Source organism: Dasypus novemcinctus, chromosome 13, assembly GCF_030445035.2.
Source record: "Dasypus novemcinctus isolate mDasNov1 chromosome 13, mDasNov1.1.hap2, whole genome shotgun sequence".
In the NCBI taxonomy this organism is placed as follows: Eukaryota; Metazoa; Chordata; class Mammalia; order Cingulata; family Dasypodidae; genus Dasypus; species Dasypus novemcinctus.
The window spans coordinates 91,004,750-91,065,697 of NC_080685.1; the positions used below are offsets into that span (position 1 = coordinate 91,004,750).

General features: G+C 49.1%; 1 protein-coding gene and 1 long non-coding RNA gene across 3 annotated transcripts; one reads left to right on the top strand and one right to left on the bottom strand.

Moving 5' to 3' along the window:
- Positions 1–10,036: 10,036 nt before the first annotated feature.
- On the bottom strand, positions 10,037–14,047 carry LOC131273081 (uncharacterized). The gene is made up of 2 exons (XR_009180214.2): positions 13,983–14,047; positions 10,037–13,283 (listed from the first exon to the last, which is right to left on the bottom strand). It is a non-coding gene; the product is annotated as an uncharacterized lncRNA (long non-coding RNA).
- A 1,215-nt stretch (positions 14,048–15,262) lies between these two features.
- On the top strand, positions 15,263–59,935 carry MFSD4A (major facilitator superfamily domain containing 4A). 2 transcript variants are annotated; one of them, XR_002793234.3, is made up of 11 exons: positions 15,273–15,590; positions 24,728–24,926; positions 25,466–25,726; positions 28,747–28,915; positions 29,360–29,475; positions 30,483–30,656; positions 39,494–39,641; positions 48,619–48,689; positions 50,117–50,237; positions 52,639–52,828; positions 58,425–59,935. XR_002793234.3 is itself a non-coding variant. In XM_004473452.5 (10 exons), the coding sequence occupies exons 1-10, from the start codon at positions 15,361–15,363 to the stop codon at positions 52,692–52,694; spliced, it is 1,545 nt and encodes a 514-aa protein (XP_004473509.1). In that variant the 5' UTR covers positions 15,263–15,360; the 3' UTR covers positions 52,695–54,860. The 2 variants fall into 2 exon arrangements, 1 of the variants encoding a protein (XP_004473509.1); XM_004473452.5 differs by lacking the exon at positions 58,425–59,935 and having other exon boundaries at positions 15,263–15,590; positions 52,639–54,860.
- The last annotated feature ends 1,013 nt before the right edge of the window (positions 59,936–60,948 follow it).

Sequence of the window (60,948 nt, forward strand, 5' to 3'; positions counted from 1 at the left end):
ATACCCCCTCTCACACACAGTTTTCCAAATTAACATTTTATGTTAAAATGGTACTTTGTCCCAACAGTTGAAACATTACAATTTTACCACTAACTATAACCCATAGTTTACATTAGGCTTCACTTTCTGTGGCTTACATTTCTATATTTTGTTTCGTGTAGGGATGAAAGGAATTTGACGTCTGTTCCTCTCTTCCATTTCCTTTGGGTTCAGCTTCCATGTGAACTGGGACAGGACTTGGGTGAAGGAGAAGTGTGGGGCAGGTTTGTGGGTCCCTGCGTCTTTGCACCCTGAGAAGTGGTGCAGGGGCGGGCTCCTGCCCGGCTCAGTTCTCCAGCCCTTCTCAAATGGGACACCTAGGACGCCTTGGCCCACAGTGGTGGGAGTTCTGGCTGAGGATTGCTGCTACGTGGAGGGTCCCACTGAAAGGGGAGCAGAGGCCGCAGCCACGTCAGGCACGCCACCAGGATCACACCCCAGAGACTCTGACCAGCAGAAAGGAACATCCCAGGGCAGCGAGGACTGCGGCCAGCGGGAGCCCTCTTAGCACGTCCTCTCGCAGAAGGTGGAGGAAGCAAGGAGGGACCGGTGGCCGCCCTCCCCGTGGGAGCACTGCGGCACTTGCAGGTCCGATTGCACCTGGAAGCTGCGTGGCTCTTAAGGCAAGAGCCGCGCAGGGAGGAGTCCCGCCCTGAGGGACTCAGCCGTTACCTGGAGCACCCAGGAGGAAGCTGCCGAGTCTGTCTGGACGGGTGTGGCATCTGAGCCGGCCAGGGAAGGCTGGGTAGCGTTTCTGCGGGAGGACAGGGGAGCACAAGCAAGGCACCTGCTCAGGGACTGCAGGTCCTCAGGATGGAGTAGAGGAAGGGAGGGGAGGATGGGCTGTTCTCAATGCACCAGGGCCTCAAGAAGCTCTGCAAAGAAACCGAACGTCATCCTGCAGACAAGGGGAGAGCGGGGCTTAGATAATTTTTTACTAATTATTAGAAACAGTCTACATTCATCATAAAAAATTTTTGAGAGGAGAAAACAAAAAAGGATAAAGAATAAAATTAAAATGACTCATAGGTCAGTTATCTGGAAATAACCACTAAAAACATCATTTAATGTTTTCCCTTCAGATTCTATTATATAGAAACCTTTCTAAAATTTAGCATCTTATAGATACAGTATGTAATATATATTCCTGTTAATAGAGTAAAATGTATATTTCACAGTAAAAGATTACATTATATTAGAATATATTCTGTATTCAGAGTGTATATAGATTACCATAATTTAGTATATTTGTGGTTTTTTATAAAAAACTAAATTAACATATACAAAAGGCAGAGTTTTATTTTTGATTTAATTAGTTTTTAATAGACAACACATTCATGTGTTCCATAATTCAAAAGGTAAAAGAATGTATATAATGAAAATGTTCTTTACACCCCTGTCCATCAGCCATTTAATTCCCCTCCCTGTACCCAACTGATGCTGTGGTAACCCTCCAAATGTTTAATGCATAAACAAGAGGATACAGAAAAATATTTTGTCCCCTTTTTACGCAAATACTATCTTACTAACACTTATTTTGCTTCCTTCAGTTTTTACTTAATATATCTTAGATATTATTTCCTACTAATATAAAAGAGTTGTCTCATTATTTTGTTATAGTCACATAATAGTCCATTATACAGATGTACTATAATTTATTTAGCAAGTCTCTACTAATGGACATTTGGGTTGACTACTATATTTTGCTTTTATGAACTGTGCTGCAACAAATAACCTTATACCTATATCATTTTGCACACGTACAAGTCTGAATGCAGGGTAAATTCCTTGAAGTGCAATTGCTGGGTCAAATGGGGCAGATTTAGAATGTGGTGGATATGCCAAATAGCCTTCCATAGAGGTGATACCAGTTGCTTAATATCTCCCTCTTTTGATGCAAATGAGGGACACAATTGGGTCTGCATTAGAGCTCTGGAGGCTGGATCAAAGGAGAGTAGGCAGGGCCGCTTAGGGTACTGCACTTAGAGCAGGAGACACAGCTGGCCCTAATCTAAACTATGGGCCAGACCAAGGGACTAAGGCAGAGGGCTGGAGTATCAATTCAAGAAACACTCTGCGCTTAGAATTGACAGGACAGAGACCCTACTTGTGATTTGGATGTGAAGGCAAAAAGGTGTCTAACGAGGTGCCCTAATGGGCGGGGAAGACACGTCGGCAATGAGGAACAGGTGGAACAGAAGCAGCCAAACAGGGAAAGAAGGGACCCCTGCCTTTCCGGAACCTCCGTGATAGAAATATTTATGATGGTGATGAAATTCTTAATTTGTTTCACTCTTCTATTTCAAGAATGGATTTCATTCTGAAAAAGGTAAAGCAGATACATTAAGAGGGAATTGGGGAAACGGACTTGGCCCAGTGGTTAGGGCGTCCGTCTACCACATGGGAGGTCCGCGGTTCAAACCCCGGGCCTCCTTGACCCGTGTGGAGCTGGCCCATGCGCAGTGCTGATGCGCGCAAGGAGTGCCCTGCCACGCAGGAGTGTCCCCCGCGTAGGGGAGCCCCACGCGCAAGGAGTGCACCCATAAGGAGAGCCGCCCAGCGCGAAGGAGGGAGCAGCCTGCTGAGGAATGGCGCCGCCCACACTTCCCGTGCCGCTGACGACAACAGAAGCGGACAAAGAAACAAGACGCAGCAAAAAGACACAGAAAACAGACAACCGGGGGGGGGGGGGGGGGGGATTAAATAAATAAATAAATAAATAAATCTTTAAAAAAAAAAACAAACAAAAGAGGGAATTGAACAAGGTGCTAATAATAGGGGAGTTGGGGAAGCGGACTTGGCCCAGTGGTTAGGGCGTCCGTCTACCACATGGGAGGTCCACGGTTCAAACCCCGGGCCTCCTTGACCCGTGTGGAGCTGGCCATGCGCAGTGCTGATGCACACAAGGAGTGCCCTGCCACACAGGGGTGTCCCCCGTGTAGGGGAGCTCCACGTGCAAGGAGTGCGCCCCGTAAGGAGAGCCGCCCAGTGCGAAAGAAAGTGCAGCCTGCCCAGGAATGGCGCTGCACACACGGAGAGCTGACACAGCAAGATGAGGCAAGAAAAAGAAACACAGGGAAGCGGACCTGGCCCAGCGGTTAGGGCACCCGCCTACCACATGGGAGGTACGCGGTTCAAACCCTGGGCCTCCGTGACCCGTGTGGAGCTGGCCCATGTGTGCAAGAAGTGCCCTGCCACGCAGGGGTGTCCCCCCATAGGGGAGCCCGGTGTGCCCCATAAGGAAGCCGCTCAGTGTGAAAGAAAGTGCAGCCTGCCCAGGAGTGGCGCCGCACACATGGAGAGCTGACACAACAGGATGACGCAACAAAAAGAAACACAGATTCCTGGTGCCGCTGATAAGGATAGAAGCGGTCACAGAAGAACACACAGTGAATGGACACAGAGAGCAGACAACTGGGGGTGGGGGGAAGGGAGGGGAGAGGAAAAAAATAATAGGGGAGTTGCTGGGAACTCTGCATGATTTTTCTGTAAACCTACAACTTCTGAAGTAAAAAAGAGGGGCATTGAAGATATCCATTTAAAGATAGACTATTGACTACACATTTGCCGCTTCTCTTTTCAGACCCCACTAACATGATGAGAGCAAAGAAGGCAAGTATATTCCTCTAATGATAAGAACAGAGGGGAGACTAGCAGCAGATGAATATTTTCCACAAATAATTGGGAGGTGGGAAGCAGAGAGAGGCGTGGTCACTGATGGAGCAGGTGGGAGTGGCAGCTAGAGGACTGCAAGCCGGGTGTGTGTGTGTGTGTTTGTGAGTGTGTGTGCGTGCACTACCCCAGCAGAACTTCAGGGAGCTCAGCACTCCAAAAGGCCATGGGGTTGGAAAGGGGAGAAGGCAGGACACGCAGTCGTGGCTGAAAACAGTGATTGACATGTGCAACAGTCGATTCCCAAGTGACATTCAGGGCAACCAGGGGTCTGTCCTATTTTGTTATTTAGAGTCCTGCCTCGTCCCCCCTGCCCCCGTGGGCTGGCTTCCTGCCCAAATGAAATGGAACCCAATCTCCCAGCTTTCCAGCCCAGACTTACTCTGAAATATGAAAAAACAAAGATCACCACATGTTTGAGAAGAGCCCCTAGCATGAAAAAGAGGCAAAGAGAAATAAATGGTGGGAAAACTCCCATAAGGAAGAGCAATAACGGGTTGCATCCCTAGATGAGTGTGGAAGGCTCTGAAAATGAGTAATCAGGACATAAATGTGTACTATAGAAAATTAGAGAAAGGATTATGGAAGTAAAAGTGTCAAGAGACAGTGTTGGAAGGTAATAGAATTAAGTATTAGTCTAATATCTGACTAATAGTACATCCAGAAAGAGAACGAAAGGGAAGAAACCTAAAATAAAAAAATACCAAACAATCCCCCCAAACTAAAAGTCAGGTTTTTCAAAATCAAAGGGGACACCAAGAATCCAACACAATGAAGGAATAAAAGGGCCACATAAAGGCACATGGATGTGAAATTTTAGAAGAGCGATGATAAAGACAACCTCCTAAAAATTGCCCTAGAGCGTAAAAAAAGGGCTACTGATAAAGAGATAAGATCACACTGGCCTCAGGATTCTCAGTTGGCAAAGGTTAGACCAGTGCTTTCAATGATTTATGAAAAAAGCAATTTGTAACCAAGAATTCCATATCTATCAAAATTACCATTCGAGTGTGAAGACAGAGCAAAGACACTTTCAGACATAAGGGACTCAAAAAATCTACCCACCACACACTTCTTCTTGAGAAACTCCTTGAAGGTGTGGTGTAGCAAAAGAGAGCATAGGCATAAAGGAAAGAAGGAAAGACAGAGAAAGAGGAAAGAGAAAGAAAGGAAGCGAGGAAGGGAGGAGCCAAAAAGCAGTGGGACCAAGCCAGGGCATCCCTCAGTGAAAGGAAGGAGACCAGGCTGGCTGGCAGGAGCAGAAGAGCTACTAGAGCAGAAGGACAGAGGCCAGTGTGAGGGGTCTCGGGAAAGGGGACCCTTATAGAATACCCGATGTGCTGTGTGCTGGAAAGTTGGACACAAACTTGATATTGGCAAATCATAAAAAGAAGGAGAAGTGGGCAGTGGGGGGAGGGGGGGAGAGAAGGAGAAGAAATAAAAGGCAGAGGAGGAGAAGACAGTTCAACTCTGAAAACCAAAAAGAAATAGAAGAAAAGAAATGCAATAGTAAGGCCCTGTGTGATTGCAACGAACAATATTTACATGGTAACAAAATGTAAACATTTATAGGATTTCAGCTTTTAGAATCAAGAGATCTAACTGTGGCTAAGAAATTAGAATATAAATGTTATCAGCGAGCATTTAAAGTAAATGTGCAGATGACAGAAGTTCCTGAAGGAGAGCCAAAGGAACAGGATATCCTTATCCTAAAAATTAGTCAGTCAAAAAGCTATTATCAAGTGTGCTAAATGTATGCTATGGACCATGATTGGTGGTAATAGTATGATGATATTGTCTCATAATCTGTAACAAATGTTCCACCAGGGTGTGGAGTTGTATGGGAAATCTACACACGGTATGATTGTTTTGCAAGTTCACAACATCTGTAACACAAATATATTTTTTTAAAAAATAGTATGGGTTGGGGGGAAAATACACCAAATGTAAGATAAGGACGATAGTTGGTAGTAATATTTTGATGATGCTCTTGCATAGTTTGTAAGAAATGTTTCACACCAATGCAAAGAGTTGGTGGGGGGTGATGTATGAGACCCCAGTGTGATGTTATGTATGTTCATTTTGTAAGTTCACAATCTTTACTACACACTTATTGTTTATGCATGTTCATGTATGAAGGATATACTTCAACTTAAAAAACTATTACCAATAGCTGATGAAAGAAGGAATAAAGATTTAAATGTGTTATTTAAAGCAACAAAGATAATCACAAAGGAATTAAATAAAAATAGCCTTGTATGTTTAGTAGGGTGGGTGGGTTGTTTGGATGAAATCAATAGAGGATGTTTAAAATAGAGAAACCAAGAAACAACAGCATAAGCATATTACTTACAGATATGGAAATAACTCACAGAATAAAGAACTTTCAGAGTTGGAGGCAGTTGCTTCTGGGGAGCAGGATTGGGGGAGGAGAGATGAGGTAGGGGACTGTTAACCACAGTTGCTTCTGTTCTAGTTTATTTTTAACCAAGTGCATGAATTTCCTTAATAAAAGAAATTAAGTACATCATGAGATAGATGAGGAGGAGGATTAGTGCTTTGGTGGCTGTAGATGAGTTCTGGGGACAGATTCAGATGAAATAGATACAGGAGTCATGAAATATCTTGCAGGTAAGACTGAAAAACAACCCAGGTAAATAATGAGAGCACTGGAAATGAGGAAATGTTCTGATTTTCACAAAGAGATACAAGTTATTTTTGGAAACTATTGCCCAAAGTGCTCAATATAGAATCCTGGCACAATTCTAGCACAGATGGCTTGGAAGTACTTTGTGATTTATTTATTTATACTCTGCCTCATTGCAAAAAGAGGGATTTGCAGTGGATTACAGAGATACATACAAGATTTTTAAAAATTTAATGAGGAAAGGTCCTCAAAAAGTTAAAAATGCAATTAAAAATAGCAAATCTACTCCTAGCTATAGATCCAAGAGAAGTGAAACATACGTTCACACAAAAACTTGTGCATAAATATTCATAGCAGCATTATTTCACAATTGCCAAAAATTAGAAACAACCCAAATATCTATCAATTCATGAATGGAAAAGCAGAATGTGGCACATCCATACAGTGGAATATTATTTGGCCATAAAAAGGAATGAAGTTCTGATACATTCTACAGTGTGGATGAACCTTGAAAACATCATGGCATGTGAAAGAAAACAGACCAAAAGGTCACATATTGTATGCCCATTTATAGGAAATGTCCAGAATAGGCAAACCCATTAGGACAGAGAGTACGTAGACTAGCGTTTCCCAGGGACTGGAGGTAGGGAGGAGTGAGGAGCGACTGCCAATGTGTATGGGTTCTGGGGAGATGATGAAAATGTTTTGGAATTAGATAGTGATTGATGCATAACACAACCTTGTGACTATACTAAAAAATATTGAATGACATATTTTAAAAGGGTGAATTTTATGGCATGTGAATCATATGCCAATAAAATGAATTTTTATGAAAAAATGAGGAAAGGAGGGTCAAGGGAAAATGATGGAACATAAAGAGGAACCAAATCAGCTTGCAATGCACGTTCCATAAAATGTTGCTAAAGATGGACCATGACTTGGGCCATGAGCTTTCCAGCAGCTACTCTAAACTTGGAAAACAGTGTTAATTAAATGATTCTCAGCATCTGTAAGATAAACATGAACTAGTTGCTCAGGAGAATCACAGCTTTCCCTGGTGCCAATGCCCAACAGAAATCTCTTCTGTGAGCCTTCCTTAAAAGGGCCGATTGGCACCAGCAGCCCCATGGTAACTCCAGTAACAGGATTCACGTAGCTGTATCCCAGGGTCAGCCAGTCTAGGCATAAAGCCAAAGTATCATTCAATAAAGGCACTTTAGTGAGGGGCCTAAATGGTGCCGGGTATGCAAGCAGTTCTCGGGTGGTAAATGTGGATTCTCTGGGGTGGAGGTTTCCAGCCTTGGCAGCACATTAGAAAGCCCTGGGGAGATTTTGCGAACTACCAGTGCAGGACTCCATCACCACAGAGCCTGGCTTTTGAAAGTTTCCAGGTGATTCTAATATACTGCACAACCAAGTGTGAGAACTACTGATTAAATAGAGGAATTGTACATGCTTTACGAAATCCTCCTTGAGTATTATTTATTGCCTCAGTTTTCCATCAGTTGAAGGTTATATTAATTAAACATATATGTGTGCAGCTAATGTTTTCCTGAATGCCTGCCATGTGCCAGGCAGGTGCTGTACCATGCCCCTGGGACACAGAGATTAATGTGTGACTCAGTCTCTATCCGCAAAGAGCTGACAATCAGTTGGGGTTATGGGCAGTTTAGCAAGTGGATCACAAGGGCGGGTGGTGAGTGAAGAGATGGAAAGAACACAAAGCAGGCACCTGAGGCAGCCCTGGGCAGGTGGGGAGCTCCCAGCAGAAGGAATAACTAACCTGGGCTTGCAGGAAAGGTTAATTAGGCAAAGGAGAGGTGGGAGAAGTGGGGTGTGGTGTTCCATGTTTTTCTCAATGATTTGGATGACTGACAGTAACTGCCCCTTACAAAGGCGAGGTGCCATCCTTACACAGGAACAATCGGGGGTGGGGGAGCCCCCCCACTGGGTCCCTGACACAGGACACAAAGCACAGGGGCAGAGAAGAGGAATCCACACCAAAAATAAATGAGCCTCCTGTGTAGGGGAAGGCAACTAACAAGGATGAGCTGCCATGGAGTGGGTGTTCTACCAGGAGATTGTGTGTCCCCTCATTTAGTCCTATAACAACCGTGTGATAACTTGATGCTTCACAGGTGGAGAAAACTAGGCTTATGATGTCGCAGTGGCTGTCCTTGGTGGGTGTAGCCCAGTGGAAGGGCCAGAATCCAAGTCCAGGCCAGTCTGCCTCCCAGGGTCAGAGTCTTTCCATTATTCCATGGGTATCAAGTGCTGTATTTAAAATCTTAAAAATCAGCTGCACATACACCAGATGGGAAGACTTTGGGCTCAGTAATGATTCCCAAGGGGGAAAAGGCAAGTGGCTACAGGCTCATGTGGTTTTCAGGGCTGAATGTGGGAGGCAGATGGTGCCATGGGAAGGATCCAGATTTTGGTGTTAGGAGATTTGTGTTCAAAACTCAGCTTCCTCAGCTGTGGCTCAATCAGTTGGGTTCCCGTCTACCATACAGGAGGCCCTGAGTTCACGTCCAGGGGCCTCCTTGTGAAGGCAGGCTCGCCCACGTGCTGCGGAGTGCCACCGGCCAGTCTGCAGAAAGCCAACTCAACTCAATAAGGTGACGCAACAAAAAGGGAGACAAGTAAAAACACAGAAGAGTGCACAGCAAATGGACACAGAGAGCAGACAACAAGCAACCTGCAAGGGGGAGGGGGTGATAAAAAACAAACAGCAGCTCAGTTTCCCTACTCACTAGCTGTGTAACTGAGAAAGTTATTCTGCCTTTCTGAGCCTCAGTCCCCTTATCCATGAAATGGGGACATGGATGCCTACTGCATGGGATCATTGTGAAGTTAAGGAGAAAATAAATGCAAACAAGGAGCAGACATTTACAATATGTGTAGGGAAGAGGACTTGGCTCAATGGATAGAGCATCTGCCTACCAAATGGGAGGTCTGCAGTTCAAACCCAGGGCCTCCTTGACCCTTGTGGAGCTGGCCCATATGCAGTGCTGATGCGCACAAGGAGTGCCCTGCCATGCGGGGGTGTCCCCTGCATAGGGGAGCCCCATGCTTGAGGAGTGCGCCCCATTAGGAGAGCTGCCCCCCGTGAAAGTAAGTCCAGCCCACCCAGGAGTGGTGCCACACACATGGAGAGCTGACACTGCAAGATGACGCAACAAAAAGAAACACAGATTCCCGGTGCCGCTAACAAGAATAGAAGCAGACACAGAAGAACACACAGCAAATGGACAGAGAGCAGACAACTGGGAGGGTCGGGGGGAAGGGGAGAAGAATAAATAAAAAGAAATATTTAAAAAAAATACAATACGTGTAACTGACACAGGGCTCATATGCAGGATATATTAGGAACTCCTAAATAAATAAATTTTTGAAAGACGGACAACCCAGTTTTAAAAGCAGGCAGAAGACCTGAAGAGGCATTTCACAAAAGAGGATATGCAAATGGTAAGTAAGCAAATGATAAGATCCTGAATAGTATTAGTCATGAGGAAATGCAAATTAAAACCACAGAGATATTAACTTTTACCTCCCCAACAGAATGGTGAAAATTAACACAACTGACAAAGCCAAGAGTTGGCAAGGATCCGGGGCAGCCAGAACTGTTGTGGGAGTATGCACTGGTAAAACCACTTTGGAAAACTGTTTGGCAGCATGTACTAAAGCTAAATATACACTATCTTGTGACTTAAGGAGTCATTTCTGGGAGTATACACAATAGAAGTAAATGCTTATTTCTTGTTACCAAAAGACAAGTATGAGAATGTTTACAACAGCTAACTAAAAGCAACCTAAATGTCTACTAGTAGTCAAGGGGATAAACAAATTGTGGGGTATCCATGCAATGGAATACTACCTAGTAATGAAAAAGAATGACCTACTGCTACATCCACAACATGGCTCAATCTCACAGACCTAATGCTGAGTGAGTACACTGCTGCTTCTGGGGAAGGCGCTGAGAAGGTTCTGTATCTTGATCTGGGTGGTAGTTATGTGACTGTGTACACATGTAAAATTCCATCAGTCTATACATTTAAGACGTGCACACTTCAGTGTAAGTTTAACCTCAATAAAAAGTGTCTGTAAGTTACAGTATGTCATTTGCTCGGCACAGAGTGGGCACTGGATAAATAGCTGTCAAAGTTTCTAGAGCAGAGGCGACAACAAACCCTTCGGCCATGTGCTGCTCAGACCACCACCCTCCTCCCCCTGCCTTGCCTGGAAGCCGCCTTGTAAAAGGTCACTGACCATTGGGGGATGACATGGCAGGGAGAGAAGAAAAGGAAGGGTCTGGAATCCGTGGCAATGGAGGAATCGTGGAAGAAACTGGAGAGGATGATGTTGGGAACATTGAAATTTAGGGCAAGCATAAGTAGTCTTCCAACAGTGAAAGGCTCTTTGTAGAATGAAAATTAGACTTTTTCTTTGTGGCTCTAGGGCAGTGATTCTCCAACTTTAGATACCTCAGAACCTCCCGAGGCTCACCCCCAGGCAGCTTGGTTCAGCAGGTCTGGGATGGAGCGGGAGACGCTGACCTGCTGGTGCAGGGACCCAGCTGCAGAGTCCCCACTCGATTGTACAAAGCCAGGACCAATTTGAAGGGGGAGGTAGATTTTGGCTCCACGAAAGGGGAAAATTTGCTAATGGTTAGATTTAGAATTAGAATTGTCCAGCAATGGAATAAAATAACAATCTCAAGTGTGCAGCTAGTTGTGTTTCTGTCAATAATGAGAACTGACCGAGGACTTGGGGTGCGAGGTCCTCTGTTACAGGCTCTGTCTACATTTTCTCCCCACATGGTAAGTTTTACTCTCCTTATTTTAGAGAGGGCGAACCTGAAGCTCGGGTTCTCCTAAGTCAGCCCAGATCCCAGAGCCTCCGAGCCCGCTGCTCATGCGGAAGCTGAGCAGACCTGCAGGGATGCTGTATGTAAAAAGGATTCCATCTTTCTGAGTGGGAAGTTGCACCTAGATAATTTTGGAGAGTCCTTCAACTCTAGTCGGAATCAGCTTCAACTCTTACTTCTAAGCGCTCAGTAACGCATTGGGCACCAACCAAATGCCCTGTCTGTCCTGTTCTCTCGTGTGGCCACTGGTCTCACTCTAAGAAGCCTCTGAGCCGACACACTTAGTCATTTCCCTCCTATCCTCCTAGACACTGCAGGGAACACCCCTGTACTGACGTCCAGCCGGATATTTGGTCAAGGAGGCTCCATGTACACACACACACCTCTGCCGTGCTCATGATCATGTTTGTGTTCAGGCTGTCCGGGTGTAGCCCTTGGCACCAAGCTGACTGCCACCTGCCCCATGCCAGCCCCAGACAGATCCTGCCAATCCACTCCCATGCTCTGGCCAGCGGAGCGATGGAGTGGGGGCTGAGAAGACAAAATCCGAGGACAGGGGTTGGCTGCATGCCCCAGCACGGTCAGAAGAACTGCAGGATGTGCTTAATGACCTTGAACCGGAGACTTCACTCTACTGCTCCCGCCTGGCCTCCTGAGAGTCCAGGAAGCAGTGACCAGAGGACACTGAGGACCAAGGGCAGCCTGTGGTCACCTGGTCACCAGCAGGAAACCAGGCTCACCCCAGCGACCCCCTCTGGGCTGGCAATAATCATACCTTTTGTACATTTCTTTTATAGTGAATGTTTTCAATTCTAACAGAAATGGTAATAGAAATAAAATGTACACATGGGTTTATACACAGAGGAATTTGGGCAGCTATAAGGCATGTAGAAGGATAGTGCGAGGGTAGCTAGCTCTTACCTCACCCTGTATTGTATTATCTTGTTTACTCTCCTGTGTATTTCCAGGATGTAGATCACCTGTGGTCTAAGCTGTGCAGCTGATTTATTTCTTATCAGCTTCCAGGTGTAAGCCCAGGAATTCAGTGTAGTGCAAACAGCTCCCACCAAGGAGTCAAAAAATCTAGGCACTCAGTGATGAGCAAATCACAGGGCCCATGCTCTCGGGAAGAGAGGCAATAAAGATGGTGAGATAATTAGCAATGCGATAGGCTGGGAGCCCCAAGGAGGGAACCCATAACTCTTCCCAGCAAGTTCAGAGAAGGCTGCCCAGGGGAGGTGACCTCAGAGGCAAGGTAGAAATCACTCAGGATAGCACAGCAAATGAAGATCCTTTCTTCAACTCTATCCATCTGTCTTTCCTTATTTGGGGGTCTCACATTGCTTTCCAGAGCTTGTGAGGGACATGGATACTTCCCCTCCAATTTATAAGGAGTCTGAGCAGGTAAGGGACCATCCAAGGTTTTCTCTGTCTCTCAAATTTACAAATGACGACAGGGTACCCGGCCAGGAGTGGACACTCAAATGCACAGCCCAAAGGAAGGATAAAACAGCCCCTGCCCTTGGGGAAAGTGTTATAATTGGAAGATAAGACCTGTAACTGTAAAGCTAACCATAACTGTAAAAAGCATTGTGCAAATAATTCAGTTGTTCTTTATCCAGGTATTCTGTAGGACATGTGGGGGTGGGGCTGGGGAGAGGGCTAGAGATATTCGTACTAGAGTCCAGTTCTTAAGAATCATGGTCTCGGATATAAGGACAGTTAGTATACTTAGCAGGAATACTTTTGACTATGCTCCCTCAAAATCTGCTACAAATGTTTCACAACAATGCAATAGTGGTGGTGGGGAGTGTATGGGAGACCTGTATGGTGTTATGCATGTTTGTTTTGTAAGTTCACAACTTTTACTATACACTTATTGTTTATGTATGTGCATGTGTGAATGACATACTCCAACAAATTGTTTTTAAATGAAAAAAAAAAAAAAAAAGATCCTGGTTTCGTTGGCTGTGGGAGTGGGGGAGGTGGCAGGAGGAGGAAAGCAGTGGAGTTCATAACTGAAGGTTCCGGGAGGAGGCGGACACACAATGTGTTATGCTGGAAAACAGACACGATAGAGAGAGAAATGAAGAAAGACAGAATAAGCAAAACCTTTCCACATACTCATCCTTCCAGACCCAGCTCAGAAGTCACCTGGTCCTTGAAGACTTTCCAGGCGGAATTGGACACTCCCCCCTCCAGCCCTTAAAGCACCCCACACAGAATGTGCCTCCTTGTTGGACTTCCTTCCTGTTTGCCCAGCAGACATGTGACTGTCACCTTGTTAAAAAGTCCAGGGTGATAAGGGTCAAGGTGAAAGTTCCCTTTACCAAAGCTTCTCAGACTTAAAGGTACTCATCAACCACCTGGGGAGCTTATTAAAATGCAGATTCTGATTCTGTAGGTCTGGGGAAGGGATGGCAGGGCCCTGAGAGCCCAAGTTCTTAACAAGCTCCCCGGTGATGTGGCTACTGCCAGGCAGCGGATCACACTCGGAGCAGTAAGACCCTACAGTGTCCCCTCCACGCAGGGGTTCTAGTAGTGATGGGAAGCAGGGTACCACGACCACCTGCCACCACAGGGACAAGGGCTAAGGGGCCGAGAAGGTATGTGACAAGTTGGCAGGAGGCAGAGCAGGCGACTTCTCGTGCAGGTGCTGGCGCCACCACGCAGTGTTCTCCAGGATCCTCTCCCCTCCCCCCTGGACTGTGAACACCAAAGAGGGGAGCCCCAGGGTCCACAGGGGATGACACTTACTTATTCATCCGTGATAACAACAGGCCTGCACAGTGCTTGTGATTGTAATTAAGTCAAAAGCTATCCTGTGGGGGAAAAAAACACAAATCCTAACCACCACATTTGATTGCTCCCTCTCCCACTCTGACAGAATTCCCAACCCCCTGGAATTCTGTCATAATCTCCCCAGACCCCGCACCCCAGCTAAGTCGCCGCACTGGCTCAGCTCCCTCCCGCCGCAATGCCAGTGACCCTGGCAGAGTGAGGAGCCCCAGTGTCCAGAGTGTGAGAAGCATTTATACCTTGAGCTGGGGGTTGGTTACATAGGTGTAAGCATGTGTAAAAATTCACTGGGCTGAATACTTAAGACTTTTTGCATTTTATTTGAAGTTTTCAAATAAAAATAAAAAGCACACGAAAATATTATAAAGTGAGATTCTTGACTACCAATGCAACATTCAGTCCCTTACATGCGTATAAATAAAACCCAGGGCTGCAGGTGTGGTCTGAGCAGAGCAGGACTCCCAGGCTGCTGGCCAAGCACCGCCTCTGCCCCTCCCCACCCCCACCGCTTTTTCCAGCGGAAAAGCAGTTTTCCCTGGAACTCTTCTTCTTCTTTTTCCTAGAGGATTATTCAGAATCCCTCCCTGGACCCCTTCAGGTCATCATCCTGCCATCCCTGCAACACCCGCTCCCCTTCAGCTAGGATGAAGGAGAGCCATGGAGTCCTGGACAAAACAGTACATCCTCCTTCCCGCGCCTGCCCAGAGCGAAGTTTCTAGGGTTTTCCATGTAAATGGCAGTGTGCTTAACCTCTTCAGGGTTCTGATGACGGAAGACCACTGGCGAAGCCCCTAGGTTTAAGGGGTGAGGGCTCGGGTTTCCTCCACCGCTGAAGCTCAGAGCAGATGGTGTCTGGGGACCGACGACTTGCAGCTCTCCAGAGCCTGGGTCCCGCTCTCGCACCTCTCTGCGTCCATGTGGGGCATCTCGGGTCCTCTGTTTGCCCAGCTCTAAGATGGGCGCTCAGGGCGCTCTGACCCCAGGGCGCGGGATGAGGAGCCTCGTGAGAGGATGGCTGGATGGGAGGGGAGGTGGGTGGAGAGCCGCTCCCGGTTGGCCTCCCGCAGCCGGGGGAGGGCGAGCCCGTGGGTCGGGGAAGAAGGCGGATGCCCGCGCCGGGCGCTGCACGCGGACGGCGCGGGAGCAGCCGCGGGGCCCCCCGCGCTCCCGCCGCTCCCCGGGCCCGAGGGCGGGGCGCCTCGCGGGGTGGCCCCTCCCCGCCCCTCCCTCCCGGCCGCCGGCCTCCCCAGCCCCGCCGGCCCTCCCACGGGCGGCACGGCACTCGGGCGCCCGCGCTCGCCGGGAGCCTGCAGCCGCGAGCCCGGGAGCCGGGGCCATGGGCTGCGACGGCCGCGTGTCGGGGCTGTTCCGCAGCAACCTGCAGCCCACGCTCACCTACTGGAGCGTCTTCTTCAGCTTCGGCCTGTGCATCGCCTTCCTGGGGCCCACGCTGCTGGACCTGCGCTGCCAGACGCACAGCTCGCTGCCCCAGATCTCCTGGGTCTTCTTCTCGCAGCAGCTCTGCCTCCTGCTGGGCAGCGCCCTCGGGGGCGTCTTCAAGAGGACGTGAGTGCCGGGCCCGCGCGTCCCGGCGCCGCAGCCCCGCGCGTCCCCTCCCCCGCCGCCCCGGCCGCCCCCGGCCCCCGCCGCGCCTCCCGACCGCTGCGCCCACCCTCCCCTTCCCGCCGCCGCCGCTCTCTGCCGGGGCGGGGCGGGGGGCTGCCTGTCGCCCCTGCCTTCTGGCCCCGCGACCACCCCTTCTAGCGCTGCCAGCTGTGCCCCGCCTTAGCCCAAGGGCTGCCTCCCTCCCCCACCCCAGCTCTCCCCGGAAAACTCTCCCCTGAGACTGAAGGTGACTTCTGTATTCTTTATCCCCCTTCGCTCACCTCTGAGAGGGTGAAACTAGTTCTCACTGCCCTCCCCCCGCCCCTCACCCCCTGGGAAGAGCGGGTGATGGAGTTTGCGGAGGGGGGAGGGGCACCCTCTTCTCCAGCGCGTCTGTGGTTAGTCAGGAGCCGCGGCTGGCGCGCGGGTTTGGAAGTGAGGTGGAAGGAGCGTGGGAGTGGCCGCCCGGGGCCAGTGCTGGGTGCCAGAGCTGGCCTGCGGCTTGACAGGGTGCCCTGAGGACGGGCTCCACTAGATAATGGGTTCCAGAGAAGCTGGCACGGGCCGTCCCTTCCTCCAGGGGGCCATGGGGCCGGTGGACCCTGTGTGGCCCTGCGCCTGCCTTGGCCCCTGGAGGCAGCGCTGCTAGGTCCAGGTAGGGAGGTGCAGGGAGTCCCACCCATGGCTCAGTGAGGTGCCCTCCGTCCCAGGTGCCAGGACTCCCCGCCTACTCCTCTCTGCTGCTGCCCATCCCAGGCCTCTGCTCCAGGGTGGGCTCTGGGCTGTCTAGGGCTGCCCCTTTGGATACCATTCTAGAACCTCCTTCTCCTGGCTTAGAGATTTCCTGGGTTGGGTGGCCGGGAGCAAGCACACAGGCTTGGGACAAAACTGCAGTTGGGCTATCCCAGAGAAACCTCTGGAGGGGCTGTCGGGGGCCAAGGCCTCTGACCGTGTGGCTCACCTAGAGGTCTCCACGAGGGTGGGTTTCCAACCACCCGGCTTCCCGTGCTGATAAAGACGTGCCCGGGCGTCAGTGCAGATGGACCCACTCCAGGCCACCCAAACTTAAGAAACAGTATCGGTTAGGGTGTCATTATCCCCATATCCCCATTACCAAAATCCTCTTATTTTTTTAAGTAACAAGTATAGCAAGGTTTTCATGGGTTCCATACAGGATTGGATGTGTGAGGGATTAAAAAAAAATCTTAAGGAAAAGCTCAAGATTCATTCTGCTTGGAGGTTTTATTAGAAATGAAGACAACGTATCTCTAAATATCAGGATTGTGGTTGCTGTTGTTTTTCTAAAGTATTTTGACTTACAAAAGCTCCCTTACCTGGAACTTTTAGGAATATGTGGAGTGGAAGGAACTGGGAGGGAAATGAGGATCATTCTAAACCTCAGGCTGGTGTGTCCAATTTGGGTTACACACTCAAATGGGCCATCTCGTCCTTGCTTGCTCTATGTCTCCCTCAGGACTCCTTACTCAACAAGGGGCTCTAAACAAGAAATGCGAGGGCCCTGTGTCAGGAACTGGTTCACAGAAAAGAAAAGTAATGGTAACCAAAATAAGTAACTTTATTGAGCACTTACTCTGTGCCAGCCACTGCTCTCATTGCTCTCCACGTATCAGCTCACTCAATCTTCCCGACGCCCTGGGAAGTGGTGCTTTGTATCTCTATTTTATGCATAAGAAAACTGAGGGCAGGGAAGTTAGGAAACTTGCTCCAAGTCACACAGCTCTTAAGAGGCCTCCCTAGGACTCGAACCCAGGCATTTGTCTCTAGAACCAGATACTTTGGGAATGCCTCTTGTTTTTAGGTATAGTCAGCTCTGGCTATACAGATGAGGCACGGGCATGGGATGAACGGCCCAAGGAAACTGCGGGCCTCTGGGGCTTCCTGCTGGGATCTGAAGCGCCCTATGTCCTGACAGTGGTGCAGGTTTAAATTCTGAAATTCCTTCTCTCATCCCCAAGACAGAATGTTCATAAAGAACCCTTTCCTTCGGTTAAGAGCAAAGCGAACTTGCAGTGGAAATGGAGGGATCTTATGTAGACAGAGTCTGCCTCACCTAGCTAGCGCTGGGCAGCTCATCCCAGCCCCCCATCCCATCCCCTCCAAATAACCAAAACCTCCATCAGCCCTGAAACAGCCTCTGAAGCTGGGTTCCTTGGTGTCTCACCATACCTCAGTTAAAATGCTAATAGCCCTGCCAGTGATTTCAGTTTAAGTGATTATCAGCTAATGCCAGGCTGGTACTTGTGAGTGTGGGGCTGGTTGAACAAATCTGTGAGGGCCAGCTGTTGCAGCAGAGTGGGGGAGAGTGCAGAATGAGTCAGGGCTGTGCTTCTTTCTCTGGGGTTCCTGGCTGAATGGGGCTTCTGGGCACTTCCACAGGGACACATGCATTGGAGGGCCACACGTGGAGAAATTGTAGCAAGAGCCTCAGATGTTAGGGTGGGTGAAGGGCACCACCTGAGTGCTCAGCACAGGCCTCCTCTCTCTCTCTCTCTCTCTCTCTCTCTCTCTCTCTCTCTCTCTCTCTCTCTCTTTCTCTGTGCTGGAGAAAGTGGCCAACTTAAAGACCACAGGTAGACCCAGAGGGAAAGGGGTACATTAGAGTAAGAAGAATTTGGACTAGACTTTCCTTAGGAAAATCTTGCTTACCACAATCAGGAAACTCTCAAAGAAAAACAAAAAGTCACCTGGTTGGCAGGGCATATTGTCAGACAGGAAAGGGGAGGGGGGATTGAGAGAAAGGTGAGTTTTCTTTTCCTGGTGTCTTGGGGACCTGTTTAACCACCCTGGGCAGTTGGGAGACCCCTTTATCTCAGAGGCATCAGGGTAGGTGAGTGACTTTCAGAGCTTCCCAGCCTTCTCCCAGCCTTTTGACCTCTCCCCTGCACGCACCCTCTTAACTGAAGGCTGGCTGAGTCTTCCTCTCTTTGCCCCATTCACTATCTCCTTCTCTAGCTTTCGTTCTTTCATGCTTTCTTTTCAAATCAAATTCCTCCCAGCTTGCAAGGCCTGCCCCATCCAAGACCCAGATGCATTGAACCCAGTGTCCCACGTGTGGTTTCCCAGGCCACTATTGGCCCCAATACTTGCTGCCCAAGGTCCTTCTCAGCACGGCCCCCGTGGCCCCCTGTGGTACAAGGTACACAGCACACCATGCAGCACACATGACAGTTCCCTTCTTTGACCTGGGCTCTGGCTGGTCTCGCCATCCAGAACACCTCAGCCTCTCCCTCCAGCAGCTTGTGTACCCTTCAGTGTGTGGCAAACCTGTGCCAAAAGCCTACAGGGTGTCTGGCCCCAGCCATGATTCTTGCTTTTAAAACCTTTCTCAAAATGGATTTACAAACCAGAAATTCCACTCCTACGTAGATCCCCAAGAGAACTGAAAATGTATGTCCACACGTAAACCTGTACATGAGCATTCATACCAAGGAATCCCAAAACGTGGGAACAAGCCAAATGTCCACCAGCTGATGAATGGACAAACAAAACATGTACATCCATACCATGGAATATTATTCAGCCATAAAAAGGCATGAAGTATGACTCCTGCTATAATATGGATGACCCTTGAAAGCTAAGTGAAAGGAGCCGGTTACAAAAGGCCACATGTTCTATGATTCCACTCATATGGAATGTCCAGAATAGGCAAATCTATAGGTATAGAAAGTAGACCAGTCATTGTGAGGACTGGGGTGGCGTGGGGGTAGAGACAGGAAAGGGGGGTGACTGCTGATGCATAGGGGGTTTCTTTGGTGGTGGTGGTGAAAATGCTGTAAACTTAGACTGTAACGATTGTACAACTCTTTGAATAGACAAAGAAAACATTGAATTATATACTTTGGATAGGTGAGTTGTACAGAATGCAAATTAGATCTCAGTTTTTAAAAAAAATTTTTTTAAATCTCAAAACTCACCCCATCCATTGATTCACTCATTCACCAACTATCTCTTGAGCCAACCATCTTATATTTTAGGGCTGACTGTGGCACTGTCCTCGCTCTCTTGGCGCTTGCCTTGCGGGAGGACTGTTTTCAATAGTGAAATGAAGGAAGTACAGCTAGGTAAGGATGGGGAGTGGCAGAGTTGGAGGTAAAGGGGCCTACTTTCGCAGGCCCTTCTGAAGAGGTGACATCTGAGCTGGCCCTGAAAGAGGAGAGAGATCCAGGAATGCAAAGACGTGGGGGGTGAGCGTTCTAGGCAAGCTCACCTGGTACCCAAGGAGCATGCCCTGCCTGCCCAGCACCCCAGCAGGCCTGGAGGACATCATCGTGTGCAGGGTGCTGTCCTGCCTTAGCTGGGACCTCCTCAAGGACAGGCTTGTCCGCACCTCCCCCTGGAGCCCCCCAGGCTTAACACAGGGCCCGGAATGAGCTGGGGTGTGGGTGGGGTAGGGGCGAGAGGCGGCTGGGTTAGAAGGGGGCCTCCTGCCTCGGTCTAACCCACCCCTTCCCCAGCACCCTCACGGGAAGGGCGGTCACCAGCCTGCCACCTCCTCGCAGGGGCGCTGTGCCTCCCCATTGCTTCTCCCAGGCCGTCTCACTCCTGGGCTGACTTCTCAGGGGCTGCCTGAAACTCTGGGGATGGAGAGGGCCTGGGAATGCCTCTCCTTCTGCCCCTGTCCCCTGGTCCTTCACGCAAGTAGATGGTCCAGAGCAGTGGGGGGAAGAAGGGAAGGAAGTTGCCCTGAGCGGCTCTGCTGGGCAGGGGGGTCTCCTGAGGCAAAAAATGTGGGAGAATGTCAAGGCTGCACACCCCGGGTGCACCCAGCGGTGGAGGGGAGCCAGGCCTCAGCAGCCCCGTCCCTAGTGCGGGCTGGCATCTTACTGCCGGAGCCTTTCCCTGCTGGGGAGGAGAGCCTGGTGGGCAGGAGCAGGGCCCTAGGAGCAGGGCCAGGTCAAGGGGGCCATGAGCCCCCTCTGGGCAGGACAGGGCCCGGAGACAGAGGTACCACAGCCAGCGTGGCTGGGCAGACACCTCCAGGCACAGCCACAGCAAGGCTGGGGAGGACCCTGGAGAGAAGGTGGGTTTGGGGGCCCCCCCACTTGGCACCTTCTGGGTGGCGCTATTGATAAGTCACTTGGTCGCTGCACAGGTGCCCACATGGGAGGGTGTCCCAGGCTGTGCAGGCTGACACGCTGGGCCTCTCCAGGACTTTGGGGAGTGGGGCCCCTCCTCTAACTGCCCTGAATGAGCCTCTGCGCCCAGGACTGGGGGGAGGAAGGGCCGTGACCCTCCCGTGGCTCGTTCTCCGCAGGTCTTTGCCTGGACTGAGAGTCAAGAGATTGGACGCCGGCCCAGCTCTGCCCGGCTTCTTTCTCTGTCTGAGCCTCTTTCTCCTGACCTGTGAAAGGGGTTAGGACTCTCGGTCCTTGCCACCGCTCTGCTCTTTAGCTGGCAGGCGAGAAGGAACGAGGGGCCGTGGCGCCCCCCTCTAGCCGTTCCTGAACCAGACCCCCGGAATAATCCTAGAGAAGACAGGGGCAGGCACAGGAGCAGGGCCGGGCGGGGAGGGACCCAAGAGCTGCTGCGGGTCTCTGCCCCTTCCTGCTGGGTTCTCTGGCAGCGCTTTTCGGAGGAACCCGGGGTCAGCAGGGAGGGACTGAGCCTGGGGAGGGGGTTGCAGATGGCCGGGGAGACCCCAGTGAGCAAGCAGAGAAGCCAGTGAGTCCTCACACCCGTCCCTGCAGCAGCCTCAGGAGGTCTTCTTAGCACCCCCCCTTCTATTCGAGGAGGCTGAGGCCCAGGCGGGTAACGGGGAAGGGGCCTCCCCACCCCATTGGGAAGCCGCAGGGGGCGAGAGCCGGTCTCCCCATTACAAATCCCACTACGCCCACGCCGCCAGAGCTGTTTTGACATTATTATTCCATGATTTCCAATTACCCACATTCCTAGAGGGGCCTGTTGACCAAGCCACTTAAAGCAGGCAGGAAATGTAGTTCTGTTTGGCTCTGAGATGTATCTGGGACTTCTTTTCTCTTGGCAACAGTGTACCATTCTAAAGGAATGTGCTCAGGGCTCGCTGAAGCACTTGGGAGGGCAGGCAGTCTGCGACCCCAGAACGAGGGTTTCCTGTGGCACAGTGGTCCCCATTTACTGGGAACAGGTCTTCATCCCCCCAATACCCAAGAACCCCCGGGCCAACGTGGGCTCAGGCGACAAATCCAAAGTCAGCGCGGCAGGAGCTGCAGGGAGAGTTTCCTGGGCCTGGCTTCCCTCCAGCCCCTCTTCTGCGCTTTCTCTTTTCATCCCTCCTCTGTTTGTGGGAACAAAGAAGCCCCCTGGGGGATCTAGTGTCCTCAGACACGGCAAGGTGAGAGGGTACAGACGGGATGAGGGGAGGCCAGGCTGGGCAGCCCACTGTGGCCACCTGCCTCCCCCAGACCCTGCCCTTCTCCCACGTCTCTCTCTGTTCCACTCAGAGCCTTCTTGGCAGCAGGCCCTACTGATTCCATCTCTCTGACTCTGCCTGTCTCTCTCCCTCTCTCTGTCAGTCCCATCAGATAATTTAGAACAGTCCCTGCATCAGCCTCCCAGCCTCCTTTCTCCAGGCCCCCTGAGTGGGGCGATAAGACAAGCTCCCCCAAGCGCTGTTTCCATTTCACTAGCACTCTGCAGCAGCCTTGTGCCGAGCACCTCCTCGGGGCCCTGAAGGCTCCGACGCGAGCAGACTGCAGCCTGTGCCTTGGGAGGCTGGCAGCGGAGCCAGCAGCGGTAACGGGAAACATTTGGTGCTCCAGTAATACCAGTGAGGGACTGTTAGGGACACGTGTTCTAGAGAACATTGTTAATTCTTCAAGAGAGTATTTGTACTGTTCTCTGTTGCTTCCTAATCCTTCCATTTGAGGCTCTGCAGAATCTGGCCTCATGCTCCCTGCTGGCTGCCCCTCTCCAGGCTGGGTCTCTGGCTTAGCATCAACCTCTCTCTCTCTCTGTCTTTGATACACGCACACTGCTCCACTGCACACCATGGAAAAGCAGTATTGCATAGGAAATATAAACCTGGGTAGGAGTCCAGTTTCTGTCAGTTATTTTCTTAGCCTTCTTCAGCCTCGGTTTCCCTATGGGTTAAATGGGCATACTTGCAGAGCCCGCCTCCTGTGCACAGGTGTTCTGGAAACTGTAACCAAATGTTAGTTGTTACCCTCATTTTCTTTCCAACACCTCCGGACAGCTCCTTTTCATCTCAGTTTACCAATACCAGGTCCCGCTGCTTCAAGACATTGCTACGGGACTGATTGCTTCAGAACTTTAATCCACCTTTTTTCAGGGGAGTAATGGAAATGTGTTAATTCTTCAAGAGAGTATTTGCACTTGGGGGCCTCCGTGCTTTGCTGCAAAGTGGTGATGGGGGTAGAAATGCCATGCCCTGTGCACCGGGGCTAACGGGGACGTATCTGAGGGTGGAGAGGGGGGCCCTCTTGGTGTCCCTGAGGCCAGGCAGGAGGCTGCCTACTCTGAGGGTGGGAACCTTGTCCAGAGGAAGGGAAAGAGGAGGTGCTCTTATGACAGGTCTGTCGTTTATCAGTCCTCGGTGCGTGTCAGCCTCTGGGGACCGGGTGCCAAGGAGGAGGAAAATGAGACCCTGCTGGCAGGAGGCAGAGACACACGACACCAGCGAGGGCACAGGGCGTGGTGTGGCCTGGAGGAGGGAGGCTCTGAGGGTGGGTGCTGTCAGAGCAGGGCCCCAGGGCGCAGGCTGTCCCCACGACACCACCCTCCCTGGCTGTCCTCCCCACCGGCCTTGAAGGGAGCCCACCCCCGCCCCGCCCCCTTGAGTTCTGAGCTGGGAACCGGCAGGAGGCCTGATGGATAATCTCCCCATCAAATCAGCCTGGAACAGGAGAGAGAAAGTAACGAACTGCTGCTATCAGCAGAGCCGTTCTGATAAAGGGTTTAATCAAAGATGGGCCAAGATGAGACAGCTGAGCACCCAAGGCCCCGAGGACAGCCCACGGCCTGAGTGGTCGACTGAGCGCCTCCCCGTTTCCTCGATGTGCTGGGACCCCTGAGAGGTCTTCTCGCAGCCGGGTGGAGAGTGGCCAGGGGCTGTCCAGCTCGGCCTGGTCATGCAGAGCTCCTCCACGAGGCCCCCCTTCCAGGACCGCCTCGCTGTCCAGTCTCCCACCACCACCACCCCCGTAGCCTTTCTGACTGGTCTCAGCAGATACAAGCTGCTAATCCTGAGAGCCAGATGATTGGACAGAATGTCCCCAAAGGATCTTGACAGAGTCTTAGACACATTCATTCATTCCTCATTCATTCATTCACTCATGGGGAAACAGGCCTCCGCCTGCTTTCTCGGGGGCTCCTCTGCCTCCACCTGCTTTCTCGGGGGCTCCTCCGCCTCCGCCTGCCTCCTCGGGGGCTCCCCCGCCTCCTCTTCTAGCCTGTAGAGAAGGGGGAAGGTCGACAGGGTCACCCCGCTACACCCCGCAGTGGGGACGCCCACAGGGCCCCTTCTCCTCCTTCCCAGACACTTTCCAAGCACAGAGCCGGGACCTCCGCCCACGAGAGGGGTCACCAAATGACTCCAATGCCTCAGCCGCGGGCTGCGGTCAGGGGGCTCGGGCGTGCCTGCTGAAGGAGATGGGTGGTCTTACCGTTTCTGGGGGGAGAGGGCACACTGCAGCCCCGCTTTCCTCCCCAGGGCAGGAGGAAGTGCTCTGCTGAGGGTTTGGGGCTCAGGGTCCATGACGGAGCGCGCCTCCAGTTTCGTGCATGCAGTCTGTGTTCCCTCGATGCTCAGAGTGGCTTCCTCTCACGCCACCCCTGGGAGGGATCGGAGTTATTTTTGCATTTAATCTTTTAGACGTAAAACAATAGCAGTTACGCTTCGTTAGGTGCCCACTGCGTGGTGTACTATCTAGTGTCCCGAGGGCCCACAGCACCCTTGTGAGGGAGGCCCTGTCATCTCAGGGGACCGAGACAGGGATGCCCGCGACCCATCGCTGGTCACGACAGCTTCTTCCACATGTCCTGGCTTCCCTGAGGCCACCAGAGTAGAGAACTGGGAGGGGGTTCCTCAGCCCGAGGCCCGCGGGGTCCCCAGCCCACTGACTGCCTGTTCCCCGCTGCAGGCTGGCCCAGTCGTTATGGGCCCTCTTCACCTCCTCGCTGGCCATCTCGCTGGTGTTTGCCGTCATCCCCCTCTGCCACGACGTGAAGGTGCTGGCCTTGGTCATGGCGCTGGCAGGCCTGGCCATGGGCTGCATCGACACGGTGGCCAACAAGCAGCTGGTGAGGACCTACCAGAAGGACTCGGCCGTCTTCCTCCAGGTGAGCCCCACCTGCCGCGGTGGGCCTGGGTGGGGGGAGAGCACGGGGGAGCTCCCCTGGCCTTCCCCTTCTCTCCCAGCCCCTCCCCGCCTCTCTCTCTCCTTCACGCCCCTCCCCCTGACTCTCTCCTTCTTCTCTCCTTGTCCTCCCAGGCACCCAGGATTCTAGTCCAGTCTTTTCCTTTATTGCCCCCGATTCCCTTTGGGGTGTTAGCTGGTGGCTGCTCACACGGGGAATAGCTCCAGGCTGGGGTTTAGGGAAGAAGGAGAACGAAAGGGAGGGGATTGGCCACTGTCAACAAGACGGTGGTGGAGACAGGAGCTGCACTCCCTGGCAGTGAGGGGCAGGGGAGCCTCTCCTCATCGCTCCTGCTTCCCACTCCCCATTACCCCCCACGCTGGGCCTAGGCAGGGGCTCCCGGGGTGGACCCAAGGCCCAGGGGTGTCACACTGTGGGTGTCCCTGGAGGAGGCCAGGCCACAGCTTCCTTGGCCCCAAGGCTGCCCCGTACTCCCACCCACACCACCCCTCCTTCCGCAGGCGCTCCATTTCTTTGTGGGCTTCGGAGCTCTCCTGAGCCCCCTGATCGCTGACCCCTTCCTCTCTGAGGGTGACTGCTTTCCCGCCAACGGCACGGCCAACGCCACCTCCAGAAGCCACCTGTTCCACACCTCCAGGGTCCTGGGCCCGCACCACCCAGAGGCCCTGCCTCGGTTCAACCAGTCGTCCCCCTCGCTGCGCCCACAGCATGGGACAGCGACTCGCGTGTCCTACGCCTTTTGGATCATGGGCCTGATCAACGTGAGTGTCCCTGCGGCAGGGCTGGGTGGGGAGTCCGTGGACATCCACTCGCACGCCGGCCCTAAGGCAGATTCTTCTGATTCGGTGACATGTGCTGGGGCTGGAGCTGAGCTGAGCTGTCGTGAAGACAGGAGCATGGGGGATCGGCCCCAGGGTTCATCTGAACACAAAGAGGGTCCAAGGAGATCATCTCCAAGGTCCTTTAGGTGTGACATTCCGCGATCATAATTCTCAAGTGAGAGCACAGCGGCGAGCAGGCTTAGCACAGAGAGAATCAGGGTCAACTCCCACGGCATCGGAGGCTCCTGGGAAGCAGCCCTCTTCCGCCCAGGCCCAAGGAAGGCCACCCTGGAGAGGGCACCGCAGAGATGCCAGTTCTACTCGGTGTCCGCCCCTGCGCCTGCCGCGTGGGTGGCCTCTGGGGCGCTCTGCCTGCCAAGGCAGCCCGTGGTGTGTGCAGAGCGGAGGGGAGACTACTCGTGCTGAGACTGGACCCCCAGGTCCCCGTGGCAGCCCTGTCTCCGCTCATCTCCCCCTGCCCGGGCAGCACCGACTCTGGAGTCTGCTGGACACCACCTCTGGTGCTCTGCCACCAAAAACGGCTCCCTCCATATAAGCCAGTCGGGGCTGGAGGAAGAGGAGCCCTCACACCCTGGCCCCAGCAGGCTTGAGGGGGGGCATTGGGAACCCCGGGAGCAGCCTGGCCTCGTGGTGAGGCCCCGGCACAGAGCCGAGGTGGGGAGTGTCACAGGTGGCCTTGGCCCAGCTCTGGGGTGGAGGCACAGCGTCGCTCGGCTGCTGACTTAAAGCCTCGCTTTGAACCAGGCAGACACGTCACCCCTCCAGGGGCCAGCGGACTCAGGCCCTGGAACAGCCCCCTGGCTGCTGGGCCTTAGCGTGAGGCCTGCAGGTGGCACCGGAAGGAGCCTTTTGAGACCGCCGGGTGTCAGGGCCCCGACTGGGGCAGAAGCCCCATCTCCAGAACTCCAGGGGCAGGCCGACCCCGCGCCCCCTTCACGGACACCATCCGTTTTCCCTTTCTCCCCCTTTCGTAGCTCTCCATTCCCTGTACCAGAATCTTTACCAGGGGCTTCTCAGAAACATGGCCCCCTCCCCCCATGCTTTCCTTTTTCTGCCCATGCCCGTCCATTGTTTTGGAAACAATGCAGCTTTGAGCCTGTGCCTTGCAAGGGGAGACCTGCGAGGGGAAAGAGAAGTACCAACACAAGGTCAAGGCTGGGACGCTAGGACCAGGAAGCCGCAGGGTCCAGCCTGAGGTCCGTTCTCTCTTGCCCCACGAGGTACAGATTGGAGGGACTTTTGTTTGCTGCAGAATATCCAGACTTTCCCCGTTGGTCTGTATCTGTAAATAAACAGGCCGGCGCAGAAGAGAAGAGGGTTGTGCCTGCTTGTGGGTGCACACACGCACGTGCAGACACACGCCCACCTGGCATTCGCTGACTGACGTGGGAGCTTGCCTTCCCTGAATGGGGCTTTTATCATAAAGGTCCCGTGGGTTCCCGTCCGCAATGCCAGCCCGTCCTCTGTGAAGTCCTCGCCACTCACCTCCGGGGAGGGCCCCACCTGAGGGCTGCCGCCTCCTTTACAGCTGCTTCCCCTTGGCCTTTCCCCAGGCATTCTGCCGCTTTAGACCTCTGTGTGCAGGCTTCCTGTTTCCCCCATCAGACTGGAGGCAGGGCTGTGTCTACCCCATCAGACCCGAGATTCCCTGAGGGCTGATTTGTGGCTTTAAGGCTGCCTGGGGACTCCGTCTGCCTGAGTTATTTTTGTGTGGAGAGAGGCTCCCCAGTTGCCGTTCTCCCCCTTTGGGTGTCTTGGCAGAATGCCATGGGGGCGGCCACCTGGGTCCAGGTGAGGGCCGGGGCTCCCCCCGAGCAGCACCAGACCGGGGGCCACCTGTCAGCTCCATCGTCACCCCTCCCCAGCCGGCCCGGTGGGAGCCCCTTAGCTGGCGGCTTTCACCAGCCTCTGGGAAACTTCCTCGGCTCCCCGGCCTTCCTCTTTCCTAAGCAAAAGGAACCGGGATGAAGTTGCAGCAGGAAGGGCAAAGGTTAGACATGATCAAGAGCTTCCCGGCAGCAAGGAGGATTCGAAACAGGCGGGGGCACTTGAGGGAGTTGCTCGAGGCTTCTCCAGGCAACCTCAGCAGCAGGAGGCATTTTCTCGTTGCTCTGGGGAGTTCAGGTCCTCCCCCAGTGGCCTGATGTAAATAGCAGTGAACGTAACGTTGGGCTTGTGTGTGGTGCTCCTGAGAAGTTCCTGGCTGCGTTTGCCGGTTTAGACTCCACGCCGTGAGGGCAGCTCTGTACCCTCCTAGGCGTCTCCTCACGCAGACCACCCCTGAGCAGGAGACAGCCCTGGACAGAGAAGCCAGATGCCCGGGTTCCGGTCCCGCTGTGTCCTGAGTCAGCTGTGTCACCCAAGCACGTATCTTCTCTGGGCTGATAATTTACCTCTCAGGCATCTTCCAATTCCAGCAGGTTAGGACTAAGTGACAACGTCTTTGGGTCTCAGTTGCCCCATCTGGAAAATGGTGATAATAATTCCCACCTAGCACATTTTAGAGCGTTGTGAGGAACGAAGGCAAAACTGCTTGGTGAAGCATCACGGGATCCACCAGCGTCAAGTAGTGCCAGGGGCATGCGCCCCGCTGTTCGGGACAAGGGTGTTAGAAACAGGTTTACCGTGGCACCGCTCCTGTGGCCAGCAGGAGCCTGATGTCAGTCCAGTTGCATGTGACGAGTCCCTCTCTTCTTCGGGGAATGGGCATGGCTCCGCTGGGCAGCAGTTACCCTAAGCCTGGCTGCAGTAGCTGGAGATGGGTCCTAGGCAGGCCCCCTTGGGAAAGGGCTGTCGGCGCCCAGAGCTGCACAGGTGCATAGGGGCACCCCTGCCACGTGGAGGTGTGTAAGCACTGGGCCAGGGGTGGGGAGGGGAGGGGCCTCATGGGGGCTGGGCTCTCCTGACCCTCTTGCCCACCCGCCCGCCCTGGCCCCCAGCTTCCAGTGCCCGTGGCTGTGCTGCTGCTGCTGTCCAAGGAGCGGCTCCTCACCTGCTGCTCCCAGAGGAGCCCCCTGCTCCTGTCTGCAGATGAGCTGGCCCTGGAGACGCAGCCTCCCGAGAAGGAAGATGCCGCCTCGATGCCCCCAAAGCTTCAGCCAAAGCCAGGTGGGGATTCTAATGAACTGGCATGGTCACAACCCCATATCGAAGCTTCCCTGCCACCCCTCTCCCCCAGAGACCTGGATCACAGGTGATAATGGCTGGAAAAGTCCCTCACTTTGGGATGGTCTTGTGAACCAAGCAACTGGAGCAACTTGGCCAAAAGAATGAGGAAGCAAGACTCCTGGCTCCAACCTCCAAAATGCCCAAGCCCGTCTGTGTGAACGTGGGCAAGTTGCTTAACCTCTCTGAGCCTTGGTTCTACCAGGACTGCGAGGTGAACAGGGACTGACCATCCCTGGGGCTGTTCCTAACAAGTGGCCGGAAGCTGGAGAAGGTGGTCCCGCATCTTGGCAGGGCTCTTCTGACTGCCAGACGCTTGCCCCGGTCCATGCTGCGGGGGGGAGCAGAAGCTGAGACTCAGCCCTGCTCTTCCCGTGTCTTCTCCAGGGCACGAGGACCTGTTCAGCTGCTGCCAAAGGAAGAACTTCAAAGGAGTCCCTTATTCCTTCTTTGCCATCCACATCACGGCTGCCCTGGTCCTGTTCATGACGGATGGAATGACGGTGAGACTCCCTCAGATAGTGCTCCTTATCGGGGGGCCCCGCTCCCCTAACTCCCTAACTCTTGCCAACTCTGGTGATGGCAAGAGAAAGAGAGGAGCATCAAGGTTCCCTCCAGACTGAAATACAGTTGATCCAAAAATCTAAACTAAATGAAAGTCCTAGGGGAGAGTGTCACAGTTCCTCCAGCTCCTGTCCCTGCCAGTTGTTTTTATTTTTGTTTATTTTTGTTAACTCGGGCGATGGGCCCATGTTACCGAGTGCAGTCTAGCCACATTTTTTAACAGGCACTTTGCTTCCTGGAATACATTACGAGCCTGGGTTCCTCCGGCCAAGGTCGTAAACAAGCTGTGGGCAGGCCTGGGGCCCAGCTCTTCATTCCACTGGTGACCTCTGTTATACCCTGCAGTACCTTTTTTCAGAACTCTCCTAGGATTAGATTAGGAGGGTTTTGAATGGCTGACTGATTAACTGATTGCCATACTGAGAAACTTAGATAACCCAGTGGAAAGTTCTCTGGCAGTAGACTTCCACCTCTCAGCACGACCTTGGACAAGTCACTTCCCCTCTGCTCTCTCATCTGTAAAATGAGATGCTTGTGCAAGGGCAGTGGGTTTCACACCTTTTTATTTTTTTTTAAAAGCTGTGGCACCCTAAAAATCTGCAGAACCCTCGTAAATAAGACATGCAGCGGAACTGTGCTCTGGTTGGCAGTGGGGGGCAGCACCTGACTGCCCAGGCCCCTCAGGGGCTCCCTCTGGAGATCCAGAGACCCCTTCCTGGAACCTCTAGGCCTCCACAGGTGCAGTTTGTAATCTGGCACCCCCGGGTTCTGTTCCCAGCTCGGGCCTGCACGTGCTGCTTGGCCCGGGACCCAAGCCCACCCTTGGCTGAGCCTCTGGGAGCAGGAGCCACCTCCACCAGGTCCCCCCCACACGTGCCGGGCTTCTCCGGGGAGGTTTCCGCCGGCTGGGCCGCAGGTGTGCTCAGCGGGGCCTGGTCTTCCACAGGGCGCGTATTCCGCCTTCGTGTACAGCTACGCGGTAGCGAAACCCCTGTCTGTGGGACACAAGGTGGCCGGTTACCTGCCCAGCCTCTTCTGGGGCTTCATCACCCTGGGCCGGCTCTTCTCCATTCCCATCTCCTCCAGAGTGAAGCCAGCTACCATGGTTTTCATCAACATGGTAAGTGGTCTCCTGTCTCCGCCCAGAGCCCCCCAGCACCGCCCCAGGCTGTTTGCTCAGGCCTGGACTCCCGCAGCAGGGCCCGAGTGTACACCGGGGAGAGGGAAAGAGATGCTGGTGAAGAAGGCATGAACATCTAGGAGGCGGATCCTACCTGGGTGACCTTGGGGAAGCCCCTTCTCTTCGGGCCTCTAATTGCGTACCCATCAGAGGAAGGGGCTGCAGGCGCGGATCCAGCTGAGGGTCTGCCGGGAGTAGGAGGGACGCGGCGCTGGCCCTGGTCCTCCTGGTTCCCATGGGGAGCCCTCTGGGCCGCAGGAAGGGGTGGGATTCGCTGGACTGCTGGTTCACTGTGTCCAGCCTGGGGCCTGGGGAGCTGCATTCTGAAGCTCTCCCAGGCGTTCTTAAGTAGCCAGGCCGGCATTTAGGAACCGTTGCCTGAGGCGATAGGTCGGCCGGAGCCGTGGGTTAAGAGTCTTGTCTCGATGTGCGTCCACCCTCCCAGCCCTGAGAAAGGGGTCCAGATACAGACCTGCCTTGGTTTGCCAGAGCAGCTATCACAAACACCACAAACTCGTTTTGGCTTAAAAACAGGAATTTGTTGGCTCACGGTTTGGAGGCAGGAAGAAGTCCGAAATCACGATTGCAGCAAGGCTTGTTTCTCAGCCTCCTGTCACATGGCAATGTCCTCAACTTTGTCTGCTCTTACTGTTTGCTGACCGGCTTCTCCCTGTGGCCTTCTCCAACTTCTGGCTTCTGGTTTCTTCTCTTCAAAAGTCTTCTAGTAGCATGGATTAAGACCCACCCTCCTTCAGTGGGGCCACACCTTGACTAAAAATAGCATCTTCAAGAGGTTCTATTCACAATGGTAAACACCCACAGGAATATGGATTACGAATATGAACATGTCTACACTGAGGTACATAACTCAATCCACCACAAGACCCCTGGAGGTCATCAGCTCCTCCAGCCTCCCACTAGGGCTTGAACTGCCTCTATAGCATCCCTTCCATGGGGTCCAGTCTCTGCTTAAACATCTCTAGTGACAGGAACTCTTCACCTTTCCAAGTAGCCCAATCCACTCTAAGAAGTAACTCCCTTGGGTTGAGTTTCTAGCGGAGAGAGGGTTGGGAAAGGTGGGGCTACAGAGCCCAAGGATGAAGAGCCCCAATAAAGGCCCTTGGGTTTGGTCTTGTGCTGGTTGATGACCTTCAAGAAATTTCAGTTCCCCTCAGGTGGGAGGGAGGAGTTGGTCGAAGCCAAACTCAAGGGGAGAGGAGACAGGGAGCCATGAGCAGGGATTTCTCTTTGCAGATATTTCTCAGGTGAGGGGAGTTTTGTTTTACAGGAGTCAGGGTGGCATGAGCCTGTTTACCAACAGAGGAGAAAAGGAAGAAGCCAGAAGAGGCGGAGCCTGGAAATGCCAGTGTCAGAGTAACGGAGTGAGGCCGGCTCTGTTAGAGGGGAAGTGAAGAGCAGGGAGCAGAGCGTGCCAAGCCCCATAAAGAGGAAGGACCCCATCCGTGAGGCTGAGGTGAAGTGATCCAGGGAAGGAGAAAGAGCCCGAAGGGCCACGAGGTGAGAAGAGTGCGGGTCTGGCGCTGACCGCAGCAGCCGTGGCCCCCCCTCAGGAGGGCAGGAGACCAGTAACTGAGAGAGAGAAGAGTTGGGATAGGAATCTGGGTTTGAGAGAATAAAGAAAATCTGAAGCATCTATGTATGTCCTGGCATAAAAACTCACCTGAAGTGCTTGTTTTTAAAAAGGAAAATCAGATTCCTGGACCCAACTCAGACAGTGAATTACAATGTCCAGGGGAGGGAACTAGGGGTCCTTTTTTTTCCCTTAACTTTTTATCACAGAAATCAATAAAGAGTACAAAATGTCCCATTTAAACTACAGTTGTACAGTTCAGTAGTATTAATTATGTTCACAATAGTATGTTTCCATCACTGATATCCATTACCCCTGTTTTTTCATCACTTCAAACAGAAACCATTAAGCTACAACTCCCTCTTTCCACCTGCCCCTGGTAATCTATAAACTACCTTCTGTCTATTAATGTGGTTCTTCTAGGTATTTCATATAAGTGAAACCATATAAGATTTGACTTTCTGTGCCTGGCTTATTTTCCTCAGCATGATGTCTTCAGGTTCAACCATGTTGCAGCAGCACCAGAATTTCATTCCTTTTTCCAGCTGAAGAATATTCTATTATATGGCTATACTACATTTTGTTTAGCCATTCATCCATTAATGGACACTTGGATGGCTTCCTCCTTGTGGCTATCGTGAATAGTAATACTGTAAACACTGGTATAGGGATACCTGTTTGAGCACAATCCATATAGTTCACAAACACCCTAGGGGATTCATATCATCAAACAAGTTTGTAACACTGTCCTAGTGCAAGTGATTCCCACATATATTAGACTCACTGTTGGTGCTCTTAATTTTTTTTTTAGGAGGTACTAGGGATTGAACCCGGGACGCTAGTCACTGAGCTACACTCGCTCCCCTGTTGGTGCTTTTAGAAAATATAGATTCCTGGGCCCCTGCCCCAGAGATTCTGGCTCAGGAGGTATGGAGAGGAGCCTGGGCATTTGAATTGTTTTGCAAGCATTTCAGCGGTCTTGGGTGTACAACCTGTTTGGGATCTATAGTTGAGCAGCCCTGAGCAAGCCTCCCTGATGCTGCAGCTGGCAAAGCAACGGCCCCATTCGCACTGTAACCACTTCCAAGCAGCCCTCTGTTTTCATTGAACAGGCACCCCTTTCTCAACATTCTCCTGGGTTTTACCAACCACTTACTGACTTCATGAGGACACAGGGTGCCAATTTCTATAAGACATGGTGCTTACGGTCTACTAGAGGAGAGAAGATGGGTGCTCAGATCTCTTTAATACAAGGCAGAATATCCAAAGTATTAGAAGAGTGAAACTTACCAAGTGTGGGAGGCCCCAAAAGGGAGTAGAATTATTTCCATTTCCATCTTGGTCAATCTTGGTAGGCATCATGGAGGAAGAGGAAAAGTTGAAGAGTCTGAAGGTGGAGAGAAATTTCTAGTAGGTAAAGATGGCTGAGAGATGGGAACAAGGAGGTGCAGTTGGGGAAGAGTCCTGGCAACGGGAGCACAAGAGCAAACGTAGAGAGGCCAGCCTCGTCAAAGAAAACACGGAGCCAATCGGCTTGGCGTATGCCTTGAACGCCAAAGTTTGGACTTTAATCAGCCAGCAGTTAGGAGCAGGCCTGCCCCTAACATTGTAAGGCCTGGAATGAGACTACAAAATGGAGGCACACATACCATATGTGTAAATATTTTAAATGTACAAATCAAAGTAACTTTTAAATAAAATGCCTTTTATCTTCCTGCCTTGACAAATATACCTTCATAACGACCTGGAAAGCCAGGTTAGAGTTTAAAATTCTCAATCCTTGGTTCTGTCTGGAATATGGCAGATGCAGTGAGCCCCTGTCCTCGACCTGCCCCCCTGCTCTTTCCACCCAGCCGTGGCCCATACCACAGGAGCCCGGGGCACACGTGTGGACACCTCGGCCTGCGGGCCAGATAGCCAGCCTCAGGCCATCTCCCAGGCCTCAGCGTGCACACACCAGTGATGTGGTCGGCCCTCAGGATGCCAACTCAGAGCCAGCAGAGCAGGAATTCTGGCATTCCAGAGCCCTGGTGCATGGTGCAGGAGGCGACAGAGTCCCGGGGATTCCTTACCGAATGTGGAGGGGCACAGAGCGAGGCCTGCTAAAGCTCGGGCCCAGGACAGGAGCCTCCCTTCCCAGGTCTGAGGGCATGAGAAGATTGCTCATTGAAGCAGTGGTGAAGGATGCCCAGCAGGAGAGAGGACCGTCAGGCGGCCTAGGAAATTAATCAGGCAGTGCCAGACAGGTTGATCAGAGAGGAGGAGGAAGTGGAAGGCCAAGCTTCTGGTTAGGTGAGAGGTAAACGTCAAGGAGGTGGAGGGAGGGGTGAAAGGTGAGAAGGCTGTGGTCCAGGGAGGCTATTGGAAGAGGTGGTTCCAAGTATCTTGCCAAGAACCATGTAGAAATGCCAACTCTCTTCTTTTAGCTTTGGTGACAGATGACTGCATATGCTCACGGTAGCGGGGGAGAGCGGCACAGGGAGGGATGTGCCCCTGGGACATTGTGACTGTAAAGTGGGTGACATGATGGCGAAAGAGCGCGCCAGTCAGGGTTCTTGACTGTCAGCAACAGAGGTGGAATTCAGCTAACTTAGTCAGAAAATAATTATTAGAAGGCAGTTGTGTAGTCCGTAGACTTGGTAGGAAGGCTGAAGTAGCAGACTCGGAAAACAGCCAGCAGTCAAAGGAAGTGGCAACACTGCCAAGGCTATGCCTAAGAAATGATGTGATAGGAAGGGCTCGGTTGCCCCTTGGCCCCTGGCCTGACGCCTCTGAGCTCTCAGCACCACTGCTGTGAACAATCCCTCCGTTGTGCCGTTGTTTCATTCCCTCTAGAGCCAAAGTCCCAGGCAGGTGCGTCCAATTGGTTTAGCTGAGGCCACACGGCCATAGCTTAAATGCACTTGCCGTGGGTGGGAAGAGTTGTTTGCGGCTTGGGCCTCCTCCTCCAAGACGTCCAGGCATGAGCGGTCCCTTAAAAGTAGAAAGTGTGTCTTTAAGAAAGGTAGTTGCTTCCAGTAGAGAGTTAGTTGGTAGATGAATGTCTGCTCCAGGATTATAGAACAATTCTCAGCAACCATCCACAGTGCACTCCCCGAAAAACGATGGCAGGAAATGGGGCCAAAGGAATAACCATGGAAGTTGGGTTCTAAAGACATTGGGACAAGCAGAAAAGTGTTCCTGAAGTTGATGAATGGTGGCTGTGACAACCCAGAGCAGGTGGGAGTACCTGGGTTAGAATTTCAGTGAAGAAATGATAGAGAGTAATGGTGGAGGAGGCAACACTGGAGAGCAAGCCGTGGGTCCCGGGGGTCAGGGGAGAGCCTTCCTCAGGAGGGCGGCGAGGAGAGGGACGCCACCAGGAGGGGCAGCGGGAGGTGGTGCAGGAAGCCAGGATGGGAAAGACGGGGCAGAGAAATGTGCCTGGGACAGGGCCACGGCTGAAGGGGCTGAGCTGGGCAGGGCAGAGGGCACGTGTGCCCTGGCACAGAGCCAGAGAAAGGTGAGTCGGTGGGTAGGCGGGGAAGAGGCTGAGACAGACGGCGTCACCTGGCTGGGGCAGGGGGCTCACTGAGCGGGAAGAGAGCTGGTTGGTAGAGCTCATAATCTGCCACGGGCATTCTCAGTCTTCTGTCACCAAGGCTAAAATAAGAGAGTTAGGGGTTTTTAAACTTCACCAAATCTGCATGTTCTCGCTGGGTGACTGTCTTCGAGGCTTGCCTGGACATGTGTGTGGTCTCTAAATGGAGGAGAGGAGCAGGGGTGGCGTCTGCAGAGTGCTGGTGTGGCCCCAGGCTCGGGACGCCGCTCACAGGCAGAGACTGAGGCTCAGGGCCCGCCGTGCCCGCGAAGAGCAGAGGGCTGAGAGCATTTAGAGGGCACCGCTAGTGCAGGGACCCTGGGTGGGAGCGGGCTGGGCTGGAGCGTGGGGGGCAGGCTCAGGGGCGGGGGAAGCACAGAGAGGTGCTGAGGCTGGGCAGCAGATGCAGCCTGGGTGCTGTAGGGCTTCATGAAAAGCCAGGTTTGGAGTTTACTCTAAGCGGATCGGAAGCCCCCAGAAGGTGTTAAGCAGGGACAGGACATGATCTGCTCTGCATTTTAAAAGCTCTCTCTAGTTACTAGCTGGAAGAATGGATTGTAGAAGGTCAAGAGTAAGAGCAGGGAGACCAATGAATGGCTACTATTGCAATTCAGGCATGAGGTGGTGGTAGCTTGGATGAGGGTGGTCAGGATGGATTTAGAGAGAAATACAAAGACTCTAATAGGGTTTTCTTTTCTTATTTTGTGGTACTTTTGTTACAATTGATGAGACTATTATACTATTAACTGTAGTCCATAGTTTACATTAGGGTTCACTGTTTGTGCTAGGCAGTTCTATGGTTTTTTCATATTTTTTTTTCTTGTAACATATATATAACCTAAAATTTACCATCTTAACCACTTCTTTTTTTTTCAATTTATTTGATTTATTTATTTCTCTCCCTTTCCCCACCCCTCCCCTGTTGTCTGCTTTCTGTGTCCATTCGCTGTCTGTTCTTCTGTGTCTGCTTGCATTCTCGGAGGCAGCAGGAATTTGTGTCTCTTTTTGTGTTGCATCATCTTGCTGCATCAGCTCTCTGTGTGTACAGCACAATTCCTGGGCAGTCTGCTTTTTTGTGCGGGATGGCTGTCCTTGCAGGGTACACTCCTTGTGCATGTGGCTCCCCTATGCAGGGGACACCCTTGTGTGGCACGGCACTCCTTGTACACGGCAGCACTCGGCGTAGGCCAGCTTACTGCATGGGCCCGGAGGCCCTGGGTGCAAACCCTGGATCTCCTGTATGGTAGGTGGACGCTCGATCAGTTGAGCCACATCCGCTTCCCTATTTTAGCCACTTTCAAATATACAATTCACTGGTATTCTATCTACAGTGTTGTGCTACTATCATCACTACCTCCTTTATCACTACCATCTGTTTTCCTTCACCACAGAAACTCTGCAACAATTAAGCATTAACTCCCCATTCCCCATCTGTATTAGTCAGCCAACAGGGTGCTGATGCAAAATACCAGAAATTGCTTGGTTTTTATAAAGGGTATTTATTTGGGGTAGGAGCTTACAGATACCAGCCCATAAAGCATAAGTTACTTCCCTCACCAAAGTCTGTTGCCATGTGTTGGAGCAAGATGGCTGCCCACGTCTGCAAGGGTTCAGGCTTCCTGGGTTCCTCTGGACTCAGCTTCTGTTCTCTCCACAAGGGCAGTTGTAGACTATGAGGCTCTCTAGGCTTTGCCTCTCTCCACAAGGTCGACAGTAGACTATCAGGCAAACGGCTCTGTTTCTCTCCCTGGTTGGTTTTTATAAAAGGAGCTCCAGCTTCAGCATCAAACTCCAACATCAAAACTCCAACATCAGAAACCCTCAACTCTGTTCTTCGCCATGCCTTTTATCTGTGAGTCCCCACCCACCAAGGGGTGGGGCCTCAACACCCTAATCATAAGTCAATCATGCCCAGGTACAGATCAGATTACAAGCATGTTTTCTGCCATCTCAATTTTTTATCTGTAAGGTGGAGAGAGGTGAGCATTGAATCAGCTCTGATCTCTTGCACACCTTCTAGCACTATAATCTTATATTTTCTATAAACAGATGTGCTCACTCAGGAAATGTTTGCCTTAAAGCTGTGTGCATCTAAAGAAGATCCTCATCTCCTGAAGCAGTCAGGAAAGCTCACACCTCAGTACTAGGATTAATTCTTCTCTAAAGGTTCACATATTCCAGAGCCCCTTTGTTTATGTTACTGCACCACCACCCTTTAGTGAAGCTTTTGTAACTATTCCCATTTTGCAAATAAGAAAACTAAGGATCAGAAAGCTCAACTACTTTGAGGCCCCACATCTGGTAGAAAGCAGAGCTGGGATTTACACCTGGGGGCCTTCTGACTCCAAATCTTGTGCTCCTTGGGGTTTCTTCCCAGGAGAGCTTTGCATGGAAAGTATTCAATATTGAGATAAAAAATAAAATAAAAAATAAACAATTTCAAAGAACTTAGAAATAGGGTTATTTTAACAAAAACATGCCCTGTGACAGAGACCCTTACTGAATTAGAAAGATCACTAATCTCTTTAGCCATCACATAGCTCCTAACCTTAGATTAGAATCTGCCCGTGAGAATCTGAGACAAATCTGGGAGGAAGCCAAGCTGCTTGCCACAGCCACTGACCCCTCTCCCTGTGAGGTGTGTTTGGATTGCCAGAAGGTAAGGACACTGCAGCCATCACCCTCCTTTCCTGCTACCCAGCACTTGCTCTCTGGGAACTCTTGGCCCTGGTGAACTAAGCGCTTTTAGGGAAAGAGAAGTAGCTCTGTCACAGAGAAGTAGAGGACTCTCATAAGAGCCTGGCCAGCAGAGCAGGGAGAGCCGATGTCTGGATGGAATTACCCGTGCTTACAGACAGAACTTGGGGACAGGCAGTCCCAAGGCTTAGTTCGTGTATATGATAGGTCATCTGGGAAGCAGATGTGGCTCAACAGATAGAGCGTCCGCCTACCATATAGGAGGTCCAAGGGTTCAACACCCAGGGCCTCCTGGCTTGTGTGGTGAGCTGGCCCATGCGCAGTGCTTCTGTGTACAAGGAGTGCTGTACCACGCAGGAATGTCCCTGTGTAAGGAGTGGCCCCTGTGTAAGGGTGCCCCTGCGCAAGAGTGGCTCCTGCTGAAGGAGAGCCACCCCGTGCGACACCACAGCCCTCCCAGGAGTGGCGCTGCACACACGGAGAGCTGACTCAGCAAGATGACACAACAACAACAACAGAAAGAGACACAGATTCCTGGTGCCGCTGACAAGAACACAAGCGGACACAGAACACACAGCAAATGGACACAGAGAGCAGACAACCGTGGGGGTGGGGGATAAATAAATAAATCTTAAAAAAAAAAAAGATAGGTCATCTGCGCAGAGTCTAGGTGGGGCTCGCCTCCCTGTGCTGCCTAATGGTCTCAGGGCTCCTCCCATAGATGCCGGGATAGGAAAGTTGCAGTTCCCAAATGTACCACAAGGTGGCGCATTGGCGCTGCAGCCCTGCTGGGACCAGAGAGGAAGCTTCCCAAGCCTGCAGGCTTTTTCAGTCTCCTGCTCTTTCCTTTTCCTTAATGCATTCCCGACTTTTCCCAATTTCTAATCACCTCCATCTCTGCTGTGACAGGTTGGTGTGGTGATGACATTCCTGGTGCTTCTCATTTTCGCCTACAACATGGTCTTCCTGTTTGTGGGGACCGCGAGCCTGGGGCTGTTCCTCAGTAGCACCTTCCCCAGCATGCTAGCGTACACCGAGGACATCCTCCAGTACAAAGGTGAGTGAGTGTCCAGGCACTAAGAGCAAGGAGCATTCCGCTTTGGCTCGGTGCCACTTCCTGCCCCAAGCCCCGCCTTTCTGTGATTTCTAGGTCAGCGCCACCTTCCAGTTAAGAAATCAATACCCCAGCTTCTCAGACAAAGGAGGGCTCCCTCCTGACTTTGGTGGGAACAGGTTCACAAACAGAGCCACGTGGCTCTCTTCATTCAAAATTATACCTGTGTCCATGTGATTTCAGGCCACAGAGAAGCAGTAAGATTTTCCTTTCCATTTTTTCCCCCCAGAATAATGTCTACTGGTCTATAGCTGACACTTTGTGCAACATGCATTCCAAGTTCAAAAGAAAGGCCAAGGAAAAGTTACGGCATAGGAAAGGGGCTTTAGGATTCAGTTATCAGTAAGCGTACTTCCTGGCTTTGTTTTTATGGACGTTTGAATCGTAGAGGCTTAGGACTGACTCCGCACCCCGTGTGGGGTTGTGACACAGCTCCCTTGGTGTGAGAAACCTCTCATTCTCTCGACTAATCTCTCGCTCCTCCCCTAGCCTTCCAAGGGCAGATGGCAGAGATCTTTTTTGAAAAATAAGTTAATTAAAATTAATTATGTGTTGAGCATCGAATGTTATCCTTAGAAGTAAACAGAGACGCCCTAAAGTGTTGGGCAAGCAGCAGGAAGATGAGCAATTTCTTCAGAGAAGTGGGGGAAACTGATGTGTAAGGGAGGGTTGGGGCAATCAGAGCTACACCCAACTCTCAGTTATCCACAGTAATGGGAGATAAGGATAGCTTGGCTCTTTGAAATCCAAGGATAAACCCCAAATAATTTTGGCACACGTGGTGGATTGAATTGTGCACCCCAGTTTGGACACATTCTTGGTCTTGGTTTGCATGCCGGTGGGTGTGGACCATTGTAAATAAGATCTCTTCACTGAAGGTGTGGCCCTGCTGAATCAGGTTGAGCTTTAATCGAGGTCACTGGTATCTTTTATAAGCACAGTGAAAGTCAGGTGGAGAGAGAAGCCATGGTTAGGAGCCAGAAACTGGAAGTCAACGGAACCTAAAAGAGAAAGGAGAAGACACTGCCAAGTGCATTGTCTTGTGATGGAAAAGCCATGAAACAAGGATCTCTGGAAGCCAACCCCAGAAAGCACAGTCTTCTGGGAAAAGCATGATCTTATTGACACCTCAATTTTGGACTTCTCCTGGCTTCAAAACTATAGCAAATAAATTCCCATTGTTTCACTAACCCATTGTATGGTATTTGTTTTAGCAGCAAGGAAACTAAAATAGATTTTGGCACCAGAAAGTGGGCTGCTGCTATTACAAAGATCTAAAAATGTGGAAACAACTTTGGAATTGGATAATGGGTAGAGGCTGGAAGAATTGTGAGGTGCTTGATAGAAAAAGCCTATTTTTGAGAGACTATTGGTGGAAATATGGATGTTAAAGGTACTTCTCATGAGGCCTCAGACGGAAATGCATGTGTTTTTAGAAATCGGAAGAAAGGTGATCCTTGTTCTAAGTAGCAGTGAACTTGGCAAAACTGTGTTCTGATGCTCAAATGAAAATAGAACTTGAAAGCGATGAACTTGGATATTTAGCTGAGGAACTTTCCAAGCTAAGAGCAGAAGGTCCAGCCTGGCGTTTCCCTGCAGCTTATAGTACAATCCAAGAGGAAAGGGATAAGCTGAGAACCAAGTTCTTAAGCACAAAGAAATCAAAAATTGATGGTTTGGAACATTCAGAACCTATCCAGATAGTATGGTCTAAACTAGGGCCAGAAGTCTCTCTCAGGGACCGCCTTAAGCTTTTGGGAAGTGGGCCCCGCGAGGACAGGGCTCCGTGCAGGGCTTTAAGTGAACAACCCTTTGCTACAGAAGTCATGGCTGAACATAGATCCAATCAGCCATTTCAGTGGAAGTGAGGATTGCAAATGCAGTTATTCAGAGAGGATTTGTGGAAAGTTCTATTATCTAATGGTTAAGACCCATTGGAACTGTAGGCAAAGCTGATAAGGTTTTTGCAAACTTTGTATGAGCAGAACCACTGCCAGCATGGACTGAAAGGGACAGAGAAGGGACAAATTGAAGGAAGAAAGACCTCAAGGGAAGACCCCTGAAAGCAAAGATCTGGACCAGGAAGATCCTCTTGGGCCAAGAGAGCAAGCCCACCTACATGTGTGGAAAGGATGGGTCTGCCCCGGCACTTGGAAGGGGTGAGCCTTGCACCCCATTGTTTCGGGAGAGCACCACCACCCAAATGCACAGAGATGGTGGAGTCTGTGTCTGGCATTCATTGGGAGCCTGGTTGTCCTCGCAATGCTCAGTGAGGGTAGGACCTGTGCCCCAGCATTCACAGAGGGGCTGGCCACCATTTTGATACTTGGAGAACATGGGGTCTTCACCCCAGTGTTTGGGGAAAGCATGGCCATTGGGCAAACTCTTGGAAGGGGTGGAGTTGCAGGTCCGCCAGGCTCAGAGGACAACACATGAATCCGTGGGTGATTCTCAGACCTTGTAATCTAATGGGAGTTAGACCCAGTAGGTTTCGGAATTCTTTGGGATGTTTGACTCCTGTTTTCCTTCCAGTTTCTTCCTTCTGGAATGGGAATGTCCTACCATTGTATACTGGAAGCCGACAACTTGTTTTCTGGGTATCATAGGTCCACAGATAAGGGGTATTTTGCCCTAGGATGGACCACACCCATAATCAATTTTGGTGAGACTTGGTACTTAGCATGGTTGTTGAAACGACTTAAGGTTTGGGGGGGTGTTGCAATGGAATGAAAGTACTCTGTGTATGGGAAGAACATGTCTTCTTGGGGTCCAGAAGGCAGATTGTGGTGGATTGAACTGTGTACCCAGTTTGGGAATGTTCTTTGTGTTGATCTGTATTTTGGTAGATGTGAACCCTCTGAAAATAAGATCACTTAAAAATATTACTTCAGGAAACGGACTTGGCCCAGTGGTTAGGGCGTCCGTCTACCACATGGGAGGTCCGAGGTTCAAACCCCGGGCCTCCTTGACCCGTGTGGAGCTGGCCATGCGCAGCCCTGATGCGCGCAAGGAGTGCCGTGCCACGCAGGGGTGTCCCCACATAGGGGAACCCCATGCACAAGGAGTGCGCCCCGTAAGGAGAGCCGCCCAGCGCGAAAGAAAGTGCAGCCTGCCTAAGAATGGCACCACCCACACGGAGAGCTGACACAACAAGGTGACGCAACAAAAAAGAGACACAGATTCCCATGCCACTGACAACAACAGAAGTGGACAAAGAAGAAAACGCAGCAAACAGACACAGAGAACAGACAACCGGGGCGGGGGGGTGGGGATAAATAAATAAATAAATCTTTAAAAAAATATATTACTTTAGGGAGAGGATGTTGCTCAAGCAGTTGAGCATCTGCCTCTCACATGGGAGGTCCCAGGTTCGGTTCCCAGTGCTGCCTGAAAAAAAAAAACAAACAAAAAAACCAACTGAGGGAAGCTGATGTGCCTCAGTGCTTGAGCGCCAGTTCCCCCGCGCACACACACACACCTCCTGGGTTCAATTCTTGGCCCCCGGTACCTCAAAAAAGTAAAAATAAAATATTAGTTCAATTAAGGTGCGGCCCAACTGCATCAGGTTGGGCTTTAATCAGATCACTGGAATCCTTCATAGGCAGAGTGAAAGTCAGAGGGAGGGAAAAGCCCCGGGAGCAGCCAGAAGCTGGAGGCCTGTGGAGTCTGGAAGGGAAAGAAGACGCTGCCACGTGCATTGCTATGTGACAGAAAGCCAAGGACCAAGAACCTCTCACAGGGAAACGGACTTTGGCCCAGTGGTTAGGGCGTCCGTCTACCATATGGGAGGTCCGCGGTTCAAGCCCCGGGCCTCCTTGACCCGTGTGGAGCTGGCCATGCGCAGTGCTGATGCGCGCAAGGAGTGCCCTGCCACGCAGGGGTGTCCCCCGCGTAGGGGAGCCCCACGCGCAAGGAGTGCGCCCCGTGAGGAGAGCCGCCCAGCGTGAAAAGAAAGAGCAGCCTGCCCAGGAATGGCGCCGCCCACACTTCCCGTGCCGCTGACGACAACAGAAGCGGACAAAGAAACAAGACGCAGCAAATACACACAGAAAACAGACAACCAGGGGAGGGGGGGGAATTAAATAAATAAATAAATCTTTTAAAAAAAAAAAAAAAAAAGAACCTCTCACAGCCAACCCCAGAATGCCACAGTGTTCTGGAAGAAAGCATTGCCTCGTTGAAGCCTCAATTTTGGACTTCTCCTAGTCTCAAAACTGCGAGCCAATAAATTCCCATTGTGTAATCTAACCCATTGTACGGTATTTGCTTTAGCAGCTAGGAAACTAAAATAGCACATAACATCCTTATTGGTCATTAAGAATCAAAAATGTTCAACAATAAACATGCAATTTTTTGTTTTGTTTCAAAGTGGAATTTTTTTTTTTAATTATAAAAGAACTGCTCAGGGAAGCGGCTGTGGCTCCCGCGCTTGGGCTTCCGTCTACCATGTGGGAGGCCCCAGGTTCGATTTCTGGGCTTCCTGGTGAAGGCAAGCTGGCCTGCGCCACAGAGGGCTGGTGCAGCAAGATGACACAACAAAGGGAGATGCAAGGACAGGCAGTGAGAGACACAGCAGACCAGGGAGCTGAGGTGGCTCAAGCAATTGAGTGCCTCTCTCCCACACCGGAGGTCCCAGGATCAGTTCCCGGTGCCTCAAGAGAGAAAAGATGAGAAGAAGAAAAAAAAGAAAAACAAGCAGACACAGAAGAACGCACAGCAAATGGACACACAGCGCAGACAGCGAGCACAAATGGCAAAGGTGGGTGGGAATCAGTAAATAAAATAAATCTTTAAAAAGCAAACAAATGAACAACAAAAAAAGTGCTCACTACAAAACCCTCAAAATAACAGAAGCACACAAAGCAATGAGGAAAGCAACTGGCAATAATTCCATTAGCAGTTTGTTTCCTCCCAGCTGCCTTTTGGGCATATAAATACACATATATGTTTAAATCCAAATGAGAGCATACTATACATTGTTTAACATTTGTAGAAATTGTTGAAGGAGAACAATTTGTGGGAGAGAGTGAATCAAAGGATCAAATCTATTTTAATTTCTTTGACTTTCAGCTCCTCTAAGTGGGGGTACCCATGATCTGAGAAATACCCCTAAATCAGTAAATGGCCTGATATAAATTTGATTGAATTATGACTCTGAAGAAATCCTGGCCTTGATGAAAAAATGAGGGAAGAAGATGCCTCATTCAGTCACTCATCATCCATCCACCTGACCAGTCATTCACCCGTCTTTCTGCTCTAAGGACACAGCTGGGTCCTGCAGGACAAGCCCAAGAGAACAAAGTCTCGCCCCTCAGCTTGTCCTAGGTATAGAGCAGATGCAGCTGTTAAGTCGCAATGCAAGGCCTTTCACCCAGCATGGAGTCCTCCCTTGCCATCATCCTCTCTAAACCTCGAGGGGGTAAACCGGGAAGTACATGAAGTGTTGGCTTAGGAAGTATATCCCATGGATTTTCGAGGGCTCAACAACTGTTAAGAGTTTAATAATGAAAATAATAATATTAATGTTCTATTGATTCTACCTGTAAATTATCACTCACACCTGTCCTCTGTTCATTTCTCACTGTCCCTGCCTGAGTTCAGGCCTTTACCATTTATTTACCTGCTTGGAATATTTTAGTAACATCTTGGCTTGTCTCCCTACCTTCGGTATTGCCTCCATCTAATCCAGTGGTTCTCGTCCCTGGCTGAACATTAAAATCACCCGGCACACTTAACAAAACCTGACACCTGCGCCGCATCTCCAGAAAGTCTGGTTTAATCGTTCTGGAGCCGCTGGGTGACTCGAAGTTGCCAGCGGTGAGGACCAGTTACTAAGCCATCCCCCACGTGCTACAGAGGGACCCTTTTCAAACACAGAATGGATGACCAGCTTCCTGCCTTCCCACCTCCCCTCCTTGCTCTCGCCTGCTCTTTCCCCATTTCTCCTCACGGCCTGTGTTCTGCCATGTTGAATTACCTGCTATTCCCTGTTGGCACAAAACTGTTCTGAACCTCCATTCTTTGGCACATGTTAAACCCTCTGCCCGAACACCCCTCTGCTTGACCCCACACCTTCATCTGCCTGTTCATCCTTCCAGACCCAACTCAATTTCTCCCCTTCCACCCCTCCAGGAAGCCTGAGTCCCACGGGACAGGTGATGCCCCTCGCTTTTGCCCCATTGCACATAGCACCTGCCTCTCCTCTTCTCCCCTCCTGAAGACGTTGTGCCTACGTTATCTGCCTCCTCTCCCAGACAACACACTCCCTGTGGCGAGCAAGGGAGAAGGGAAAGGGCATGGACTTGAGTCATCAGCAGACCCGTGTAAATTCTACCTCCTACCGACTGGCTTTATGACCTTGTACAATTTTCTTCCCCTCTCTGAACCTCATTTGTGTCATCTGTAAAACGGGTGTGCAAATACCTACTTTTTAGGATTGTTTTTGCACATTAATGTGAAGCTCTTGACTTAGCAGCGTGCGTGGCTCACGGGCCTTCAACATATGTTAACCCTTTGTTATTCATCCTAGTAGTCCCAGTATTTAGCACAGTACCTGATGGGCACAGAAGGCCCTCGACATTTTCTGAATGGTGGAGTAGAACAGACAGTGAGTGCTCCTGGAATTTAGAGAAGGGTGGAAGCAGTGTGGAACCTAGAGAGGGCTTCTTGGAGGAGATGGGAGTAAGCTGACCCAGACTTTGGAAAGGCCGAGGAAAAGGAAAGGCATTCCAGGGTGGGGCAGGGTGGGGTGAGATCAGGCCAGGCAGTGAAGAGCAGGAGAGCAAAGGGACAGAGACAAACACAACTGAGGCTAAAAGAGCTAGAAGGAATTGAAGCCGGATATGATGGCCATTGTTTTATTACAACAAACACTAAGTATCTACTATGTGTTGGCCATTGTGCTAGTAGCAAGCACAGGGATGCACCGGTCAACAAAAATTCCAGGCGACAGCGCGCCTGGGTTGTCCTGCGGATCTGTCTCTTGCTTCAACAGTGTTTGAACCCAACAGACCCGGGGACTCTTCCCCACACCCTCGGCTTCGACCACCTTGCGACTGCTTCTCCAGTTGCAACCTCTGGGACCAACTTCTCGGCCATCCCCCGCTGCCGGGACCAGCTAACACCGCTTTTTTGTGGTTAGCTCCTCATTGTTGACCAACCATGAACTCCCAGATCCGTCAGAATTATTCTGCCGACGTGGAGGCCTCTGTGAACCGCCTGGTCAACCTGCAGCTGCAGGCCTCCTACACCTACCTCTCTCTGGGCTACTATTTCGACCGCGACGATGTGGCCCTGAAGGGCGTGGACCACTTCTTCCGCGAGTTGGCGAAGGAGAAGCGGGAGGGCGCCGAGCATCTCTTGAAGATGCAAAACCAGCGCGGCGGTCGCGCCCTCTTCCAGGACGTCCAGAAGCCTTCCAAAGATGAGTGGGGCAATACCTTGAATGCCATGGAAGCTGCCCTTGTCCTGGAGAAGTCCCTGAACCAGGCCCTTTTGGATCTGCATGCCCTGGGATCTGCCAACACAGACCCCCATCTGTGTGACTTCCTGGAGACCCATTTCCTAGATGAGGAGGTGAAACTGATCAAAAAGATAGGCGACCACCCGCAGGCTTGCTGGCCCGCAGGCTGGGCTGGGCGAGTATCTCTTTGAAAGGCTCACCCTCAAGCACGACTAGGAGCCTCCGGAACCCTGAGGCCGTGGGGGAGGGCTCTATTCCCCCAGCATCCAGGCTTCTGCCTGAGCCCCTCCAGCCAGGAGGCATCTTTCTAACTGCCATCTTGTAGCCCTCTAACAAGCCCTGAACCAAGTGTAAACAATAAAGCTTTTTGCAGCAAAAAACAAACAAACAAACAAAAAAAAAAAACCCAGGCACAGGCCTGTTCTCGTGGACTTACAGCCTAGTGGGAAAGGCCTGGCAGCCAAGCAGACAGTGGGGTGAGAGCAGGGTGCAGGGCTGTGGGAGCACAGAGGGAGAGCAACGAGTCCAGGTTTGGGGGCCAGGGAAGGAGTTTACTGAAGGAAATCTAAACTAGGACCTAAAAGACCTGCAGGATTTTGCCAGACAAAGAGCAGGAGGAGGAACATTCTGGAGGGAGTGAAGGCTTGTGCTGGTGCCTAGAGGTGAGAGTGAGTGTGTAGGGTCAGGAAACCCAAGGTAGTTTATCCTGGCTGGAGGGGAGATGGTGAACAGCTGGTGTGAGAGATGAGCCTGAGCTATCCGTGGAGACAGATACAGAGGGCCCCAAACCACATGAAAGTGTTTGGACTTGACCCTGAGGGTTTAAACCGAGAACTGGCACTGTGTGCCAGCACAGGGCTAAGCACTTTCCCGTGTTCTATCAGAATTATCCACACAGCAAGCCTGAGAAAGAGGTGCTGTGATGCGCATTGCACAGAGAAGGAAACCAAGGCCTAGGGAAGTTTGAGAACCTGCCTAAGGTCGCTGGGCTAGTAAGTGACAGAGCTGGCACAGGAGCCCAAGCCTGATTTGGAAGCTTGGGCTCTGAAGGCCTGCGCCTTGTTGCCAGACGCCCAGAGGCATGTGGCTAGGAAGTGCAATGCTGGGGCAGCTAGGACATTGCTCTGCGTAGAGCAGAGGGCTGGCCTGCGAGTATCAGGAAACCTTTCTGTAAAGGTAGGTAGCAATGGACTGGGAAGGGCCCTACATAACTTGGAACTTACCCTGAAAAGAGCTGTGAGCAAGTGGAAGTTTCAGAAGCAGGGAGAAACCAATCGACAATAAAACCTAAACACTCTCAAAGCCAAGGTAAGGTCTAAAGTCCCAGAAACTTTAGGAATCTAAAGTGGTCCTCTTAGGCAGTCATGCCATTTTCCAGAGGTTGCCAGAAATGATGATGACAGCTGCCTTCTGTCTCCTTAACTTGCTTTTCCCAAACTAAATCCTTCTCTCCTTCAGGCTGCGCCACCACGGTGCTGGTGACTGGGGCAGGAATTGGCGAGATGACGCTCCAGATGTTGGTTGGCTCGGTACGTGGGGTGAAGCAGTTGGGGGAGCACTCCTCAGCACGGGGCAGGAGCTGCCAGCCAGGCACCTTCTGAACCCAAGCTGTCCCTTCTCTGCATCTCCCCCAGAGCAGGCAGGGCCCGCGATGCCTGTGTGACCTGTTTCCGTTTCAGAGCCAGCCTTGAAAGCTGAGCTTCCAAATGTGGGATCTGGAGTGTGAAGGGATGTGTGGGGAAGTCCAAAGCAAACACGAGCCGTGTCCGGGAGTGGGGCCAGAGGGGGCCCCGTGGGAATGGAGTTTAGTTCTCAGAGCCTGAGATGGGTTGGAGCTGCGCTCAGGGTTCTTTTTCCATCCCTTCTCAAAATACCACTCCTGACCCCACATCTCCCAGCCTTTGGACGCTGCAACATGCCCAGCTTTTTTGCCCAACTCTTGCCCTGATCGAGAGCCAACTCTCCCCAATTTTGTTCAAACCTATCCATGTTTTATTTACCTATCAGAGGGGGAAATACTAACATCTACTTCTTACTGAATACTATAATATAAATATTATTTTCCCCTCTGTGCAACAGATGATAACAAAACGTAGATAGATTAAGCAACTTGCCCTCACTCAATCACACTGCTAAGAACCAACAGAGGTAAAGCTCAAACCTAGGACTTTCAGTCTCCAAAAACCCATAACCATTACTCAGTTCTTTCCTCTTCTTTTACCTCTGGGTGGGTAGAAAAGTTATAACTTACGATATCCTCTGCACTGAAATGATGTGGCTGCTGGGATTTGCAGCAAAATAGTCTAGTGCAAGGAGAAAGTGAAGGCGTACAGAAGAAATTGTTGCTAATTGTTAAATTTGGGGATGTGTCCAGAGGAGTTCCATATATATAGGAGTTATATATATATATATATAAATCTTCTGTAAAGTTCTGGTTAATCCTTGTGGGTACAGAAACACCTAGTATGATTGGAGCTTCAATGAAGGATTTCAGAAGGTTCTAGAGCACAGAGCTGAAAAGAACTGCATGGGGTTACCAGGCCCAATCCCTGCCTTAGAATGGCTTGCTGCTTCCTCCATAAAACATAACCTGGAAACAAGGCCAAGACTTACCTCCTACCCATATTTTTATGTACTTGTGGATGGGCCTCAACTTGACTGAAAAATCTGCCAAGGGCCTGAGAAGGCTGCTTCTTCCCATACGTCTTCCACAGAAGATGTTTTGTTTTTTAAATTTTTTTCCTAGAGAACTTGTGGGTTTATAGAACAATCATGCATAAAATACCACCCTATTACTAACACCTTGCATTGGTGTGGTACATTTGTTACCATCGATGGAAGCATATTTTTATCATTGTACTTATAACTATAGCCGTGGTTTAACTTAGGATTCGCTATCTGTGTTGTACGCATAAGGTTTTAACGGCCTGTTTCTCTGTGTTTTCCCCTCTGGCAGATATTCCAGGCTCAGGGCAGCTATAGTTTCCTGGTCTGTGGCGTGATCTTTGGTTGCTTGGCTTTTACCTTCTATATCTTGCTCCTGTTTTTCCACAGGATGCACCCTGGACAATCATCAGGTAAGGAAAGAATTCGTTTCTACACAAGAGTCGGAAAACAAGGAGGGGGAGGATGGGGGAAATGCTATGGATCTTAGCACGCCATGAATGGTGCACTGTTCCAAGTAAAATGCAAGGAAATGTTTATTTTTCTACAGCTTCCTTTTCCCCTCTCCCTGCTTTGTCTGCACTGGGCTCTTTGGGCAGGCCGGAGCGGGATAGGCTGACTCACGGTTCTCCATTACGAGGGGGCCGTGGACTGCGAGCCTGGCTTCCGGCATCCCACCATGCCATGGCACCGGGCTTTTCAGGCACCGAAAGGCAAAGCCGCCTCCTTGACTGGAACTCTGCCCAACGACTCGTTGGCCTTTTCTTTGCAGTTCAGGGTTTTGACTTAGCCCAAACCTCTTTTTCAAAAAGAAGTTCTTCAGGTCAAGTGGCAAAGAAAAGCTCCTTTAGGGCAGAGATACTTCCCAAGAATAGTCTCTCTCTTGGGGACCAAGAGGCAGGGGGAGCCCCAAAGCTATTTTCATGATCCTGAGCCCTCGCTTGCCCTTCCGCCCAGAGCTTTCAAAGTGCCAGTGACTGCCTTGGCTGTGAGCATGGCCCATTCTTAGAAGAAGGTTGTCACATCACAGTGTTTGTAATTAGCAGCGCTAATATATGGGTATGATAGTGGTTAAAAGGGAAAGTCTAAGGTCGTGCATATCACGAGAAGGAAAGCTAAAAAGTGAAACTTGAGACTACAGTATAGCAAACCTTCTTGTGAAAAATGAGTAGGTTAATAGTGCATATATCAGGATGTTTTTCCTGAAACAGAGCAAATGTACATTAATGTTACAAGATGTTAATATCAGGGTGATATTTGGGCAAAAATACAACCAAAGCAAACTACGGACAGCAGTGTATAGTAGTATATTAATAACCTTCCATCAGTGGCTAAAAAAAAAAAGGAACAAGGACGATGAACAGACACATTAAGTGCAAAGCATCGAGGGGGTGGGGAAAAATAAATAAATAAAATAAATCTTTTTTAAAAAAGTAAGTATGCTAAATGAAAGAAACTAGACAAAAAGTATTATATTTTGTTTGACTCCATCTATACAAAATGTAAATACAAATAAATTATAGAGACAGAAAAAGATAATCAGTTATGCAGGAGAAGGATGAACGATTGAGAGGTGACCTACTAAGTGGTAGGGTTTTTTTTTTCTTGTTTGTTTTCTTTTTTTGTGGAATAATAAAAATTCTCTAACATTGATTGAAATAATGAAAGCACAACTATGATTATACCAAATGCCATTGATTCTACACTTTAGATGAACTGTATGGTTTATGAATACACTTCAGTAAAATTGATTTTTTTAAAAGCTACTAAAACAAAGTAAGAAAAAAAAATAGAGTTCAGAAACGAATCTGCACGAATGGTGATCCTGAAGGGCTGGAAGAGAAAGCTAGGTCTTTCAAGAAAAGGCACTGGGGCTATGAGATATGCACATAGAAGAAGAAATGAATCTTGAGCCCTATCTGATACTACAGGTAGGAAATATTTTGTGCTTCAATGGAAAACTATGCATTATCCATAGCACACTCTCTGAGTTATCTGATTTTGATTCCAAGACAACTCTTTACGACGCTGTAATTTGTAGGTCTCTTATGGCAGTGCAAAATTCATGAAAGTAAATTCTGCCTGGTAAGGAACAACCCTCCCCCTAACACACATGGAAAAACCAGTTTTGCCCCTTCATTTGCACATTCCTTTCAGTATTCTTGACCTACAACTGTGTCTGTCCTTCGGATTCTCCTTTGAATTGGTTGTAACACTTTTACCAGCTTCCTCGTTAAGGAGTTAAATAAAATCTTTAACATGTGTTCATTTTTTTTTTTTTCTAAAAAAATAAAGGTGCTCAGACAGCTCTTGTTCTCCCCATAAAAAGCAAAAAGACTGAAAGCAACCACTGCAGGCATTCCACCATCCTGTCTCTCAGTGGGTGGACATTCACACCCTCTAAACACTCAGTTTAAAGTTCCAGAAGAACAACAGGGCCTGAAAAAAGCGCTCTCTGTAGCCTGAGATGGCGGGTACCCTATTGTTGTCTAGGCCGGCACTCAGCACGGGGCCCTTGTTTAAGACATACGTGCAATATATGTTTGCTGAATATAAAATATGTAACACTTAATGAGTTCCTTACTCACAGGAGACAAAAATAAATACATATTCCCCAAGCCCTAGACACTGGTCTCAACAAACTGCCTCCATCAACATTTTGCCAGAACTAGCAGATCTGACTTTTCACTTTACTCTCTAAAGAGCCACAGAAGAGCAGAGAAACAAAAAGGCTAGGTGAGCTCTTGGAATGAAAAATGGCCACAACTCATCAGATATGCTGAAACATGCTACCTGTTGTTTTTTCTTTTGTAGTTCCTACCCAAGACAAACCAGTTGGGATGGAAAATTCTGAGTGCTACCAGAGGTAGAAGTGGGTAAAGGAGACAAGTGAAGATTCCCAGCCTCTTGGACACCAACACACTGTTGAAGAAAGTTGGGGGTGGAGGTGGAGGCAGTATCTCAGATGACTTTGTTCAAATCCTCTCCACTAATACTTGATCAGGTAGAAGAAATTAAACTGAGTCCTGGGACCTAGGTCCTCCCCAAGAAATCATTAGAAGTTTACCTGGCTATTCCAGTTACTTTCCCCTTCCCTAGTTCAGACTTTTGATAAGAGCTGCCCAGGATAGCAGCTGGAAAGGAAGAAGACAGCCACACACTTCACTCCTTTTGCCAGCTCCCTCATGGACCGTACCCTAGAATGAGGTCATTCTTAATTTAAGTTAGAAAAAATGGGTTGAAATTGTAAAGATCGGTGATCATTGCTCTATGTAGATATATTTTAAATGAATCAAAACTGCCCCCAATTTATTCTGTCATGCTCAAAGGATTTATATGCTTTTTTCCCTATTAATAATCCAAAGCCCCCAGAATTCCTGATGCTGGTGTCAGTAGTTCTTCTATATTCTAAAACTTCAAAAGAAAAAGTTGAATCCTGTTATCTGTGGGTCACTAATCCAGTGGTATGCCGTAGTTAAACCAGCTTATAAAAGCTGATTTAAAATTTTCATTTTTGAGAACTGGCTGTTAAACACAGCCATTATTAAAAATTATATAAACTTATATTAAATTAGACTTTAAACAGAGGTAACATACTCAAAATTTACCACTTCCTAATTATTATTATTGATGCTCGAGGTTATTTACATCTCTTATATACATATGATGGAAATGATATATAATGCTATGCTACTCTGTATCTCTTCCCAACCCTGCTTTCATTAATACCATGTTGGTAACTTGAAATCAGTCATGGTGGGAATATTTGCACCACAGAAATTGGTAAAAGCTATGATTCAAGCCCCCCTCCCCCCGAAAGCCAGTTGTTAAATATTTTCCAACATGCTACTACTAATAATTGATGCTACTTGGCCTGGGAAGATGAGTTGGATGTTCTATTTTTTTTTTTTAATTGAGGTTCACTAGCTTACAAAAGGTGTAGAAACGGCATTAAGAATTTCCAAAAATATCTCATTTAAATTTTACATCTTTTAGAGAGAGATAAAAAACCAGGCCACGATCTTTTTTTCCCCACTTTTAACAAAATGCTGGACCTACTGAACAATTCAAGCTGTGCAGTATACTGAAAGCAGTGCCCGTCAAGGAGTTACAGCTCCTGCCTATAACAAATCCTGTAGTAATGACGGAATGCAAACACATCAGCTTAGAAAGGAATAAAAGTACTGAGATCTCTGTGTAATGAAATGGCTAAAGTACAGTGATGGTTTGCTTGTATATTGATTTTCCTTTACTTTCTCTATGTGTATACAAATGTATATGCATAAATATAAAAATTAAATGGTCTCAGTAACCTGTCCCCAGTACTGTGATATATATGTCTGATTCAAAAAAGGGTTTTCCTGGATCTATAGGCATCATAAAGTTAGCCAGCTCCATCCATCAGCAATATGGTATAGTGATGAAAATCTGGCTGTAGAGAGAGACCTGGTTCAAGCACTGCCTTCACCTTTTCCAGCTGTGTGGCCCTGCGCAGATGACTGAGGCTCTTCCAACCTCACTTTTTTAATCTGTAAAGTGTCATTTATAAAAGTACCTTCCCTACCTCAAAGGAATTCTGAAAGGACTAAGTGAGAGAATTTGTGTAAAGTACCTACTAACTGCCTGACATAGAAACTGTTTAATAAATGTTAGCAATTTTTATTTTTAAAACTTCGTCAAAAGTATACGTATGGTACATATTTATTGTAAGTCAACCAGATCCAACTTCTCTTAAAGCTGGTAGCCCGGGGATACAGTTTTAATTTTGACTGTAAATACTTAAAAAAAAAAAAATAATATGCCTATGTAAGAAGTATTAGGTGCCCACCAAACTTACTTGTACAATCTAACCGTAGTGATGACCTTGACTAAAAGAAAACAGCTGTATTCTTCTTGGGGTTTTTCAAGAAAACATCCTTCTCATACATAGTTAAGAGAGGAATTAATGGCTGTATCTAAATTGATTGTGATTAACTGGGGAATATAGAAAATAAATCCAAGAGTACCTTTCCTAAAATAAAATATTTTAAATGTAATAAGTGTGTTATCTATTATGAAGAGCAATTAATCTTCTTACAATCTCAGAAACAATCTAATGTTATCCCAAGATAGATCTCTCTCATACTATAGGTTCACATGGCTGATATTTTTGGAAGAAAGAAACCAAAACTCTCATGGACAGATGGACTGGGACCCACTCTTCCCCCATACTTAATCAGAATTAAGAGGAAAGGCAGTTGGGTTCTTACACCACACTTCAAAATCATGTACACAGCAACAAGTAGGGCTTTTTTCCTGATCTCTTCTTTTTAGAATTTCCACATTCCAAAGTGCTGTGGATCACCATTCTCAGATTTCCCTCTGCTTCCTGGACGCAGGAATCTTACCCATCAGCATACCAGATTCACTAAAGGAAGACGTAATGACAGAGAAAATTCTTTTACAGAGAATTATTTTATTGCTTCAAAAAAGATTTTTAAAATTCCTCCTCCCTTCAAGGCACTGATCTAGGTGCAGGGATACAGCAGTGAATAAGACAGAAGTCCCTGCCCTCACAAAGATTACACTATATTTAGGGACACAGACATAAACAGATAATCAAATGTAAACATGCCCACAGGTGAGCACTAATTGAGGGCCATAAAGAAAAAGAAAGTAGGGAAGGGAGATGGGGATAGCATACGTCAAGAGATGCTGTGGGAGGCCTTTTTGAGGCACCATTTGGCAGAATATGCGGGAGCAAGCCATCCAAGTATCTGGAAAAGATATCAGGTAGGGGGCACAATTGCAAGGATTCAGACTAGAATATGCCTGGAAGTATCTGAGGAACAGCAAGCAGCCCAAGTGTGCCTTAAGTGTAGGGAGGAAGGGGAAGAAACAGACTGGAGTGGTAGGCTAGGTGCCAGAGCATAAGCCATGGCAGGGAGTTGGGTTTTCTTCTTTCTTGGGTAATGTGAGATTAATTGGGAGAGTTGTGAGTGGGCAAATGACAGGATCTTATTTACATATTTAAAAGTATCACTCTGGTTGTGTGGAGAAGAGATGAAGTCAAGAATTGAGGAGCCAAGTGGATTTGGCTCAACTGATAAGAGTGTCCGCCTACCACATGGGAGGTCCAGGGTTCAAACCCAAGGCCTCCTGACCCATGTGGTGAGCTGGCCCATGCGCAGTGCTGATGTGCGCAAGGAGTGCTGTGCCACACGGGTGTCCCCCGCCTAGGGGAGACCCACGTGCAAAGAGTGCACCCCATATGGAGAGCTGCCCCATCCAAAAAAAGCAGAGCCTGCCCAGGAGTGGCGCTGCGCACAGAGAACTGATGCAGCAAGATGAAGCAACAAAAAGAAACACAGATTCCAGGTGCCACTGACAAGAATGCAAGTGGACACAGAAGAATACACAGCGAATGGACACAGAGCAGACAACTGGGGAGTGGGGGGAGAAGGGGAGAGAAATTTTTAAAAAATTGAGATGAGTTAGGGTACAACTGCAATACACAGTGTAAGAGATGTCTTGACAGTGATGGTGGCAGTGGAAGTGTTAGCAGTGATTAGATTATAGCTGTGCCTTGAAGGTCATGCCAACAAATATGCTGATAGATTTGGTGTGGGGTGTGAAAGATAGGAATCAAGGATGAATCCCAGGTATTTAACCTGATTAACTGGGTATATCATGAGGCCATTTAATATTGGAAGATCCCGGTGGGTCAGGCATGGGGGTGGGGGTGGAGTGCAAGAGTTCTGTTTTAGAATGTTCATTTTAAGATGCTACCTTGGGGGAAGTGGACATGGCTCAATTGATAAGAGCATCCAACTACCACAAGGAGGGTCCCGAGTTTGATCTCCAGGGCCTCCTGACCGGTGTGGTAAGCTGGACCATGTGTAGTGCTGCTGCACGCAAGGAGTGCCCTGCCGTGCAAGGGAGCCCCCATGTAGAGGTGCCCCTTGCACAAGGAGTGTACCCTGCAAGGAGTGCTGCCCCACATGAAAAAAGCACAGCCCGCCCAGGAGTGGTGCTGCACACACAGCTGACGCTGCAAGATGATGCAACAAAAAAACAGTTTCCCAATTCCGCAGGATAACACAGAGAATGGACAGAGAGAACAGACAACGGGGGGGGGAGGGGTGAATCTTAAAAAAAAAATGCTATCTTGTATATCAAAGAAGGCTGATATGTAAGTCTAAACTTAAAAGAGAGATCAAGGCTGAATATATAAACTCTGTGGTCACACACATATACAGTGTTTAAAGCCATAGGGCAGGAGACCACCTAGGGACTGAAACTACATCACATCACAGAGATCAGAAAATTGAGCACTGAGATTCCTCACCAGCTACAGGGTTTGGAAAAAGAATAGGATCCTACCAGGAAAATGAGAAAAGAAAGTTGGATGAAATTCAGGAGCGGATGTAGTCTCCTGGAAGGCATTAGATGAATGTTTAGAGGAGGAGGAAGTAATTGGTGCTGTCAAGAGGTCCAATAAGAAGCCTGGCATCAACCAGTGGATTTGGCAACATGGAAGGTGATCTGGATGGAGACAGGTTTCCATTAATTATGATGTATTTGAAAACATGGGAATCGTAAAATCGATTCTGATGCTCCAGCAACTTCCTTGCACCTGACTTACGGTTACAGGTTATCATTCTTGATTCATTTTTCAATATTATCCACGGTCCTCTTATTTCAGTCACACCAAATGAAGTCACCTTTGTGGACTCCCTCCAGTTACAGGGTGTATTCCAATTAGTGCAGTGCTTTGTAGTGACAATGAATGTAAAATCTTATAATTGTTAATAATCACTGCCTATTTGATAATGCCAAGTCCTGGAAAATTATCCAATGTTAGAGCATTCATTTAACTTTTAATTTTAGTTTGCCATCAGATGCATGCGTCTTTTACTATAAAACACAGAAAGTGCTTGCAGAATAGGCAAACTGCCACTCAAAAGGGAAGTGTCAACAGTCAAAAAAGTAGAAAATATTGGATTAGACAGGTTTTTTTTACTGAAGGCCTTCTTCAAGCTTTTAATACTCTATACATTTTGAATCTCCAAGAGGTGGAGATCCCATTTCCCAAACTTATCTGACCTTTTAAGATGAATGTTCCAGGAAATACACGTTGGGAACCATGGCTCAGGAAAATCCCACAGTCCGGCAGGACTTACCACCCGTGTTCAATACTGTTTACTGACTCCCTTCTAAGTGGTATATCACCAGTGTTGGTGACTTGTACCCCCCAGACCAACCTCTTGTTATTTTCACCTAAAGCTATGAAACAGACGTCTCTGATGTTTTTGCTACCTGTTCATCCCACTTTCCCCTAAATATATTCTATCAACCCAGTTCTGTTAATGCCTAATTTCATTTGCAAAGTGAACTGAAAGCCTCCAGTTTCTTACCTAAAAAATTACATGAACCATGCTTAGAGTAGAAATAAAAGCTGCTCCTTATAAGGCCTGGAATAAAAGAATTAAATAAAAAATATGCCTTTTAAAATGTAAAATAAAATTTAAAATTAGAGTAAAATGAGATTTCACATGGTGAATAATTTTCCTAGCCAGTCTATTCTCTTAACTTCTTTTTTTTTTCTTTTTTTTTTTTAGGAGTTATCAAGATTGAACCCAGGACCTTGTACATGGAAAGTAGACACTCAACCACTTGAGCTACATCTGCTCCCTCTAAATTCTTTTCTATACCAACATCATTTTACAGTCCTTCCTCTTCACCACCTATCCCAAACCAGACTTTAAATATTTTCATGTAGATACAGATCAAACAGCTGAAGGCCAAGTTTAAGGGTAACCATCAGGAAAACTGAACCCACATTTCCTTATCCACATTCAAAATGGATAAAAATCCAGGGAAACAGATGTGACTCAAGTGATTGGGCTCCCGTTTACCATAGGGGAGGTCCTGGGTTCGATTCCCAGGGCCTCCTGGTGAAGGCAAGCCAGCCTGAGTGGAGAGCTGGCCCACATGGCAAGCTGGCCCAAGCAGAGAGCTGGCGCGCAAGATGGTAACAAAAAGAGACACAGAGGCAAGACAATAAGAGACGCAGCAGACCAGGGTGCTAAGATGGCGCAAGAGATTGAGCACCTCTCTCCCACTCTGGAAGGTCCCAGGATCAGTTCCCAGTGCCATCTAAAGAGAAGATAAGCAGACACAGAACATACAGCAAATGGACACAGCAGACAAGGGGGAAAAAAAGAGAGAGAGAGAGACTGTCTCCATGGATGTGTGCAAGAGATGGGAAATGAATGATCAACTCAGAAAATAATTTTGTTAAAAATATTTATTTAAAAAAATACAATTGTCCATATCTAGTTGCACATATATCTATTAACATATCGCATAATTTTAGACTTTAGTAAATTTGCTACCATGCTTTCTTAAAGCCAGCTTGCATTATACAAAGCAAATTCCTCTGTCAGTTCTTACATAGAAAGTTTTTTGAAATGTATCATCTTTCTAAAAAGATGCATATCACCTTTCTAGAATTTAACAAAATTTTTGCATAAAACTTGAAGCGGTAGAAAAAACAATCACCTGATTGGTTATTCAGAGCAACCCCTTACTAGGTTTGGAGATGCGCTGAGTATCAACTTTACTTTTTTTCTTCTGAAAGCAGCATATTGTAAAGCCCTCAAAGTGCAAGCACAACCCTTTCCTCATCTACCTAAATTCTGTATAAAGTTTCTTTGCAATAGACAAATAGGAGAATTCAAGACTCTAGCCATATAATCATCCTAATCAACTTTAAAACAACATCCCTTTGTTTCCAAACAAGTCAGTCAGAACTACTTAGATAAAAGATGTGGAAGTTTCTCTTCAATTGTATCCACAACTAAAGTGAATTTTAATAAATGTGAGCAGTTACCATTCAATTGCTTTTTTAGGGGAAAAATGGTGATTTTAATACTTTGAAGATCTCTCTAATTTAAATTACACTGAAATGAATTAAGACAAGTTATTAATAGCACATTAACAGTTATTCATTCCTTTGGGTAGGTGTGCACTTGCATTATATATTAAGTATTCTATCTATACGAAAGTGGTAGATACTGGTTATTATGATACAGATTTCAATAAAATAAACAAGGGGGGAAATAATGAATTAACTGTCTTCATAGTTAAGTTGATGTGTTAGAGTAAAGCATCCTGACAAGTTATTACCACATATTCCAAACTAAGACATACACATAAAATAATACCTTTCTTATACATTAATGCTGATTGGGGATACACTGTATAGAAATATGGCCAACATATGCTTTTCTTCACCGACTGGATGAAAGAAAATCAAGAATTTATTAAAGAATATCATTTGGTTTTTAAGTAATGCTCATACTAAATAGTCTACAATACCAATACCACTGTGATTAAACCACGTGGCTAATGGGATTTCAAATAATCTAACCTACAGTTATTTCCCATTAATCATATTCACTCCTAATTGTCTCTTTCTGGGAGGCGATCCAGGATGGCTCATAGGAAATAATCAGTTTGGTCTTCAAAATGCAACAATATATACAGTTCTGTTTGTTTAGCCAACTTGATTATTTGGCGTATAAAGGGCACAGTACTAAAACCTAATTTTAGTCAAAAAATTCTATTTGCCTCAAACCAAATGCTAACCAGTAGCAAAATGACTGAGTTTCATATTTAATCTTCCCTACCCACAAAGATAAATGAAACTGCTAGAAGGCAAAAGTGAAAAGACATATCTGATTGTTATTAGCAAAAGATCGATGGCCAAACTGAATAATTTGTAATCAAGAATTACCTGCATTCATTTCTATCTTTATATACATGCATATTAGCTAATTCCACTCATACTGGACAGAGAAGCTCATAAAGTATACTACTATATCACACAAGCAATGATTGTCATGTACATATAAAGGCCATTGGTAATACTGCCACAATAAACAAAAAATAGAAAATGTCTTAAAAGGGACTGTGCTCCCTACACAGAACAGACAATAAGCATCAATGATTAAACAAACTTAAAATAAACTTAAAAGTTGAGTTGCAAATCATTAAAAATCTTTATAAATTTCTACAAAGCACAATATTAAAAGCTCTTATTTTAATACATCCTAGCTAAAAAAGAGCATACCTTACAGA

Coding starts and splice junctions, on each gene's coding strand:
- MFSD4A (XM_004473452.5), top strand. CDS start 15,361: ATGGGCTGCGACGGCCGCGTGTCGGGGCTGTTCCGCAGCAACCTGCAG. Junction 15,591..24,727: donor GGGGGCGTCTTCAAGAGGAC/GTGAGTGCCGGG, acceptor TCCCCGCTGCAG/GCTGGCCCAGTCGTTATGGG. Junction 28,916..29,359: donor AAAGCTTCAGCCAAAGCCAG/GTGGGGATTCTA, acceptor TGTCTTCTCCAG/GGCACGAGGACCTGTTCAGC.